The following is a 57,295-nucleotide window of genomic DNA, read 5'->3' as shown; positions in this document are numbered from 1 at the left end:
TATTAACCTTATTTTAGGTTGTATTTTCCGTTTGTTTTAACTTGTTGTAAACCGATTTGAACCATTAATTCAGTGGGAGTTTGCGGGGCACAAGAACTATATCACCATGATCACATCTTCCCAACTAGGAAGAGGCAAATTTGGATGGTCAAAGGTGACACAAAGAATCTGTTGGATGCACAGCAATAAAAGATCCCAGGTCCTCCTGTCTTCTCTGACGGGCTCTTCCCACCCCATCCCTCCATCCTCTGGTCCTTCTGTCTTCTCTCCTCCCCCCCCCCCCCCCCCCCCAGGCTTTTACTGAGAAGGTGACTTGCTCAGGGAAGCAGAACACATGGCCAGACTTTAATCTGCTAAAGGAGAAGCAGTGAATGATTGCAAATAGACAACTCCTCCCGAAAGGGTTAATGAAGTACCTTCCTTGCCTTGTGCTGGGGGTGGAGGGTCTCCTGCATTCCTCCAGGACCCCCCAGCGACGGCGCCCTGACTCAGGGGGTGGGACCCAGAAACCCGATGGGATTTCTCCAGTAGGAGCCGAAGTCATCCGGTGCCGGGGGGGGGGGGGGGGAGAAGGAGGGGGGGCTCCACCCGGGCAAACTAGCATCCTGCGGCTTGGCACAGGGGCAGCACCGGGGAGGAGTCTGTGATCACCTGGGGGGGGGGGGGGGAGATCAGGCGCGGCTCCCGGGGGCGTTTCACTGGGGGGAGCACTGGGGGCGGGGTCTTCTGTGCCTCTAGTAAAGTTTCCGCTTTTTCATGAATGGAGCTGTTGGATCCCGTCCTGCAGTCGCTCTGGATCAAGTCTCAAAGACGGATGTAAAGGTCTCAGAAGAGAGCCGGACGGTAAGAGGGCTCCTGGGAGGGGAGCTGAGTATCTCTGACCCCCCCCCCCCCCCCACAATGGGATCAAGTCGGGAACCAAAGACACGTCCAAGGGTTGCAGAAAATCTATGGCCCCTGCGAGAGGACTTCTTACATGGGCTCCCAAATTATGCTTCTGCTACCTACTCCCCCCCCCCCCCAATGAATCATCATTAGGAGCCCCCACCCCCTACTCAGTGTGGGAAATGGTGAGAGAGAGAGACCACGAATCCTACCCGGGTGCCCCTCTGTGGATGCTTGGGGAAGGGAGGGGAGGGGGCAAGGCAATGTGTGTTGTGTGAGCTCCCAATCGTTGTGAAAAAGTGACTTTTGTGTGTTAGTAGTTTGTTGGGTTTTTTTCGTTCCAGTTCGTTGCACTATTGTTCGTGTTTGATTTCTTCTTGTTGGACTAATGCAAGATGTGACCTCACCAAAGGAGATTTGGATTTAGCTGATGCCTCTTTGGCTCTCTGGTACTTAAAGGTGAGTTGGGATTTAAACCCCGGTTTCCCTAGACCTCAGGCTACTCCACTTTTACAGGAAGAAATTATTGGTGGGGATGGGGATGGGGGGGGGGGGGTGGCATTGCTAATCAGCAGACCTGAGATGATGCCTTGGTAAAAGATGGTTTGGTCATGGATTAGCAGGAAAGATTTCTCCAAGAAATAAGGGATTTCTGTTCCTCTTTCAGCCTCACCAGCAATGTAATATATTTTTATTATCCTCAATAAAATTGACACAGTTACAAAGCTGTATTTTTTATAAGGCTGTATCATATAGAGGCATATTTTCAAAGCACTTTGGGAGGCTAAGTTCCATATGTTTCTATGGAACTTTGGGAGGCTAAGTGCTTTGAAAATAAGCCTCATAGTCATATTGCATTCGGCCCCTTTGAATAGCGATTTAAAGTTGAATACAAATAATCCTGGGCTGTACTGTGCTAAATCCTACTGAAATAAACACTTGAGCTCTGATTTTCATGTTGCTTCTGGTATTATTTGTTATGTTAAGGCTCATTAGTCATATTCAGCCAAGTGGTAAAATGTGCAGCTCTAACTTTCTAGGACTATTAAAGATACTAAAACTTTGGTTTCAGGGATTAGTATTTTGAAGAAGTGGTTAAGTTGGAGGCTGACAACTGAATTGTGAGCTGAGGATGGTCTTTTCTTGAGACTCTGTGTAGCGGAAATGTAATACTAAATGTCTATTTTCTAGCATTCTTCCACTAATCATGATGTATTGTAAGCCACATAGAGCCTGCAAAGAGGTGGGAAAATGTGGGATACAAATGCAACAAATAAATAAAAACAGAGTCCATAATTCAGTACCTGCGGGTGCCCCCTCCTGAGTGCAGACAGAAAGCAAGAGGGTCTGAAGGAGAGGAAAGGGTTAGGGTTGAAAGTATAATTAACTGACTGCTGTCCAAGTCTTGCTGCTACTACTACTACTACTACTTAACATTTCTGTTGCTGGCAGTTCAGGTCTGGGTGAAGAGGGTTTGCCTCCAAGTCACAGAAGAGGAGATATGAGAATGTATAAATAAATCAAAATATGTTAAAAAGTTGACAAAACAGAAAGAAGAGTAAAAAAAAAAAATACTGGGTCATGGATTTGATATACTGACTTTCTGCAGGTGCTTTCTCTGTCCCTAGTGGGCGCTCAATCTAAGTTTTGTACTTGGGGCAATGGAGGGTTAAGTGACTATTGACTTGCCCAAGATCAAATGGAGCTGTAGTAGGAATCAAACCCAGGTTTTCAGCCCATTGCAGTGCTCCTCCTCCACTCCAGTAAGAAAGGAGGACACTGCCCACCCCCCCACCCCCCCACCTTTACCAAATGTTCACTAATGCACATGTGTCCCAAAATGTTTTATTCATGGTACTGTAAGATACTAATACTCTGGCACTTGACCCAGTTGAGTATTGAAAATTGGTTGGAACCTGACTTAAAGCTCTCATAAAAAATATTAATAATAATACCAAGAAAACAAATCCGTCCTTTTTCACTTTTATGCAGGTCCCAGGCTCGGCCCTGCCGTGGACTGCAGAATGAGGCTGGTTCTGCTGCTGCTTTTCCTGAACTTGTTGCCTGGGGAGGGCCGGAAGAGTTGGAGGAGGCGAGGGCAGCAATCTCAGCCTATGGCTGGGGATCCGGAGCGAAGCGAGGTGGCTGGACAGCCTGTGGAGAGCTTCCCCTTAGACTTTACTGCCGTGGAGGGCAACATGGACAGTTTTATGGCACAGATCAAAAGCCTTGCCCAGAGTCTGTACCCATGCTCAGCTCAGGCACTGGAGCGGGACATGCGACTACACCTCCTACGGAACAACTCTGTCGTCTGCAATGATGGCAGTCCAGCTGGGTAAGGTCAGACGGGTCATGCATAGCACTAAGCATGGGAAGAAATGAGCAGATGGAGAACTTGGCTCCTCACTTATTCCCTCTGGTCATGCTCTTACCTCCTGCTCTGGTTTTATTTCTTTGTTAACTTTCCAGACATTGGGGTCCTTTTACTAAGCTGCACTAGAAGGTGGCCTGCAATATGACTAGAGTGTGGATTTCCCTTGTGCTGAGGCCACTTTTAACACAGCAATAAAATGCCCGCATTTTCTATTTCCTCCATGAGTGGAGTGGAAAGTGGTATACGCGTATTGCTTGTTTACTCTTTCCAAAAATACTAGGACTAGGGGGCAAGCTACAAAGTAGTACATTTTAAAAAGAATCAGAGAAAATATTTATACATTCAACGTGTAATTAAACTCTAGAATTCATTGCCAGAGAATGTAGTAAAAGCAGTTAGCGGGGTTTAAAGAAGGTTCAGATAGCTTCCTAAAAGAAAAGTCCATAAGTCATTATTAAAATGAACTTGGGGAAAATCCACTGCTTATTTCTAAGATAAGCAGCATAAAATGTATTGTACTGTTTTGGGATCTTGCCACCTGGATTTCCACTGTTGGAAACAGGATGCTGGGCTTGATGGACCTTTGGTCTGTCCCAGTGTGGCAATACTTATGTTCTAATGTTCTAATTTCCCAATCAGTTTATGGCCATTAGCACGGGAGCCTTCATTGACACATAGAGGCAGATGCAGCAACCAAACGTAAAAAAATCAAAATCGTTAAAGTCCCTAACGATTTTAAAAAAACGAAGAATGCACCAAAAAAAAAAGTAACACATGCTCAGATCGGTATTGAAAAGTACAATGTATCAAAGAATCACAATACACATCGGTAATCGGCCCCTAAATCATGCGCAGAGCAGCCAAGCGTTTTGCTGGCTGCTCTGCGCATGCTGCAAACGTAAAAACAAACAAAAAAAAAAGCCACAACACATACACGTGGCTACCCGGTCAGCAAAATACAAAAACAAAGGATCAGGAGGGGGCAAGGGCGCTCGTCCGGAGCGTCCTGTATGGATGGCCTTGCCCCCCCCCCCCCGCTGCTCCCCACTTTCCGCCGCTTCCCCCCCCCCCCCCACGAAAAAGCAAAATTCTAGCAGCCCCGGTCCCCCTCCCTTCCTGTTCTTCTGCTTTGCAAATGCTAGCCCCGCCCCCGCTGCCCCCCCTGAGGTCGACTACACCGCTCCCCCACCACCACCGAGACCCCCCTCCCTATTACCGACCCGAGCAGCGCCTCTCACCTCTTTCTGAAGCGCTGCACGGGCAGGAAGATCTGTTGTGTTGGTCGCAGAGTCTCCATGATGTCTCTTCTTCCCTGGCCTAGGCCCCGCCTCCTTCTGATGTAAGTAACCTACGTCAGAAGGAGGCAGGCCTAGGCCAGGGAAGAAGAGACGCATGGAGACTCTGCGACCAATACAATAGATCTTCCTGCCCGTGCAGCGCTTCAGAAAGAGGTGAGAGGCGCTGCTCGGGTCGGTAATAGGGAGGGGGGTCTCGGTGGAGGGGGGAGCGGCGTAGTCGACCTCAGGGGGGGCAGCAGGGGCGGGGCACGGGGTGGAAGAATGACGGGAGGCGGAGTTAGCTTTTGCAAAGCAGAAGAACAGGAAGGGAGGGGGACCGGGGCTGCTAGAATTTTGCTTTTTCGTGGGGGGGGAAGCGGCGGAAAGTGGGGAGCAGCGGGGGGAGGGGGGGGCAAGGCCGTCCATACAGGATGCTCCTGATGAGCGCCCTTGCCCCCTCCCGATCCTTTTTTTATTTTTTTTATTTGATGTGTTTTCTGACGTCCTTTGGACCAATCACAACGCTTTTAGCTCTGCTAATGCGCTGGGATTGTCTCAAAGTTTCACTTTACAATTTTTCCTGGCACAGAGCTGTCCTAACGAGAGGTCCAGACCTCTCATTAGATTTCCTGCCTTTTTCCTGGGTAAAGGCAATCGGAAAAGGTTAGTGTATCTCGTTTCAATGGGGTTTTTACACTAATTGCTCATCTCCATTCCGTTTTCGTTAGCTGCTAGCTTCCTCGGTAAAAGCCCTTTGATGGATGCAATGGATCAAATTTTCCTCGTTGGAGGGTCATTAAAGGCTCATTAAGCTTTAGTGCATCTGCCTCTTAATTACTTGACAGAAAGGGTTAATGCATTAATCAGTTAGTGCATGGCACTGTGGCTGCACTAACCAGTTAGCACTGGACTTGCCTACTCTCCACCCCCCATGGTAGTGGATTTTAACCGGCTTACTGCTAATCATTTCTAAAGTACTACTAGATATATGCAGCTCTCTACATATTATATGCAGGTACTTACTCTGTCCCTTGAGGGCTCAAACATTTTGTAGGTGGGGCAATGGAGGGTTAAGTGACTTGCCCACGGTCACAAGGAGCTGCCATGGGAATTGAACCCAGTATCCTCAGGCTCAAAGTCCACTACTCTAACCACTAGGCTACTCCTCCACTAGCAACATTCAATGCAGAATCTTAAATAGTAGTAACAGGATCTCAAATAGTAGCAACAGGATCTCAAATAGTAGCAACATTCCATGTACAATCTCAAATAGGGAAAGGGAAATGATATACTGCCTTTCCGTGGTTTTTGCAACTACATTCAAAGTGATTTTACATAGTATATACAGGTACTTATCTGTACCTGGGGCAATGGAGGGTTAAGTGACTTGTCCAGAGTCACAAGGAGCTGCAGTGGGAACTGAACCCAGTTTCCCTGGATCAAAGTTCACTGCACTAACCATTAGGCCACTCCTCCGCACAGTAAAAAGGACCCCTGAGTGTGGGAGATGCTTTCAAACACTTTGTTTCTCCTTGGACAGAAGGCAACAGGATTTTCCACCACTTTGTTCTGCTCTTGCATAAATGAAACAAAATTGCTCTTGAATGCCCTAATCCTTTGGGAGGGAGGCCAGCGAGCAGGGGTATGAGGGGTATGACACTGAAATGAGGAGAGGGGAACCTGTGAAACCTTCAGCTCCTTGAAAGTACACACATTTGTCCTGTATATAGAAGAAAGAGAGATGCAATTTGGTTTGAAAGTGGATACTTAGCAGTAGTTAACTGCACAGTACCACTGAATATCTCCCCTTGCTGCCGTGTCACTATGTGGTTAGCGCCAGGGCATCCATGGACGGCGTCAGGGAGGAGTCTGCAGCCATGTTCAATGCCAGCGCTCATGTAGCTAAGTGAGCAGAAGGACTGCCTTTACCGCACTCCGGTTTCTGCTTCTTTATTTATTTGTTACATTTGTACCCCGCACTTTCCCACTCATGGCAGGCTCAATGCGGCTTACATGGGGCAATGGAGGGTTAAGTGACTTGCCCAGAGTCACAAGGAGCTGCCTGTGCCTGAAGTGGGAATTGAACTCAGTTCCTCAGGACCAAAGTCCACCACCCGGGCGGTTAATCTGGATGTTCATGTGGTCCCAGCAGCAGTTGGTGGCTTTGAAATCACTGATTGCCTTGGGCACATTGATTTTGATCCATCTTGCAGATTGGCTGTTTACTAAGCTGCGCTAATTCACTGTGAATGGAGTGTGTCAGCATTGCCACGCGTGGCGTAGTAAACGGGGGGGGGGGGGCAATATTTATAACATCCTAGTGAAGCATGTGGTCTCCGTGTTAGTCCACTTCAATGCATAGGAAAACAAAGGTTCGTTAACAGAAACAGCAAATGTAGCGACAGTCCAATAAAAGTTTTAACTTAACCCATTTCTTTAGCTTTTGTTTCACCTTTGTTTTCTCGAGTGGGTGGTACTCGCCTTCTTAGTTCTCCTTCTGAAATACAGAAACTCTTTACAATTCTCTTTTAAATATCAGGCAGTCCAGACATGGAATTAATTTCCCTTAGGGATTAAAACTACGCCCACTTATTTGTCTTTTTGCTAAAAAAGCTAAAAACTTAACCTCTTTTCTGAGTTTTATTGATTTTCTTTCTAGTATTGAGACCTGGTTTTTTTTTCCCTTTGTTTGTAATCCGCTTTGAACGGACTATAAATACCATCACCTCTCCTCCTGGTCAGAACAGAAGTCACACAAGATAAGTAAATCACAAAAAAAAAACCTTCTGGTGACAGCGAGAGGAAGACGGTGAGGCACTAGAGCTCTGTTTCTTAGCCCTCCCCCCCCCCCCAACCCAGTCATCTTTTCAGGACAGCTGCAATAATTTGCATCAGATAAATTTGCATATTTGAATTTCAATCCTATACAAACTGCTCTCATGCATATTCATTGTAAATATCCAGAAAGCTGACTGGCTTTAATCACCTGTAGTCTGATACTAAAAAGTGATTCCCCCTCTGGAATGCAATTCATAAGATACGCAAAAATGAACACCAGGGTTTTCATATTGTATCAGAAAGGGGGGAAAGGCTGCTGGGGAGGAAGGAGGGAGATTAGACAGAAAGTTGCTGAGAACATTCTCTAAATACAATTCATCTGATCACTCACAATAGTGAATTATTTTCACCATTACAAACAGATAATATTGGCTTAACAGACGTCTGGGCTGGGAATACGTCATAAGGGGAAAGGGTTTTTTTTTTTAGCTTGTCTCATCCTGAAATTGGATGTAGCCAGGCTCCATCGTGTCACGTTTGTAGGTTACTGACACATTTGAGTGATGCACTTTTGCAAAACTGTATTTGTAGCTGTAAATGAGAAGACATTTTAGATTCTTTTGATATTAAAAAAAAAAGTCCAAAAGACACAAATAACATATTGTAGTTATTAAAGAAAATGAATCCAGAATTCTAGGCGGTCATACTGGTCACGCAGGTTACTGAGTTCATCTCCCAGCTGGGATCACCCACAGAGGCAGTGGGCAGATCCGGTCCTGAAATGACTGGACTAAGGGTCCGATCCACAAAAGTTAACTGGGCCAGCACCATCTGTTTTTCACTGGCTCCAGCCAGTATAGCAAGGACGGTATAAAGCGGGCAGTGTACAAAGGGGCTTTTAATGTTCGTGGCAGCGATCAACGAGAATCCTATGCAAATGTATTTAAATGAGCGCTATATAAGGGGGCTGTGGGTCATTAGACCACCAGGGTCTTTCTTGCTTCAGGGGGTCGAGAGGGGGTTTGGGGGGGATCCACCGGGACCACCAGGGAGTTTTTTGTGGGGGATGCTGCAGAGGTCAGAAGGTGCGGGGGGGGGGGGGGGCACTGGAAGCTGTCAAATGTTTTACACAGCTCAGTGACACAGGGCTAGCCCAGGCATGGACTGTTCTGCACACGCCCTGGCAGCCTTCCCTACTGAGCTGCAAGGTAGAAGTCTGTGCAGCTTGATTTGCATTGCCTGCTATTTCCACCTCAGTAATTGTTACCAGGGAGGAAATAGTGGGTGGTCCATTCTGGGGACTTTAATGCATCGGCCCTTAAGTGACACAGAGCGGGGTAGTTGCAAATGAAGCCCAATAGAGATCAATTCTGATTAAAGGTAGAAGCCCTAAACAGCAACAGGAAACTACTGTATCAACAAACATTGGGCTAAATCTGTGATTCAGCCTAATGCCATCTGGGGCCAGTGTGGCATGAGCAGGCCCAGGGGCGTAGCCAGATGGCCAATTTTGGGTGGGCCTGAGCCCAAGGTGGGTGGGCATGGAATTCAGCCCCCATCTGGTTTGGTCCTCTCTCCACCCCTCCCTGCCCACAAACCCCAAATACTTAAACTGGCGGGGATTCCCAAACCCTGCCAGCTGAAGATTTCCTCTTCCTCCTCGAGCAGCCGGCAGCACTTGCCTCAAACTGATGCTGTTGCCGGCAGGCCATGCACGCTCAGTGCTTTTGCATGTGCGAAAACTGAGCATGTGCAGAAGGGCTGGTCTCAGCATCAGCTCAAGAAAAGAGCTGCTGGCTGACATTTGGAAGAGTGCTGGCTGCCCAAGGAAAGAAAATCTTCAGCTGGCAAGGCTTGGAGATCCCCACCAGCCACAGCAAGACTGTCACAATTTTGGATGGGCCTAAATCCAAAGTGGGTGGGCCCTGGCCCACCCAGGCCCACCTAGGCCCACCTGTGGCTACGCCACTGAGCAGGCCAGTGCCACCCGGGTGCACATGGAGGCCCAGCAAAGCAGGTTGCAGATACAGTGGCAGGAATAGTGCTGCGGATATGGCTTTGGGTGGAGGGGGCATTCAAAGTTGAAAGGGGACACTGCCTGAAATCTACAGGGGGAATTAGCTGCTCTCTGCTGCCCCTGTGTGGCTATGAGCAGCGAGACAAGCAGGTGCAAGGTCTCTTCTTGTCTAAGTCACCCAAGGAATGCCGGGTTTAGGCAAAGAATGTATTTTGGAGACAGATTAAAGCTGTTCTACTCATGGGAAGCCTTTGATCAGGTTATTTTTAGCTGAACTGAGAGATTTTATTTTTTATATTATGAGAGGGTAAAAGAGAGGCACTGTGGTTAACCAAATGACTTTATGAACGTTACCATTCACTGGAACTACTGTCCCTCTCTTTCAGATACTACCTCAAAGAATCCAAAGGTAGTAAAAGGTGGCTGGTGTTCCTGGAAGGTGAGTCTTCGTGTGTGTGAAAGCTGGAAGAGTTCTGCTGCCAGAACTGAACCTACTTATCCAGGGTCTGATTCTGGTTGCTGATGTTGTGTTTCCTAAAGCTGTCTGTCTGTTTTCCTTTAGTTCCTTAGTCTAAGGCTCCCTTGTCTCATTCTTTAGGACCCCTAACCAGGTCTAAAATTCATGCAAACCGCCTCAGTCTTAATGCAGATATAAGCAAACTGCGCATTTCAGTATTTCATTGCTTGTTTGAGATCTCACTGTCATATCAGTTTACTTGTGTCATTTTGCAGACAAGCCCACACTTCACACACAGGTTCTATGGGTAACATGAGCCTTTAAATATTTGGGAAAACAATTAACAGTACAGACATCTGATTTGTATCAGTTTAAACAGTTCTCATTGGCTTGATTCCACCTCTGAGACACTGGCCGGTTGGATGCGTCTCCATCTTGATCTACACGACAGGATACGTTTAATTCGAATGATATCATTTCCAAGATGGCTTTTATGTTGTGCAAAGGTGATCTCTCAAATTAAAGATTTGAAAGTTTTGTATAGCTTATTACCTACATTTTGTTGAGGTGGCAAAAAAACAAAGACCCTCTGAGAATGTTGATGGGTCCCTGGTACAAAGGAGATGTGGGACTACCTGATTTGATTGAATATTATGTCGCCATTTTAGGAGTTGGTTGTTGAGACACAGGATTATACTCTGAGGCAGATCAAGACGGATTATTTTGATCCTTGGCATTTCATTTTCTTGCTGATGATTCTGAAATATCTTTCCAATAGTGTCCTGTTGCAACCTTTAAGAACATTCTGACAACATTTGACTAGGTTTCAGGGCATAGCTTCCAGGATTTCAGACCTTTTGCCTATCCAAGGCAATACCTTGTTTCCTTCAGGTAGAGATAATGGGATTTTCTGAGATTGGGCAAGACAAGGAATATCATGTTTACAGCATGTATTACAGGAAGATGATGTCTTTGGCGTCTTTAGGGGGGGGGGGGTGGATCTTTGGTTCGGTCAGGAGATTTTCTGCTTACTAACAATTGTGGCATTATAAATCTACCTTGATGGTAAATGCCTTGAGCAATAAACATGGACACAAAATTTGGACATTTGTGGTGAAGGTCCGCAGTGATAAGTCTTTCTGTGTTTGAACATCATAAGATTCTTTTAGACTCACTGCTCCTGAACAATGTGGATGACTTGACAGCTCGTTGATGCTTGGCCTCAAATCTTGTACCTACCTCTATTGATCTCCCTAAATTGGTTTTCTGAATACTGAGTGTAGTAGTAAATGCCAATTTTGGATATTGAATTGTGCTTTTATTACCCAGGCACAAATGTTTTAAATGGGGGGGATTGGATATTCTACTCTGCCAGGAATGCACTCAATTTATTAATTGTTACACGCTTTCTGGGAATGCCTGGGGGTATGAACTTTGTAGAGATCGTTCATTCATTATTTGAAACACTAGGCACATCAATTTCATTTTCGGCTATGGGATTTCTCTTGGATAGATTTGAGATCTTTACATTTGCAGAGTAGGAGAGAACATCAATTTTTATGGAAGGCTGGTTTCCCCAGCATATTGGTACTGGCCAAATAGATTGCATAATTTGATGTTAATGGAATGAAACTAAGCTCATCTTTCTTTTAAACATACCCCCCCCCCCCCAATTCTTATTAATCTTGGAACCCTATATACATTTTTTTCTCTCAGAGCTTGTAGTTTGGTGCTCAACTCTCTCTCTTTATTGACGGGGGGGGGGGGGGAATAAAGACTAGGGTAGATTTTTTTTTTCTTCTTTGGTCTAGTTTATTTTTTTTTATTGGTTACTTGATTTTCTGATGGTCATGGGAGATAGAACCCAGAGGGGCTGTTTCTTAAGCTGCTTATCCAATCATTTTCATGCTTCTGTGTCAGTCTTTTAATGAGGATCTATGCTGTTCTGCCTTGTTGATTCTAGGCTTTATAGAGGTGAAGGGAAGGGTAGGTTTTTCGGGTCTGGGCTTTTGATTGGTATTTCCATGGTAGATTACTCAATACAGTGTTTTTCATTTATTGTAGGTGCTGCAATTTGCTGTTTATATTATTCAATTAACAAGATTTACACACATAAGAGGTTGTATATTGCACACAGAGCACATCACAATTATAAAACCAGAAAACGATCATTAAACCCAAAGGAGCCTGTCCCTCCCTCACTACACAGCTGGAAGCTACTGCCTTATAGACTGTTCTCCTCGCTCCTGGGATACGCAGGGGATTGCTGTATTGACCTTAATTTTTAATCCACAGGAGGCTGGTACTGTATCAACAAGGAGAATTGTGACGCTCGCTATGAAACCATGAGGAGACTGATGAGCTCCAAAGAATGGCCAAGCAGCAGAATTGGTAAGAAACGTCCTCCTGCTTCACATGGCTCAGACCTCCTGCAATCATTAATTAGTAACGCAGTAGATGATGGCAGATAAAGACCTGTAGGGCCCATCCAGTCTGCCCAACAATAAATTTCACCTTATTATTCCAAGGTGCTTGTGTTTTTGACTAGTTTAAGAAGAGTTTTCTACATCACAAATTAAAAAATAAGCAAAAACATTAATTTTATATTTACAACTAAACACATTTGGAGCCAGGGTTAGTTTCTGATGCCATGAGCTGCTGGCGATACCTTCCTCTTCATATCCCACGGTGTTTTTCCGAAACAGCGAAACAATTTGTGTCCGCCTGGCATGCAATTTCACTCTCCTATCTGAAGAAAGCCAGATGTGTACTTCTTCCTTACCCAACGAGACACAAAACTATAGCAGCTTACCTATACTTCTAATCAGGCAGAGGCACAAGTGGCAGACAGGCTGCTTTACCCAGCTAGATATATATATATATATGGAAATAACCTGCTTGCTGATAATGTTAAAAGAACCAGAAATATTTCACCTGTCCATTCTGCTCTGTACTCTTGAATTTCCAGACAAAGAGTCTGACTTGGAGGGTTCACCCTAGCATTTTTATCTGAGATGAATCTGCTGGAAGCAACAGCTGGGGAGCTTTTTGTCCTGAAGTTTTAAAATTCAACATTTCTTATGATGCAGAGAAATTGTGTTGGGTATAAATAACAAGACACTTTATTAGCAACAGAATCACTCTGAATTTGGATTTTTGTCCTTTTCCAAATCCAAGTTGTTTCCCTGCCCATCTGGGCTTACAAGCTGAGTTGTGTGTGAGGTCATGGAGGGTGAAGTGACTTCCCAAAATAACGAGGATCATCGATGGGAGAATCAGGATTTGGTTCCTAGTTTAGAACCTGCTTCTCAAACCCTGTTCTGCTGAGTCTATATGTCCTTTTTTTTGCCCTGAGATCCAGCTGTTCAGTTCTATCTACCTACCCCTTTTTAAAAAATCAGCCTTTGGTGGCTCTCCTGATACGCTCTACGTTTGTCATTTGCAGGCACTGGAATCCTGTCTTCTCAGCCAGAAGAGAACCCTCACTGGTGGAACGCAAATATGGTGTAAGGATGAGCAGAGGTTACAGGGGGCAATGCAGGGGACAGCTTGTTGCCCTGGGGATTTTCTATGTTGGATCTGAACCTTCAAAACTAAGGAAATGTAAAAAAAAATATATGGAAATAAGAAATGGATAAGGGTAAAGCCAGAACTGGTGCTGCTCCCTTGTGGACATACTTAATATTACATCTGCTGTCTGTTCCCATATGTCTGCAGGTTTATCCCCTACTGCTCTAGTGACGTGTGGAGTGGAGCATCACCAATGTCTGATAAAAGTGAGTGCTGGTAGACACTGGAGCTTTCTGGGCTCTGCTTATTTTTTTCCCAAATGGTGGGGAGGGGAACAAATGGACTGCATACTTTGAATCCTTGCCATCTTGATGAATGGGATTCTGCTATGAGGATATCTTTCTCCCTGTCCTTTCCAGATGACTATGCCTTTATGGGACTGCTTATTATCCAAGAGGTGGTGAAAGAGTTGCTGGGGAAAGGCCTGGACACAGCCAAGGTTCTACTGCTGGCAGGCAGCAGGTACGTATATTGAGTTTCTGACGGGGTACAGGGTGGAAGGGGGCTAGAACCGGGTGACGGCTCAGACAGCTCCGCTTCTGAAAGCACAGACACGCCACTCTGTCAGTCTTTATTTTTCATTCTCATTTCCAGTATAAGATTGTGTTGAAACAGTGTTAAGAGTATCTAATTTGACTTCAAGACGTAATGGATATGTCTCCTTAATGATCATGGAGTGTATCATTGGAAAACTCTTAATGAAAATTATATTAAGCTAAGTACTTTTTATACATATCTATTCATGAAATTGGTCACAATAATATAAATGAACTGTAATGAAAAAAAAGCACAAAAAAATATAAATATGTACTACCGGATCGATGACGATTACATGCCCACCCTGATCAATGTTTGGCTTAAGTGAATTGCCAATGTGGTGGTAGCATTAGCATCTGACAGATCCAATAGTACTATTTTATTAGAGGTTTTTGAAAAGGAGATGATGGGAGCTGGGTGTTTCTACTGATATATACTTTACCCCCTCCTTTAAGAAAAAATGTTGGTGCCGAAGATATTGAGTACTGCTATGACATTAAGGCATGTAGGAGGGAGGCTCGTCTTTCAACCAATGGCTGAGCATACATTTCTTCCACAACGCATAGGCTTTACTAAGACAAAAGTGAGAAGCTGTATCAGAAATCCCATTAGCTTCCCACTTAGCCAATAAGACTCCTTTCCAAGGAAAGACTATACACTAACAAAAATAGTCCCCAAATATCTATGAAGTGTCCTCCAAAACGCTTGGATTGTTACTGCATCTTCAGAAGGCATTAAAAAAAAAAAAGTGTTATCCCCCAGCTGACATTTGGAACATTTGCTTTAGAGGCCTAGTACTGTGATATATATATTTGATGAAGTACGCGGTTTTGACTCTCCTGGAGTTCGGTATTGAAGACCTGCTTTGGGATTGCCTTGATCAGTTTAGAGAAATCCATGCCCTCCAGAGCATACCCAAGGTCTTTACTTCAAGTCTCCTGAAGAGAACCATACTCCCGTGGAGGAAGAAGAGAAACCAGAGACCCATCCAAAAGCATCCCCCTGCAAAACTCTCTGAACCTTTCACCTAATCCTATTTTCAAAGCATCTTGATCTAAGCTTGCGTAGTAGTGGTATAGCTGCATATAAGTAAAATGATCCTTTTGTGTTACTTTTTTTTTGTTACATTTGTACCCCGCACTTTCCCACTCATGGCAGGCTCAGTGCGGCTTACATGGGGCAATGGAGGGTTAAGTGACTTGCCCAGAGTCACAAGGAGCTGCCTGTGCCGGGAATCGAACTCAGTTCCTCAGGACCAAAGTCCACCACCCTAACCACTAGGCCACTCCTATTTTTGTGTTAAAGTCTTTGTCGTCTCTATTCTTTTTTTGGAATTAGAACAATCTTAATTGGAGAGATGTTCGAACAAGGTGATATTCAAGTTTGACTATCTCCTAAAGAGTCCATGCTTGGCAAAAAATCGGCATTACCCCTGCATGGGAACAAATCAGTAGGATTCTTGTTCTAAAATTGCAAAAGCTCCCGCCAAATACTTCTCAAGGGCTGCAACAGTTTACTACTGTGGCTAATCTGTGGCAAACTCTTAGCCCTAGCCTGCAAAAGGAAGTTGAAATGCCATGGAGCAAACTGTGCCCGTTCCCAAGATACTGTGGTAAATTGCTCAGAAGGAAATATCCAATCCTGAAGATGTCTTAGTAAACAAGCCTGATTATATCATCTAAGACAGGGTGTACCTAACCCCCCTGCGACCAAGTATCATGAAGATACGCCATACATAGTTTTGATTTCTTCCCATCCCCAAAAAAACGTCCTGCACATTCTACTTAGCAACTGCAAATCTTTCCTCAAGAGACGTAATGGTAACACGTGCAAAACATACAGCCAGCAAGGGACAATCACCATTTTATTAATCCTACCCATTAATGGTAAAGGTAAGTGAAGTTTAGTATCCTGCAACAACCTGTCTACATTCATACGGTACATACTTTGTGTAGCCATGAACAACAACACCCCAAGGTAATAGAAAGAATTACCCGCCCATTTTAATGGAAAGGGTCCCATCAGCCCGATCCCTCTGTATGGCCTCTGATTTTTTCCGAATGTAATTTGAAACCCAAGAATCCCCATACTCAGCCATACATTCATTAATAGTGCAGCAAGTGATGCAGGGAGACCTACCACATGAACCAACAGGTCATCTGCAAAGGCTGTGATGCAGGCTGTGATGCAGGGAGACCTACCACATGAACCAACAGGTCATCTGCAAAGGCTGTGATGCAGGGAGACCTACCACATGAACCAACAGGTCATCTGCAAAGGCTGTGATGCAGGGAGACCTACCACATGAACCAACAGGTCATCTGCAAAGGCTGTGATGCAGGGAGACCTACCACATGAACCAACAGGTCATCTGCAAAGGCTGTGATGCAGGGAGACCTACCACATGAACCAACAGGTCATCTGTAAAGGCTGTGATGCAGGGAGACCTACCACAGGAACCAACAGGTCATCTGCGAAGGCTGCTTTTTTGAGTATCAGGGCCTAACTTAAGGCCTTGTATGTCAGATTCCTCTGAATGTCTCAAAGCAAGGGATCCAGGTGGTCAGTATTGGGAGGGGGGGTTGCCGATGGTGGCTGCAGAGACCAATGGTTTGAAATTTTCCTGGCCCGTGATCCTGACACAGCCTTGCGAAACGATGGCCACTGTTGTTCACGGTCGATAGTAGTTTGCTCGTTTGGAAGAAGAGAAGAGACTGTGCAGCCAGAGCTAATTTTTTTTTTGTTTGTTTCTCTGTTTTGATAGTATTTATTTTTTATTTTTTGTTACATTTGTACCCTGCGCTTTCCCACTCATGGCAGGCTCAATGCGGCTTACATGGGGCAATGGAGGGTTAAGTGACTTGCCCAGAGTCACAAGGAGCTGCCTGTGCCTGAAGTGGGAATTGAACTCAGTTCCTCAGTTCCCCAGGACCAAAGTCCACCACCCTAACCACTAGGCCACTCCTCAACTCCTTCTTATTATTCTTATTGAGCCGGCTGCTTTCAGTTTAAAAGAGAGGAGGTTTTTTTGCCAGTGATGAAGAAGTCTTGCTCCTGCAGTGTACAACGTATAGATGGGAGCTTCTTGAGGCTTTTTCCTCCTTCTATAATTAAACCCCTCTAGATTTCTTGCTATCTATAAGAGAATCCTCCATATTTTGATGTTATATTGTTAATTGGGAATTTCTTCCTTCAAATATTTTTTTTAGTAAAAAAACTAGGCCATCACTAGGAAAAGTATATCAATCATATAAATATCTTATTAACCCAACCCATACCATATTAATAAATTGGACAAAAACGAGATCAAATATGTAGAAAATAAATGAGATTTCAACAATTTACAAAATCAAAAAATAAGAGGACATTTTCCAAAGGAAGAGAATTCCAATATTGATTGGAACTATGATAAGATTTGTTACAGATGGAAATTGTAATAAACAACAATCCTTTCAATCTTAATAAGTAGATTGGTATTCCTAAAGTAAAATTACATAATCAGGAATAAATCCATAAAACAGTTTGTGGATAAAGATACAGAGCTTAAATTTGCATCATGCCTCAATAGGAAGCCAATGCAAAGATCGCAACAAAAGAGTGACATGATCAAAATTATGTCGGTCACAAAATCTTTAAACATCTCCAACATAAATGAGAACACCCAATGTAAAGTACATTACAATAATCTAGTTGAGACAGCACCAATGCCTGAACTATCTCCTGAAAATTTGATGTATTCATTAGACATTTAATATGTTGGAGCTGTCTCAGCCTAAAAAACACCTTCTTAACCTTAACCTTCTGATATTCCATAGTCAAATTGGAATCTAAATAAATTCCCAATATCCTTAACGAAGTTTCCAGAGAAAAGTTTGAACATCAAATATTCAAAATTGAAGTTGATAAACTCTTAGTTGGGGGAGTTAAGCATAAAATGTTGGTCTTAGCTACATTCAATTTAAGCTTATAACTTAAGGTCCATAGTTCCATAGTATCCAATCAGAAACTATCTTCAATCGCTTTTTTTTTTTTTTTTAATGGAAATAGAATTATGTCATCTGCATACAAATAGATTTTATTTTTTTGAAAAATAAAAAAAATGTATCCAATGTTGTAATGAAAACATTTTTAAAAATGGGGATGGGGAGAACCCTGTGGAACCCCCACTGTAAACCTCCGTGATTGTGACATCATTTGTTCTTTGGAAACCCAATAAATTCTATTTTCCAAGAAACCCTTAAACCACTGAATCACATTTCCTGTAATTCCCGGGTCTCCCAAAACATCATGATTCACTAAATCAAATGCAGATGCCAAGTCAAACTGCAATACAATAACTTGATATCATTTGAGATAGCAGAGCTCTAGCCTGTGCCAATAATGAATTCAGCAATGCTTCTGTGCTAACCTCATCTAAATCCAGATTGTGTAGGTAAAAGCAAATAATTTTTTAACTGCTTCGCTCCCAGGCCCTCCATAATTTTTGCAAACATTAAAATATTAGCAATGGGTCTGTAACTGCTTGGTAACACGGGATCCAAAGAAGAATTTTGAAGAATAGGTTTGAGTATATCTCCCATAATTTTAGGATATAATCCCTCTTTTAAGTAGTCTGTTATTACTGTATAAAGCCACACCTTAAACACTGAAGGAGAAGTTGACAATATACACTGTGGATAAATATATCCATTTAACAACATGATTTGGACAACTTGTTATATAATGAAATAAAAGCTTCCGTACTTGGCAAAGAAAAATCTGTCCAAAAGCAATCGGCTGGAATAGCTAATTCCCTCAAAAGTTTCTAAATGAACTGAAGCCAAAGGCTGAGAAGAAAGAGGTGTCTGCTGCATTAGTAATAAAACTTTCTCCTGAAAATAAATCATTTGCCAGATCCTGTGCAGAGAGAATTAAAGATGGCGTAGGTTGTAATACTAAAGATAATTTCTGTTTACATAAAGTTATCAATAGAAATCAAACAAAATAAAACATGGAAAAGAAAATAAGATGATACCTTTTTTATTGGACATAACTTAATACATTTCTTGATTAGCTTTCGAAGGTTGCCCTTCTTCCTCAGATCGGAAATAAGCAAATGTGCTAGCTGACAGTGTATATAAGTGAAAACATTCAAGCATTACTATGACAGTCTGACAGGGTGGGAGGATGGGGGTGGGTCGGAGGTATGCATGGGGACATCAAAGCATATCATTGATCCACACCCATCCTGTTAGAATATCAATGATATGTATGCTTTGATGTCCCCATGCATACTTCCTACCCACCCCCCTCCTCCCACCCTGTCAGACTGTCATAGTAATGCTTGAATGTTTTCACTTATATACACTGTCAGCTAGCACATTTGCTTATTTCCGATCTGACGAAGAAGGGCAACCTTTGAAAGCTAATCAAGAAATGTATTAAGTTATGTCCAATAAAAAAGGTATCATCTTATTTTCTTTTCCATGTTTTATTTTGTTTGATTTCTATTGATAACCTTAAGAGTGGACTAACATGGCTACCACACTCCTCTGTTTACATAAAGAATGAAGTATTTTAAATAGTTGTTTAGTATTAGAATTTGCTGATAATATAAACAAACTAGTAAAAAAGCCCCGTTTCTGATGCAAATGAAACGAGGGCTAGCAATGTTTTCTTCTGTGTGCATGTGGCAGTGTGTGTGTCCCTGCCCTCTTGCATCTCTCCCCTCCCCCTCGGAGTCCTTCACTGTTACAGAGCCAGCGATTTGATTTCATGCTCTGCTGTTTTCCTTCACTGACTGTGTTATAGAGAGGGCGGGGCAGACACTCATAGGGAAACCAGATATCTCGCCCCCTTCACACTTCCGGCTGGAGGCTTCATAGAACGTTGGTGTTGCCTTTTATATAGAGAGATCATTGTATTCACATCTGGGCTGCCTACTCTTGATTTTATAATTATGAACTACTCTTCTCCACTTGGACCTATCCATAGGTTCTTGGGTCTTCACCCATTTTTGTTCTAAGCATCAGCAGAACTGTTTCAACTCTAGTAACTCCGCATTAACCCTTGGCAAACGAAATGTTTCACATACAGGTGCAATTTGATCTAATGTTGTTTCTACCAAATTATTCCATTCAGCAAACGTTAGGTAAACCGTCTTCCAAACTTGGAGTGATTAAATTCCAAAATTGCTTGGAAAATTTGTTTCCTCTAGTCTTAATGTTTTTAGGTCTACTTATGTGTTTCACATTATTAGTATTTTTCCAGTTTAATATAAATTCTAATAAAAAGTGATCAGATCAAACCTTTGGTGTCCAACTGGGATCACTTATAGTTATCATATTAGAATTATTACCCATAAAGGCTAAAAAATCAAGTTGATTACCCTTTACATGCGATTGTGATGCATTATAAAATGTAAGACCCCGGGTTTCTAAAACGTCCATAAAATCCTGACCTCTGCTATCTCCCTGAGATTTATTTATTTTTGTTACATTTGTACCCCGCACTTTCCCACTCATGGCAGGCTCAATGTGGCTTACATATTGTATATAGGTACTTATTTGTACCTGGGGCAATGGGGAGGGTTAAGTGATTCTAAAGGTAAATTAATAACCCCCAGTACCAAGAAAACATCGTGGCTAAAACTTCATAAAAAGTATTTCTAATACTGGAGTCAGTGCTTACCACAATAAGGGGCCCGTTTACAAAAAAATGGATTGCGGTAGTGTAGATGCGTGTTCTGGGTGCGCGCAGAATCATTTTTCAGCGCACCTGTAAAGAATGCCTTTTTAAAATTTTTGCCAAAAATGGACATGCAGCAAAATGAAAATTGCTGAGCATCCATTTTGGATCTGAGACATTACCGCCAGCCATTGACCTAGCAGTAAGGTCTCACTTGGTAACCGGGTGGTAATGGTCTACATGTGTAAAATGCCGATTACCACCCACATGCCAGAAAATAAAAATATTTTCCGGCACGCATAGCGGACGCGCATAAAAAATGAAATTACCGCAAGGACCATGTGGTAGCCGGGCAGTAACTCAAAATTGACGCGTGTTGGGTGTGCGTAGGCACCTACGCATCTTATTAAAAGAGCCCCCTACATGTTTAGGATCCATCGCATCATTACTATTCAACAATGTGTCTAATTCAGACCTCCCCCCTCCCCCATTAGTGGAGCTTAAGTGGAAATGAGCTTCTACTGAATTGATCTCATCTGGATTTTGCATCATTAAATAACGTTTCAGTTAAGCTCCTTACATCCCAGGCAGTAGCCATCCTCTTAAGGACTGACCTAGTAGCGCCTGTTTGACCCAGAGGAAAGTCTGGGTTATGATTTAGCAGGGTATAAGGATTCAGGCTTCCCTTGTTCTCAGATTTCTAGGGTATGCAAAGTGAACAGGTTCCTCATGTCACAAACACTGGGTCAGTCTTTCATGTGCTGATGTATCTGACTTTCTCCTGGCAGCGCTGGAGGCACGGGTGTGCTGCTGAACGTGGATCGAGTGGCTGAGCAGTTGGAAGACATGGGATTTCCTGCAATTCAGGTCCGTGGCTTGTCTGACTCGGGCTGGTTCCTTGATAACAAACAGTATCGAAGGACGGACTGCATAGATACTATCACATGTGCCCCGACAGAAGCTATTCGCAAAGGCATCAGGTACAGCTCTCCAGGTACAGCAAGTGCCTTGTGCTACCCAGTCCATAAGTAATGCAGAGGTCATAACGTTATCTTTGCTCATCTTCCAGGTACTGGAATGGACTTGTCCCTGAACGCTGCAAACAGCAATTTGAGCAGGGAGAGGAGTGGAATTGCTTCTTTGGGTATAAAATTTACCCAACTCTTCGATGTAAGTGAAAGAGGGAAGGAGCAAGATGCAGCAGATAACTTTCTTTTAGCTCTAAGCCCTCCGTACTCAAGATCTTCCTGTCCGGTTTCTCCCTAGGTCCTGTCTTTGTGGTGCAGTGGCTGTTTGATGAAGCCCAGTTGACTGTGGACAATGTCCATTTAACAGGACAGCCAGTGCAGGAGGGACAATGGCTCTACATTCAAAACCTGGGTCACGAGCTGAGGAGTACACTGAAACACGTGGCGTAAGTTGATTTAATCATCTTGATGATAAATCACTCAGACCATCAGCCAGATTGAATTCTGGAGGCCACATCTGTAGCTGGAGTAGAGACTGCAGAAAAGGACTATGCCGATTTAATTTTGAACTTGTACTTTTTGTTTCCCCAAGGCGAGTTATATTCAGGTACAGGTTATCCCCAGAGAGTTTATAATCGAAGGGGGTCCTTTTACTAAGGTGCATTAATTCAGATGCCCATAGGAATAGGATGTGCCTCTTATTAGGTGCCTGCAAAGTCCATTAGCACACCTTACTAAAAGGACCCTTAAGTTGTACCTGAGGCAGTGGAGGGTTACATGACTTGACCAGGTCCAAAAAGAACCACAGTGGGGTTTGAATTGGTCACCCCTGGTTCCCAGCCTGCTCCTCTTCCACTCTTATAGGAGGAAGAGGATAGTGAAGGTATAACTACGGAGAGAGGCCATTTTCTATATGCAAAAAGAGCAGAACCATCAATTAAAGGACCATGTTTAGTACAAAAGGCAAACGTTTTGGGGCCGATATTCAGACACGAGTTGCAGCCCAGCCAACTCCCGCGGTCAGCAGTGAGACCAGATATTCAGTGCCAGGCTTTGAACATCCGTTTTATTTTTGGCTGGTTTAAATTTAACCAGTTAAGCCACTATTTAGGCCAAAGACAGACTGAATATTCGCCGATAGCCGGTTACGTGCTATTTAAGCAGACAAGAGTCGGTTAAATATTGGAGGATTTGTTCCTAACCTTATTACTTTGTACTTCTTGGCTTTGCTCCCCAAATTTGCACTTTTTTTTTTTTAACTAAAACCTGTTCTCACGGTGGGTGTGTAGATAATAACCCAGGTCACAAAGGGCTACATTCAGTAAATGTCACCCAAATATTGACGCTCAATGTTATTCTATAAGGGGCTTTGAAAGATGAGCGTCCAGTGCCAATACGGAATTAGATGCAGTAAATGTCGCTCAAAATTCGGCAACTCAGATGAGCATCCACTATAGAACAGGACTTACGCCTGCTGAAACCAGGAGTAATTCCTGGTGCTCAATTTGGGCCACATCCCTAGTATTCCATAACACTGTAGAAATGCCCCTGACCTGCCCATGCATCTCCCCTCTTTTGGGATGCGCCCTATGGGATTTGTTATAGAATAATATGTAGCAAGATTGTACAAATCCAAATTGGCACCAATTTACTGCTCATCGGCACCCAATTATTGACGCTGATTGGCTCATTAGCACATCTTGAGGCGCTATTTGTAAAATTTGGGGGAAAAAGGAAGGTGGTGGTGGTAGTGATCAACAGAACTTTTCTGTGCCACCTTTCCAAAGGATTCCAGTGGCTCCTGAATTGGCTCTTGTCACTAATATATTGTCAGAAGGAGGCTTATCCTAGGGAAATTGCATCTATCATTCTAACTCCTTTACCAAAAAATATAGATGGAGATCGTACACAAGATGAAAAATATAGACCTGTCACCAGCATTCCAGTAGAGTTAGTTGTAAATTCTCCATTTTCCCCATATCTGGAAGAATCTAGGTTTTTGCACCTTTCTCAACATGGTTTTCAAGCTAAGCACAGAAAAAATGCTTGTGGTCTTAACAAGAGAGAGAAAAAACTTTTTGTCAACAGGCACAGAGGTAGTATTGCTGTAGTTCAACATAGCAGCAACTTTTGATGCTATAAATCATGAGCTACACGGTACTAAAATGCTGGTCTTCATTTTTAAGTTCCAGACAGTAAACTGTTATAAAAAATATTACGATGTCTACAGGATGGAAATCATACTGGGGGGTTCCTCAGGGGTCATCTTTATCACCTCAGCTGTTTAATGTCTATATGAGCCATTTGGGAAGATACTTATGATCTAAAGATATTTTTTCAGTATCTTATGTGGATATTTTTGTTCTTTGCGCAGTACAAAAAAATCCTAGATACAAATCTTCTATTGATAAAAATGATTGAAGGATGGGCAGTAGTTTTTTTAAACTTAATACCCAAAAGACTAAAGTCTTGTGGTTTGGCGACCATCAGAAGATCAGTTCTGAATGAATAAACTTTTCCTCAGGAACCTCTTAAAGATCAAATCAAGTATTACTTATTTATTTAGATTTTTTATCAGACCTTTTTCAGTAGTAGCTCAAGGTGAGTTACATTCAGATACTCTGGATATTTCTCTGTCCCAGGAGGGCTCACAATCTAAGTTTGTACCTGAGACAATGGAGGGTTAAGTGACTTGCCCAAGATCACAAGGAGCAGCAGTGGGATTTGAACTGGCCACCTCTGGATTGCAAGACTGGTGCTCTAACCACTAGGCCACTCCTCCACCCCAAAGAATCTTGTTACTCTTTGGGGTTCTACATGGAATCTTGTTATTCTTTAGAATTCTAGAATCTGTATTTATTTCCATTTTGCTCACACCTTTTTCAGTAGTAGCTCAAGGTGAGTTACATTCAGGTACTTTGGATATTTCTCTGTCCCAGGAGGGCTCACAATCTAAGTTTGTACTTGAGGCAATGGAGGGTTAAGTGACTTGCCCAAGATCACAAGGAGCAGCAGTGGGATTTGAACTGGCCACCTCTGGATTTCAAGACCAGTGCTATAACCACTAGGCCACTCCTCCACTCTGGTAAAATGTTAGACTCTAACCTAACATAAAAATCAGATCAATGCCTTAGTTAGAAAATACTTTAATTTGCATAAATTACGCCTTATAAGGTCGTCATTGAGTTCATCTAGTTTTAGGGCACTTGCCCAGGCGATATTGATCCCTCTTTTCGATTACTGCAATTTATTATACTATAATATCGTTAAACAGCAGTTGAACCGATTGCAGCTATTACAAAATTTGGCCGCTCGCTTAATATATAGCTTGGGAAAAAATAGCAAAGTTAACCCTTTAATACAGGAACTACATTGGTTAAGAATGGAGGCATGTATTAAATTTAAAATTGCATGCTTAGTTCATAAAAGTATTTATGAGGAAACCTCGTCAATGGTGGGTCAGCTATTACCACCTCCTGGGTACCAGAGGACAGTTAAGGAGTTAAAAAAAACATCTAACATTAAATAAACCAATAGTCAGTGCATTTTTCCTAGCAAAAAAGGTGCCGGTACTTAAATGCTAGGCCACCCTTCAGGGGTGGGGTGATCACTGAGGGACCCACCCCACAATAGCCAGGCCCCCTGCAACCAGTCACAGAATCTATTACAAAGCAGAATTGGTGTCTAGAGCCTGAGCTCTTTCATTAAAACTTGGGGTCCATGGGTCAATTTTAGAAGACAGTGGAAAAGGTGCCGGTACTCAGTACCTCCTCAAAAAAAGCCCTGCCAATAGTAAAAAAAACCTGAAGTTAGTCTGGGAACATTCCTTCTCTTTCCAAGGTCCTGAGTTCTGGAATTCAATCCCAGTTTCTCTACGGACTATAGCAAACTATACCTCCTTTCGTAAAGATTTAAAATCACATTTATTTTGATTTATTGTAAACTTCTTGATAATTCTGAAATTGTAATTCATGTCCTAATAAGATATCTTCTTGAAGTTACGGTTATAAGCGGTATAGAAGTGTCTATAGAATAGGATAGTATGGCTGCAGATTGGTATCTGAGGAAGCAGCAGGAGATAGTGACTTGATTAAGTTCACATGAGTGTTGCTGGAAGTGAGATTTGTCTCCTGGTTTCCAAGTAGAGAACTGCACGGGAATGGAATTTGTGGGAATCCCGCGGAACCCGCAGGATTTCCACAGGGACGGAAGCAGTTCTGCAGGGTTCCTGCAGGGTTCCCGCGGGGACTGAAGCAGTTTTGCGGGGTTCCCGTCCGTGGAAGTGTAAGCTGCACTGCACCAGCCTCTCATCTACCGAGTACCAAGTTCTTTGAGTGCTTTCTCCTCCTCCTCCTCTTCCTCCTTGCTTTAACAGCACAAATGTGGAAAGTCTTCAGTTAAGGAGGTGGTAGAGACACAAATGATGATGGAATTCAAAAAGGCTTGGGATGAACACAGAGGATCTCTAATTAGAAAATGGAAGTTATAAAAATCCTAACCTTAAATGGCTGGATGTGTCAAGTGACGCTTAGATGGTGACTCTGGCTGTGATTAACTAAGGCCGATACCGGGCAGACTTGTATGGTCTGTGTCTAATATATGGCAGTCTGGTTTAGGATGGGATAGAAAGGGCTTAGACAGCAACTTCAGTGGCTGGAACATAAAGACAGTGCTGCACAGATTTCTACGGTCTGTATCCCACAAATGAGAAGACGAATAGACTTGAGTGGGCTTCAATGGCAACTCCAGCAGTTGGAACATAAGGATAGGGCCAGTGTGGTCTTTGTTTCAGAAACATGAAAGAAAGACCATAAGTATATAATATCACACTTGTTGATTTAATCATGAATTGACAATGAGTGTGACTATTGGGCAGACTGGATGGACCGTTCAGGTCTTTATTTGCTGTCACTTACTATGTTACAATTAATCCTCTTTGCTCCCGGGCTGATGCGCAGACCTTAGCTCTAACAAAAGCATGAGCATCGGAAGCCACCTGACCTACTGGCGTGTGCATGTGGTGACCTCTCAGCACACAGTGCCAGAAATCAGAGACAAATCTTACATGTGCACACCAGAGTGTTCTAAGTTTCAGCTTCCATTCCTTCCTTGCCTACAGTGCTGTGGCTCAAATCCAGAGAGAGAGACTGAGGGAGCTGACTGGAATTTTCTTTTATGTACCATTAAATTCTTATGGAGATGGGTTAAATTCTTGCGGGGGGGGGGGGGGGGTTACATTTTTGAGGGGATGGGTAACATTCCAGCGGGGATGGGTGACATTCCAGCAGGGACGGGTGGGGATGAGTAAGATTTCTGTCCCTGTGCAACTCTCTATTTCCAAGTTTCTCAGCCCAGTCCTTGAGGATCACCAGGATCTCCAGAATGGATATACAGGAGAGAGTGATATACAACTGAGAAAGTACAGAGTCATTTTGAATAGACAGAAAATCAGACCAGCCTGAAAACCCCTGCACTAGCCCTTGTGGAAACAGGAAATTACATCAAGGTGAGGGAAGGCCTGATGCCTGCTTCCTTCACAAACACTGCCAATTCTAGGTAAAAGATTTAAAAATGCAGGGCGGCAAGAATGAGAAGGGGGCTGTCGCAGAAGCTGAGGGCGGGTAGGTGAGGACTGGGGGCTGGAACTAACAGCTGAAAAGGGGGCTAGGGCTGGAACTGGGGATGAAAAGGGGAGTTCAGATGGGAGAAGGGAGTTGGGACTGAACAAGGGGAGACAGGTGGGTAATGGGGCTGAACAAGGGGGGGCAGGTGGAATAAGGCGGCTGGGACTGCAACTGGGGAGAGGTGGGATAATGGGGCTGGGGCTGGAACTGGGGGCTGAAAAGAGGGGGCAGGGGCTTGACATTTACCCTGATTTAGGTGCTAGGAGAAGGTGGCTGGGGTGGGAAATGGGGATTTACGTTGGAAGCAGATGCTAGAGCTGGGGCAGAGAGAAAGAGAGCTCAGAGCTATTTGACTGGGGTTGGTGATGGGGGTAGGAGAAGGGTGTAGAGTGTGACTGGGGGCTGATGCAGGAGCTGGGAGATGGAAGAGAAGGGCAGATACTATGTGGGGTATGGGGAGAAGAAAGGGTATATGGAGAGGCAGAGGGATGGGTAGTGAGGTTAAGGTGGAGAAAAGATAGAGTAAATAAGCAGAGCAGGAGATAGGTGGATGAAGAAGAAAGTATGGGAGAAGAGGGAGGGGCAAAGGAAGATGGGGGAAGAAGAGACGGAGAGTTGTGAAGAGGGTAAGGGACAAAGGAAGGGGACATCTTTTGAAGGAGGTGAGAGGGTGGAAATAAGGAAGGTTAAAGGGGAAATGGGAGCCTGGATTTGGGGATTAGAGCTAGGGAGGGGATGAGAGAAGGAGCTGGAGGTTGGTAAGGGGTGAGAGGCAGAGAAGATAAGCTGGGGAGGCAATAAATACAGAAAGTGGAAATGGGCAACTTGAAAGTGGCTGAAATATTAGAAATAGGAGACGGGGAGGAATATGATACAGGTAGGAAGGGGAGAAGTAGGGGAGAAAAGTGCAACAAGTAAAAAGCTGGTAAATAGGTGAATGATGGAGACTTAAGGGGGGGGGGGGGGAGAAGGAGGAATAAAATTTACCTGTAGTTAAAAAAAAAAAAAAAAAAACCAGATAAGAGAAATTAAGAAAAAATGAGAGAAGGATCAGTCAGAGGTAGATATAAGATTAGAGAAGAAGAAGTGACAAGCAGAAAAGAGAAATTAAGAAAACGACTCTGGAGAAAACCAACAAGAGAATATAGTAAGAAGAGACCAGGACCAACCCAAGCGGAAAAACAAAATGGTCAGACAACAAAGGTATAGAAAAAGTTTTGATTTTCACTATTTAGAAAAATGAGGTGTCAGTTTTAAAAATGTGGATTTCTTATACTTTTATTTTGCACAGGAGAAAATGCATTTTTGTTTCTCTTCTTAATTTTCCACTGCTCACAATCTGGTTTCTTGGGTCTTCAATTTCATTTTTTTTGTGATGAAGGAGAGGTCCTAAGAGTGGACAAGTTTCTCGATCATAGGACCTCTCCAATTTTGTATATAATATCACCAAGCACTACCGGTGCTAATCAAGTTTTATCATGATAACCCTAAACCTCAAAAAAAGTGGTTAAACTATAAGCTTTTAAAATCTGTCCTCTCACACCCCCAATCAACCTCATCCACACTCCTCACTACACTCAATTTACAAAATATATATTTTGTTATTCACTGCCGTTTGTATCTACAGCAGAGGAATGTATACATGTGTGTATACTACACTGGTCCCACGCTCAATTGTAGGTAATAATAGATGATCCTCAAGACGTATTTGTCGTAAGGATACAAAAGCTGATTAACTATGAGATTTTTTAGAATACGTGTCTATATATAATTAGCTTATCACCAGTGAACTTAGAACATCTATTTGCAGGCAGCCATATACATGGGTATGGTTTCCTGGTATGATCTCCTGATATACACTCCCACTCTGCCATATTGGCTCTCTAATTGTACTAACCACTCTGAATGAGCAATACTTTACTATATAATGCTTAAACACTGCTCAATAAGCATTTGCTTAACTTTATAATGCTTAAACAAATAATGTAGGCGCACTTAACTAAAGACCGCTGGGGTGTGTGAACCGCACCCACGGATCAAACTTTTCTTTCAGCATTTCTGCTGCTCAGCCTCTCGACCTCTCGACCGTGGGACCGGTGTAGATTTTGTTGCAGTTAACAAAGACACAATAACCCTCCACCATCTGTTAATTAACCAACTAAAACTCGGGCCAGACCTACTCAACACAGGGGCAGTACTGTCTACTAACAACTTATCCAACATTTCCAATTTCTGTACTAGAAAGTTTGCAAAAGCAGCTGCATCTGGACCTCCACAAGCTTTATCAAACACATGGCCTTACACCAATTGCTAACAATTAATATTCACTTAGCCAGATAAGTTTGAGCCGGTCAAAAAACAAAATCCTGGATATTCAATGCTGGTCAGACAGGAAAAATTAGAGGCTGACCAAAGGACGATCCACCACAGGAAATGTTGCGTGAACACACTTTATTCTCAGTAGCAGGTTAGGGACCCAACATTGTCCTTGTTTCGGAGGAACAAACCGCCTGCCTCAGGGGTCACATTCAAACTCTAAATAACAGAAAATATACATGTGTATAGTATGTAATAAATATAAAGAATAAAACATATAACAAACACCTCTCCGGTACTTTGTAAGCCACATTGAGCCTACAAATAGGTGGGAAAATGTGGGATACAAATGTAGTAAATAAATAAAATAAAACTCAGCGTATACAATCAACCAAAGAAATAAAACAAAGAAAACCAGTGGACTGTGCCACTTTCATAGAGGTTCCTCCTGTTTGCTCTGGTCACCAGAAACAGCCTGATGTTGAATATCCAGGGTCAGCGCAGATCACGGCACGTAGGCGGGCTGCTTCCCGCAGATTGAATGACGGCCTCATCGTGTCTAGCATTCTCCCAATCCAATCCTAACTCTCTAGCCATTTAATCAGATGTAAAACTGGTCTGTAATCCTCTGGATTCCAGAAACACACAGATCAGCTAATGGATCTCCTCAGGAATTTAATCCGCCTGTTTCCAGTCCTCGGAGATCTGAGCTGTAATATTGTCTCTCATTTTGGAGACTGCATCTTTGAAAGGATGTAGACCCACGGGCAGTCCAGAGAGAGCTATCAAAATGGTGTAGGCCCTTCATAAGTACATAAGTAATGCCACACTGGGAAAAGACCAAGGGTCCATCGAGCCCAGCATCCTGTCCACGACAGTGGCCAATCCAGGCCAAGGGCACCTGGCAAGCATCCCAAATGTACAAACATGCTATACATGTTGTTCCTGGAATTGTGGATTTTTCCCAAGTCCATTTAGTAGTGGTTTATGGACTTGTCCTTTAGGAAACCGTCCAACCCCTTTTTAAACTCTGTCAAGCTAACCGCCTTCACCACGTTCTCCAGCAACGAATTCCAGAGTTTAATTATGTGTTGGGTGAAGAAAACGTTTCTCCAATTTGTTTTAAATTTAATTCACTGTAGTTTCATCGCATGCCCCCTAGTCCTAGTATTTTTGGAAAGCGTGAACAGATGCTTCACATCCATCTGTTCCACTCCACTCGTTATTTTATATACCTCTATCATGTCTCCCCTCAGCCGTCTCTTCTCCAAGCTGAAAAGCCCTAGCCTCCTTAGTCTTTCTTCACCTATAGCCATATGAAATAATTGCAAAACTCAGCAGGAGAGGCGAGAGGGATAGTTATTTCAGATATGCCAAAGTCTGTTCTTTAATTAAAAAAAAAAATTGTTCCCAGGAACAGTCTGCTGTTAATAGCATGAGGTGATATTTGGGGTAGGGTGGGAGGAGGAGAGCTTTAGAAGTCTGTATGCTTATGGATATATATAGCTGTATGAACATAAGGGCATATTATATTCTCCATATACTTTTAAATGCTATAAATCTGTATCACCTCACTAACTCTGTATTAAACATGCCAATGTAATTATCCTTCAGTGAATAAACAACTTAAATGGCAAAGCCATGCAGTACGAGAAAAAGGATACTTCAGTTAACCTGTTGAAAAGCTGTAGCACCATGTTATAGACTGATTTCAAGGAGAAAACAAGAAAACGCTTGTAGTTGTAAAACTTATGTTTATTTAACATTAATAACCTTAAGTGATGGGCAGCTTCCTTGCAGGACAACATTTGCACTTCTAAGGATTATAGACCGGCAGTCAGTTATTTCACTAACACAACCGACTATGACCCTTGGACTGGGGCCAGGCAGGAAAGTGGGAACAAATACATCAATATTTTAACTTGGCTGAAACTGTATTTGGGTTTTTTTTGTGTGGTTTTCTTTTCTTTAACAGTGGCCATGACATTACAAAAATGCATATTTGGCAATACATTTAATTTAAAAAGGAAAATATGACCAACTGAGGAAAAAATAAATCTGAAAAGAGAAGTTGCAAAGGTTAAACAGTGTCCATATGCAAATTTTTTTAACAAGAGACTGTCTTGGAAGCTTAGACCAGATGCATTAGAAAAGGTAAAAGACTAAAGGACTGTCACTGTGCTTATATGGTGAAATGAAACAGTTTTATAAGAGCTAAAAGGTTGCTATTCATAAAAAGAAAAGCAGATCAGAGTAAAGGAAACAGGAAAGAGCATAATTACTTGCAAGTTAGAGGTAAAGCTTCAAAAGTCAGGCTAAAGAGCTATTTACATAGAAACACAGAAATGATGGCAGATAAAGACCATACTGCTTACCCAGTCTGCCCATCAACACCAACTACTAATCTCTACAATCCCTTCCTCTCCCTCAGAGATTCCCCGTGTATATAGAAACAGAGAAAATGTCACAGATAAAGACCATATGACCTATCCAGTCTGTCCATCCATTTCAACTACTAATCTCTACAATCCCTTCCTCTCCCTCAGAGATCCTCTGTACATAGAAACAAAGAAAATGTCACAGATAAAGACCATACGACCTATCCAGTCAGTCCATCCATTTCAACTACTAATCTCTACAATCCTTTCCTCTCCCTCAGAGATCCTTTGTACATAGAAACAAAGAAAACGACACAGATAAAGACCATACGACCTATCCAGTCTGTCCATCCATTTCAACTACTAATCTCTACAATCCCTTCCTCTCCCTCAGAGATCCTCTGTACATAGAAACAAAGAAAATGTCACAGATAAAGACCATACGACCTATCCAGTCTGTCCATCCATTTCAACTACTAATCTCTACAATCCCTTCCTCTCCCTCAGAGATCCTCTGTACATAGAAACAAAGAAAATGTCACAGATAAAGACCATACGACCTATCCAGTCGGTCCATCCATTTCAACTACTAATCTCTACAATCCTTTCCTCTCCCTCAGAGATCCTCTGTACAAAGAAAGAAAGAAAATGATGGCAGGTAAAATTCATACATTCTATCCAGTCTACCCATCCATACCAACTACTAATTCCCTTGATCCCTTCCTCTCCATCAGCGATCCCCTGTACATAGAAACAAAGAAAATGACACAGATAAAGACCATACGGCCTATCCAGTCGGTCCATCCACACCAACCACTAATCTCTATAATCCCTGCCTCTCCCTCAGAGATCCTCTGTACATAGAAACAGAGAAAATGTCACAGATAAAGACCATACGACCTATCCAGTCTGTCATCCACACCAACTAATCTCTACAATTCCTTCCTGTCCCTTAGAGATCCTCTGTACATAGAAACAGAGAAAATGTCACAGATAAAGACCATACGAAGTATCCAGTCTGTCCTTACATTTCAACTACTAATCTCTACAATCCCTTCCTCTCCCTCAGAGATCCTCTGTACATAGAAACAAAGAAAATGACACAGATAAAGACCATACGACCTATCCAGTCGGTCCATCCATTTCAACTACTAATCTCTACAATCCCTTCCTCTCCCTCAGAGATCCTCAGTGCTTGTCCCATGCTTTCTAGAATTCAAATAGTCCTCATCACCACCATCTCCACTGGGAGTCTCTTCCACCATTTCACCACCATTTCCATGAAGAAATATTTCCTCAGGGTACTTCTGAGTCTATCCCTTTCAGCTTCGTCAAATGCCCCCTTGTTCCAGAGCTTCATTTCAATTGAGAGACACTCACCTCATGTATATTTATACCACAGAGGTATTTAAATGTCTCCCCTCTCCCGCCTTTCTTCCAAAGTATACATATTGATATCTTAAAGTCTGTCCCCATATGCTTTATGACGAAGAGCACTGACCATTTTAGTAGCCGCCCTCTGGACCGACTCCATTCTGTTTGTATCTTTTTCAAGGCAGGGTCTCCAGAATTGTACACAATATTCTGGGCCCTCACCAGAGTCTTGTAAAGAGGCAAACTTTTGTTTTAAAACATAGTCAAGCAAAAATGTAGAAGCCATTACTTCACTGTATGTAAATTTACTTCATTAATATTCATTGTGATAATCTTGAAAAGCCAAGTGGCCAGGAACTGTTCCAGGAGAGGGTTGTAGCACTACACAAGCTGACAAGGGGGCTTCAAGAAAGGCTAAACATTTAGTTTCTCTTTTGTGTTTACTGTAATGTCTTTAGTAGTCAAACAGCAAAGCAGTTTACAAATAAACTGTGTGACAGAAAGTGACGTCTTTGAAAGATGTCAGTGTATCTGAGAATACAAAGCATCCACAAGTGAAATGTGCTCATCAAACACAGCTGAATCGAAAGATGCCTTCCCGGAAGGAAGCCGGTGACCTGAAAAGCTATTTTCCTCCAGGTGAGATGTCAATGATATGCACCTTACGTATGGCACGAAATGGAGCAATCTAACCTTATGCAAGACAGTGATCACCAGAGCAGATATGCATGAGATGCTGGCAAAGCTTATGACGGAATTAAAGAGGCTTTGCATCGCGTGTACAGAACGTAAAAAGTATGCTGATTGTGCTGCGCAATACCACTTGGTAGAAGAGGTGGAGCAAGCAGACTCTTTTGGAAGGAGCTAGAGGACCTATGAAACTGGAGGAACAAAACTAAGGCAGAGAAAATAGGAGGGACCTGGACAATTGCTCCATGTGAAATAGCCTGTGCATCCAAGAGGTAACATAGTAACATAGTAGATGACGGCAGAAAAAGACCTGCACGGTCCATCCAGTCTGCCCAACAAGATAACTCATATTTGCTGCTTTTTGTGTATACCCTACATTGATTTGTACCTGTGCTCTTCAGGGCACAGACTGTATAAGTCTGCCCAGCACTATCCTCACCTCCCAACCACCAGTCCCGCTGCCCACCACTGGCTCTGGCACAGACCGTATAAGTCTGCCCAGCACTATCCCTGCCTCCCAACCACCGGCTCTGGCACAGACCGTATAAGTCTGTCCAGCATTATCCCTGCCTCCCAACCACCAGTCCCGCTGCCCACCACTGGCTCTGGCACAGACTGTATAAGTCTGCCCAGCACTATCCCCGCCTCCCAACCACCAGCCCCGCCTCCCGATCTTGACTAAGCTCCTGAAGATCCATTCCTTCGGCACTGGATTCCTTTATGCTTATCCCACGCATGTTTGAATTCCGTTACCGTTTTCATTTCCACCACCTCCCGCGGGAGGGCATTCCAAGCATCCACTACTATCTCCGTGAAAAAATACTTCCTGACATTTTTCTTGAGTCTGCCCTCCTTCAATCTCATTTCATGTCCTCTTGTTCTACCACCTTCCCATCTCCGGAAAAGGTTCGTTTGCGGATTAATACCTTTCAAATATTTGAACGTCTGTATCATATCACCCCTGTTTCTCCTTTCCTCCAGAGTATACATGTTTAGTTCAGCAAGTCTCTCCTCATACGTCTTGTAACGCAAATCCCATACCATTCTCGTAGCTTTTCTTTGCACCGCTTCAATTCTTTTTACATCCTTAACAAGATACGGCCTCCAAAACTGAACACACTACTCCAGGTGGGGCCTCACCAACAACTTATACAGGGGCATCAACACCCCCTTTCTTCTGCTGGTCACACCTCTCTCTATACAGCCTAACAACCTTCTAGCTACAGCCACCGCCTTGTCACACTGTTTCGTCGCTTTCAAATCCTCAGATACTATCACCCCAAGATCCCTCTCTCCGCCCGTACCTATCAGACTCTCCCCGCCTAACACATACGTCTCCCGTGGATTTCTATTCCCTAAGTGCATCACTTTGCATTTCTTCGCATTGAATTTTAATTGCCAAACCTTAGACCATTCTTCTAGCTTCCTCAGATCCTTTTTCATGTTTTCCACTCCCTCCAAGGTGTCCACTCTGTTACAGATCTTAGTATCATCCGCAAATAGGCAAACTTTACCTTCTAACCCTTCGGCAATGTCACTCACAAATATATTGAACAGAATTGGCCCCAGCACCGATCCCTGAGGCACTCCACTACTCACCTTTCTTTCCTCCGAGCGAATTCCATTCACCACCATCCTCTGGCGTCTGTCCGTCAACCAGTTCCTAATCCAGTTCACCACCTCAGGTCCTATCTTCAGCCCCTCCAGTTTATTTAAGAGCCTCCTGTGGGGAACCGTGTCAAAAGCTTTGCTGAAATCTAAGTAGATTACGTCCATAGCTCATCCCTGATTCAGTTCTCCTGTCACTCAATGAGATTCGTTTGGCACGATTTCCCTTTGGTAAAACCATGTTGTCTCGGATCTTGCAACTTATTGGCTTCCAGAAAATTCACTATCCTTTCCTTCAGCATGGCTTCCATTACTTTTCCAATAACCGAAGTGAGGCTTACCGGCCTGTAGTTTCCAGCTTCTTCCCTATCACCACTTTTGTGAAGAGGTTCCAGTCCAGTTGGCAACCGGCTGGTTTTTCAGTGGCCAAGCTGGCTTCTGGCAGACCATTTAAAACTGGCAATAGAAGATCCAATTTTTATTTTATTTTTTTTACTGATAGATCCAGCATCTCTTCCTCTTTCTCCCACCACTACCCCTCCAGCGGATCCAGCATCCCTCTCTCCTTGTATCTCAAAATGTGTCTTGATATCCAGCAGAGGGAGTGGTAGTGATTAAAGCAGGCAGCCTCTCGCCAGCTCCAGGACCTTCCCTCGGCCGCATCCCATCTCCTATGATGTAACTTTCTGTTTCTACGCTTGTGGAATTTAGCAGAGGGAAAGCCCCAGAGCCAACCAGAGGCTGCCTGCTTTAATCACTACCACTCCCTCTGCTGGATATCAAGGCACAATTTTAAGATGAGAAGCAGGAGCGAGAGAGACGCTGGCTTTTCCAGGAGGGAGAGATGTTGGATCCACTAGGGGGGGGAGGGAGATATGCTGGAACTGCTGGAGGGGGAGGAAGGGAGAGGGAGAGCTGCTGCATCTGCCAGAGGGAGAGACCCGAGTGGGGGAAGGGAAGAGAGGGACAGATGCTGGTCCCAGGGAGGGATGTGCAGGAGGAAGGAAAGAGAGAGGGGAGTGATACAGACACTGATGAGATGCTGGGCATGGGAGGAATATAATGATAGCATACAGAGGAGTAATGCTGGAAAAGGGGATGGTAGGAATACCAAACGGAGGATAAGGGACAGGGACACAGAGGGGAGATGCTGGACAGGACAGATGGCAACAGAGGGAAGATGGATGGTGGACATAGAGGAAATGTCAAATGGACAAGAGACCCTGGAAAGAGGGGGAAAAATCAGACAAAAGCAGAAAAGAGACACTTGTACCAAATAAAAATGGAAAAAATACAATGCTCAGACAACAAAGGTAGAAAAATATTTTATTAAGAATGTATTAATTGGAATATATCAGTTTTTAGAAATGTGCATCTCTGATGCCTTACATTTCAGTTTGTATTTCTCTAGTATTGCTGTAAAGGCCGAGTCTGACTTCATGAGGTTTCCAGTTCAGTTTTTTGTCTTCTTATCTCTATCGATCTGTCGTCCCTTGTTTCATATTTGTTGATGATCTGCCTGTGTTTTATGCATATGACCAAGGTGCAGTATTCTGTGTTGCAGTTCCGTTTGTTCTGCTCTGAGTCCTGGGAGTTATTGCAGTTATGGTATGGTGTATGGTTCTCAGTGTGTTTGTGCATAGCGGAGGGATTGTGTGTTGAATTTAATATCATTTTAGTTTGTCATAACATCAGACGGTTTCAGAACATTTTGTGGGATCTAATGTGAGCTGAGGTGGTTGTCTTTTTATAGCAGACTTGTATGTTTGATCAGGTTTAAATTATGAGATGCTGCCTCTTGAGGGGTCTTTAAATACAGTTGAATTGTTTCCATAGATTTGTATGTGGTTTAGTGTTCAATGCTTGAAAGAATTGTTTTCAATATTTAACATGTCATTTATGGTACAGAAATCCGGTTTTAGGTATACTTGAAAGCATTATTCGTTAATAAAAGTAGCCAGAAGCCCTTCCTCAGGCCTCAGTCCCTTCACCACTGAGCCAAATTTATACCCCAAATGCACCACAAGAAAAACCTCACTCAGCCTTTGGATTCACTCTTTGGAATGAACCACCCTTGGCATGTCTGCACTCTGGTCCAGCAGCTTCCTCCCCTGCCCTCCCCTGGTCCAGCAGCTTCCTTATCCCCATACTCCCTTCTAGCTCCAGTCATGCCTCAATAAATTGGTTAGTTTATAACGGCCACCTGCCTGTGCAGAGTTTTCCCAAGATAAATTATCTGCAGGGAGAGCAGCACAGTTATAGTTTCTGTCAGTATGCTGCACATTAGACACGGTAGGTGTGGCAAGGCATGGAGAAGGGCATGAGTAGGGAAAAGGAACGGGGAAAGTGTTGGGTTTTTCTGTCAAATACTTGGCAACCTGAGGTCCCAGAGGGTGAAGGCAAGGAGCAGGTAAAGGTAGAGATCTGTAAAGCAGTGCTTGGGACTGGAGTAGAAGGAAGACCACAAAACATAATGGTAGATAGATACAAAGAGGGCACATTGTGCAAAGTGCCCTGCAGAGCCTCAAATGTCTCATGAGATACCATATCCAAATTATGCAATCATACTAATGTAATATGGAAAGAGTTGTGACTGGAACTGTGCAATGATGTATGTCATGTAATCTTAAACAAGGCCAGAAAAGTGCATAAGTATGGAGACAGTTGCGACCTATGTTCCTAATCTTACCCTTCCCTTTTCTGCCCCACCCATTCCCTCAAGCTCCACCTCTCTCTAGCCCCCTACCCTGCACTCTTCCCTCAGTCTAGCCCCCTACCCTGCACTGCACAGCTCTGCTTCTTCTGCTGGAGGGATATGGGGACTCCTGTGGCCTCTTTAAAGCTGCTCCTTCTCTCTGGAGACTCCTGCTGGCTCTTCAGCGCTACTTTCTCTCTTTTCCCATTAGTTCTGTCCCTGAGGGAAAGGCGTCTAAAAAGGTGACAATGTGTGTATCTGAATCGCTGATGAGACCCAATGGAGTCTACCATAAGCTCTGTGACATGAAATGAAACTTAAGTAGGAGAGAGGGATGGGGGGGGGGGGGGGGGCAGAAGAGAATTCAGATATCTAATAGGTAAAAATACTACACCTGCCATACTCTGTTCTCATAGAAAGGAAGGATCTAGAAGAAGAGGCAGCACAGGCTAAAAAGCAGGTTGACTGAGCTCCATCAGCAGAGAGTTCTTCATGCAGATGGTGGTGGATTCATGGTGCAGCTTCCTATCGGACCTCAGGAGCACCTGAGCTTGGGGTCCCTCTGCAGTATGGCAGCACAGAATGGACAGGTTCTTTGAATCCTTATCAAAGTTTCTTTACAGATCTGCAAAAGTTTGCATGTTCCTTCTGCTTCAGTGCCTTGGCCAGAAAACCTGCTTTCTCCTGTTGCCTCAGACACCCGGTTTACTTAGATACCATTTGGGGCATATGTTTATTTTACCTGCCTATCGTGAACCAAAGCAGGTTACAAGCAGGTTAGGGTGGTGGACTTTGGTCCTGGAGAACTGAGAAACTGAGTTCGATTCCCACTTCAGGCACAGGCAGCTCCTTGTGACTCTGGGCAAGTCGCTTAACCCTCCATTGCCCCATGTAAGCCGCATTGAGCCTGCCATGAGTGGGAAAGCGCAGGGGACAAATGTAACAAAAATAAAATAGATACTATTGGAGATTCTACATGGAATGTTGCTACTATTGGAAATTCTACATGGAATGTTGCTATTCCACTAGCAACATTCCATGTAGAAGGCTGCGCAGGCTTCTGCTTCTGTGAGTCTGACGTCCTGCACGCACGTACGTGCAGGACGTCAGACTCACAGAAGCAGAAGCCTGCGCGGCCACATTAGTGATCTGCAAGGGCCGACTTCTAGTGGAATAGCAACATTCCATTTAGAATCTCAAATAGTAGCAACAGTGGAGGAGTGGCCTAGTGGTTAGGGTGGTGGACTTTGGTTCTGAGGAACTGAGGAACTGAGTTTGATTCCCACTTCAGGCACAGGCAGCTCCTTGTGACTCTGGGCAAGTCACTTAACCCTCCATTGCCCCATGTAAGCCGCATTGAGCCTGCCATGAGTGGGAAAGCGCAGGGTACAAATGTAACAAAAATAAAATAGATACTATTGGACATTCTACATGGAATGTTGCTACTATTGGAGATTCTACATGGAATGTTGCTATTCCACTAGCAACATTCCATGTAGAAGCCTGCGCGGCCACATTGGTGATCTGCAAGGGCCGACTTCTACATGGAATGTTGCTAGTGGAATCTCAAATAGTAGCAACAGTGGAGGAGTGGCCTAGTGGTTAGGGTGGTGGACTTTGGTCCTGAGGAACTGAGTTGGATTCCCACTTCAGGCACAGGCAGCTCCTTGTGACTCTGGGCAAGTCGCTTAACCCTCCATTGCCCCATGTAAGCCGCATTGAGCCTGCCATGAGTGGGAAAGCGCAGGGGACAAATGTAACATAAATAAAAATAAACATAATAAAAGCATCACCTGGCATAAGAGAAATGAGCTGCAGGATTCTGTGTCTGACACAGTGTACAGTCTTGTGAACAGCCAGGTGACATGTGCTTTGTATGTTCTTTTGCAGAGCTAGCTTTGCTCCGGCCTGTTTGTCACATGAAATTATTACACGCAGGTGAGTATTTTTGGATGTTTATCCAGCATGCTCAGTGTCTCCCATACCCTCACATCATGTATTAGTGTGTGGTGTTGTGTTCTCTCTCGTGTGTCTTGTCAGTACAGGGACCAAGTCTCTGGAATTCCCTTCCTCGATCACTGAGACTTCAATCCACTTTATCGGTTGTCAAAGCTGAACTCAAAACCCAATTTGCAGATGCTTACCGTTGATGAATGAAAGGATAAGGTTAACTGGAACAGCAGACCAGTCCCTCTGTTTCATCCAACCCTCTTTTCTATCATGCTTGTACCTCCTCCCTTACTATCCTCATTGTCTCTGGTCTTGCAGTCTTTGCTCTTTTGCCCATTGCCTATCTTTTCTTTTCCAGAGTTGACAGTGTGCAGAACTCCCTGAGTTTGTCGATTGTCTCTGTCTATATCTGCTCTTGTAGTAATGAGGTCTTCATTTCATGTGCACAGGCTCATCTTGTTTGATTTTTTTGCAGTCACTGGATGGATATTCAGGTGAAAGGGACCTCATTACCTCGTGCTCTGCACTGCTGGGACAGAAGCCTCCATGAGAGCAGCAAGAATGGGAAATCTCCCCTCAAGGGCTGCCCACTCCACCTAATAGACAGTTGTCCTTGGCCTCATTGCAACCCCTCATGTCCAACAATCCGTGATCAACTGAGTGGACAGGAGATGAATGTGATCCAGTTTCTGATGCACATGGGTTTTGATGTGCAAAAGATGGCACAGCAGCAGGGCCTGGAGCCCACCAAACTTCTGGGAATGCTAAACAGTGGTAGCTAAAAGGACCAAGACAAGTCACCAAGCTCATGGTCCTGTTCTCAAACATATTACCTCTGCGACTTGGGCCCCCACCTCTCTGCTTAGCCCTTCCATCACTGACAACACAGGACCTGAGAGATACAGGGAAGCATTATTACATACTCCAATAAACATTATTGATAGGTGTCGTTAACAAGATTCAGTTTGTGCTGGAAAATCCCTGGATATGATTCTGGCTGCTGAGAAAGCAAATAAAGGTCACATGATCTTACTGGAGCAATAGTTTCTCTAAAACACAATGTCTTCATTGGAAAGAAGTTTTGACCTTGTCCTCTAAACTGGCCATTCGGACGTGACTCATGAGCAAAGACGCATGAAAGAAAGATAGTCCTGTTGGCTATGGGGGTTTCTAATACTGGAAAGCCAGTCTCCTGCTATACTGCCATTATAATTCTATTTATTGTATTATATAAATCATATTTATAACTGGGGAGGGAATGACTGTTCAAAGAATGTAAATAGTACATGGTTTATAAAGGGTTTCATAACTCAGACTGTCAACAGCAAAGTTGCTGCTTCTCTCTCGTGACTGCTGTCGGCTATAGCTGTACAGCAGTAGCTTCATGTGACTGTGGCCTAACGAAAGAGGGTCCAGAAGCCACCTAAACCCAGAACTCACCCCCCCCCTTCTGTAATAATCTCACCATTGAAAGCGGCATTCCACTATTGCATTAACATTGATTTAACAAAGGAGTGTAACCTTATTATGCAATAGGGTCATCGCTAGTAACATTCCAAATGGCACCCACATTCCGAAGAGTTTGCATTCTGCATGGATGTCATTAGTACATAATATAACGAGGGATTGTAACCTTATTATACAGTAGATTTATCACTAGTGTTCTGTAACGTTCCAAAAGGCGAATACACATCCCTAAGAATTTAAGATATAATGAGGGATCATGACCTTATTAGCAAGGTTATCACTAGTGTTTTATAACATTCTAAATGACATGCACATCCGTAAGAATTTAGATTCTACATAGATGTTAGTGCTGTTGAGTTTGGCACAAGATAACATTGTACATTACAGATCTCACCCTTTAGTACAGGGGTTCTCAACCCCGTCAGTGGGGCACACCCTTTCAGTTAGATTGTCAGGATATCCAGAATGAATATGCATATTTATAGATTTACATACCAAAGAGGCAGTGCTTACAAATCTATCTCATGCATATTCGTTATGGGTATCCTGAAACCCTAACTAGATGGGTGGAGCCTGAGGACTTGGTTGAGAACCACTTCTTTAGTGGGTGATGTGATCCGGTACAGACATCACCTTTAGGTAAGGACAGGCCTTCCCTGAAAGGTCATGTCAAGGATCTTTTTCCTTTGAGCGAAGCTGGGGATTTCTGGAACTGCTCCATCAATGTTTATAGATGGGTTGCTTGTATTTTGTTTGAAGTTAATTTATGCTAATTATGTGATCATGCGAATGACAGTGGTGGTATTTAGGTAAATGGATCTGTTGGACAAAGAAGACACAGGCAGCCTCTTGTCTTTGGTTCATCTCTTGATGTGTTGCGATGACATTGATAATCCATTTTGATAATAAAGGGATGACCTTCTGGAAAGGGGCGTTCGTAAAACAGATGATTCTATTAAAGAGCTGTACCAATATCAGATGCCCTGCCATTGAAGTATTTATCTCTTGATTGTTTATATTTTAATGCACATTTTGTAACCATCATAAGATTTGTGGTTCATGACCTAGCTCAACAACAGTCTGCAGCTAAGGTTTTCATAACAGAAACCTGGCTAGAGGAGGGAAAAAGGTTGGGATTAAAGGAGCTTTGTCCTCCCATTTTGCAAGAGTTTTCTCATCTCTAGAATGGATAAGAAAGGGGATGGGAGGAGTGAGGGGGTAGGTGGATCAAGTTTATTGAAAATTTTCTACCTTGTCCAACACAAAAACTATCTAGGCGGCTTACAATCCAAAAAAGAGAGGGGAGAAGCGGCTAACAAGAACCAGGAATACGATGGCACTACCATGCAAACATAGGCACCAACTTTTAAAAATGATGGGGGGTGCTAAATGCAATGGAAATTACCCCTCCCTGGACCTAGTCAAAGAGTTTGCTCAATATTGGGGGTGCTCAAGTACCCACAGCGCTGGCTCTTATGCATGCAAAAATAGGAAAGTAGAGAAGAGGAAAAAAGAAAAAGAAAGGATGAAATGGGAACAGGCTCTTGGCTGTAAGATGCCATATTAAAAGCAGGATTCTCATCATCAATAGATTTTTGTGCAAATTACTGTTCCCTTTTTATGCAGAATAGAAAATGGAAGAATTGTGAACTATTTACAGTAGCTACACTGTGGTTGAAGCATTTTCCTGTGATAATAGTTTTTGCAGGATAGAGCTGATCCTTTAGAGGGCTTTTTTTGATACTTTGGAAATGCTGATTAATACATGGTCTGACTGAAGGGGTCACTGTCGATCAAGACAGCAAAAGGAGCAGAGATAATGACTTGGAAGGGTCCCTGGTAACCACCACTGGGGCATTTGTTCAGCTTCAGATAGACCAGATCAGCAGGTTGGTACTGCACAGGTGGAGGATTAGTATCTGAAGGAATCTGTACCACGGCAGAAAAATATAAAGCAAGATCATCAGAGGAAGTCACAAGCAGTAGCTGCAAGGATGGGGGGGGGGGGGGGGGGGGGGGGTACAATTTTCTTCCAGTCACAAATGGGGGGGGGGGGTCAAAGCTGAGTGAGAACGAGACAGGTTCCTAACACAAAGCAAAGGGTGATGCTGGCAACCAGCTGAGAGCAGTAGCTGTAAAGTGTTCCTTAATTTGTTTTTCAACAGGAAATCCAAACCTAGGAAAAAATTCAGTACATAAAGCACAACATGAGTTAACATATTGCTGTAACAGAGTTTTCATATTAGGAAGCCACCATTTTCCCTAAACAGAAAACTTCGGTTGGACAAAAATAAACCGAGTATTCAGTGTGTTTAGACAATAACCAAAATACACTACTCAACATTGGCACAGGGTGTAGCCGGGCAGGCTGTGTGTGTTGGAAGTACTCTATTTTATGAAGAAGAGAGACTTAGAGAGATAGGTAGAAAAACATAGATTTATGGGTATTTGGTGAGAGGTACCAGCATAAAGACCATGCCTCAAAGCTATGCTTGGAAAGGTTTACTACCTTATGAAGGGGTGGAAGCTTAGATTTGAATTATAGGAAAAGGAGATATGTTAAAACAGTAAAAAAGGGTGTCAGGTATCAGTTCTGGCACACGTATCGTGTGCTTTCACCAAATTACATACTGACGGCAATTTAGACAAAGATAAACTTAAAGTGAAGTTTGCTGTTAAATAGAGAAACATATTTATTTATTTATTGCATTTGTATCCCACATTTTCCCACCTTTTTGCGGGTTCAGTGTGGCTTACAATATGAGTTAAATGATGGAAATACAATTTGTTACAGATTGGTTATGGATTACATTGTGCAGAGTTATGCGAGACAATCGAGGTGTCGTTAAGGAATGTAACAATGGAACACAAACATTGAAACGTTGGAAGGAGACAATGGGAGCTTAGAGGGCGATAATAAGGCATGAAGACATATGGTATATATCTTTCTGTGAGTAAAGGTATGGGTGATGTGATATTACGGGAATGAGAGTTCAGAAGTGGATGTATGATGCATTAATGAACAGTAAGTATGGACTTTGTGTGTTTTGGTTCTTTCCGTAAATTTTTTCAAAAAGATGGGTCTTCAATAATCTGCGGAAGGAAGCTTGCTCATGCATCGTTCTTAAGTTGCGCGACAGTGTATGAGATGACTGTTGTATTAGGGCCACTGCAAATTTAAAGGGGCTGCCTTTTATGCACTTAAACACAATAACTACCAGTTCCAGTAATAATTTTAAAAAATTGTGTTACCACTCTTCCACATTTTCTTCCTGGGATAACACTTCTGGTCAGGACAACCAGGATAACTCATTTGATCCAGAAGACTGGGATGACTCTTCATCCTACTACGACTACTACTACTATTTAGCATTTCTATAGCGCTACAAGGCATACGCAGCGCTGTACAAACATAGAAGAAAGACAGTCCCTGCTCAAAGAGCTTACAATCTAATAGACAAAAAATAAATAAAGTAAGCAAATCAAATCAATTAATGTGAACGGGAAGGAAGAGAGGAGGGTAGGTGGAGGCGAGTGGTTACAAGTGGTTACGAGTCAAAAGCAATGTTAAAGAGGTGGGTTTTCAGTCTAGATTTAAAGGTGGCCAAGGATGGGGCAAGACGTAGGGGCTCAACGGCATGAGATTCCACTGTCTCCATGATTTAATGAGGTGCCATCAGGAAATTCTAGTGTGATCTCCTGGCTCCAGGTTGGGACGTAATAGCGCCCCCTATGTCTCCTGGCTGGCTTGCCAAGTTGTAGCTGTAGTTGTAGTTTACTTGCTAATCTGTTACTCTCAGCCAGTTTATCATACTACTTCACTATTATTGAAATTCAAACTCTGTATTTTTAATGTAAACTGTAACTCACATTGAACTGAAGCTTGGTTTCGGGGAAAATTTAGGATATAAATGTAATAAATAAATAAATTAATGGAGGGGGGACTTGGGCCCAATGGCCCTCCCTTACACTCACAATAACACTTGCACTTGTGGGGTATCCTTCCATATTGGAGGATAACTTAGAGGTGGAATACCAACTTACACCAGACAATGTTGTTAGGAAGCTCTGTTCACTTACTGTTCTCATACAAAAACAGAAGTACATAAGATGCAGCCTATAATACAAAACAGAAGCGTAGGTGTCACGGAACACCTAATACCCACCTGGGGCTAACCCTGCGGCTACCTAGAGGGTCTATCCAAGCACTGCTCAGGCCCACTACCACCTGTGCATGTGCTCTAATCTGGCATACCCTTCCTCACATCTGCTGGGTTATGCTTGCCTCTGGGTGAGTCTCCCACCCACAACTTAATTCTCCAGTGGTTTCGAAGGACACTAGGGCCACACTTCCAGGGGCCCCACAGTTCCTAGAAAGCACCCACAGACCCAAAACACAAACCACCAGGATTCTTAGTCCAGGACAAATGGAGCTAATAAATGAATTGATTTATTATCATAACAAGTTAGAACAGTGAACGGATAAATAGCACACAATAACAGGTAAATTAAACAGGAATCAATATTAAACTAACTAAACTCTTATACCCTCATGATCAAAAGCAAATGCTGGCGTTAAAGGCTGTTAGCACCATACTAGCACCGGCGTTTGCTACCGCCCCATGATTAGAGCCCTTGAGCGTGTGAAACAATGCGCTCGAGGGCTCTTACTGCAAGTAGCATGCAAATGCATGCTAAACGGGGCTTAACGCATTCATCCTCAATGATCAGCGACCAGCGCGCCAAAGATTGGGTCGCTGGCCGCGACAAACCCTACTCCAGCTCCGAACTGGTGTTAGGGTTTGCAGATCATTGGGGAGGAATGGTGAGCCCTGTCCAGCATGCATTTGCATGCTGGCAGGCCCCCATTCCCCCCAACAACACAAAGCACCCCCCCAACAACAGGGGACTGGAGGTTCGACGGACCTCCGGTCCCTCCCCCCGATGACCCCATCCCCCCAGGTTCAGGGAGGGCTGGAGATCTGGTGGGTCTCCAGGCCCCCCAAACCCCCAGAAAAAGACTCCCTAGTGGTCCAGTGGCCGCCGGTCAACCCCCTCCCTCCCAGCGAGTGACAGTGGTGGGCGAACCTCCAGCCCACCCCAACTCCCAGAGTTCTCTGCCGCCGAATCCCTGGTAAAAAATAACCCTGAACCCCCCTCCCGGCCCCCCTACCTTAGTTGGAGGAGGGACGCAGCCTGCCTCACTCCTCTCCCTTATACGGTGTGTAGCCCTGCCCAGCACATCCCAGGATGCCCTGGGCAGGGCTGGGCACTGCCATTTTGTGGCATCGAAGGAAGAGGAGGGAGGGAGGCAGGCTGCATCCCTCCTCCAACTAAGGTAGGGGGGCTGGGAGGGGGTTCGGGGTTATTTTTACCAGAGATTCGGCGGCAGACAACTCTGGGAGTTGGGTAGTTGGGGTGGGCTGGAGGTCCACCCACCCCTGTCGCTTGCTGGGAGGGAGGGGGTTGACCAGCGGCCACTGGACCACCAGGGAGTCTTTTTCTGGGGGTTTGGGGGGGGGGCTGGAGACCCATTGGATCTCCAGGCCTCCCTGAACCTGGGGGGGGGAGGGACCGGAGGTCCGCCAGATTTCCGGCGCCCATTACTCGGGGCAGGGGTAGTCAGGGCCTGGTGGTCCCATGGACCTCTAGCCCCTGTGTTTGACAGGTTTGGGATTTTGACAGCCCAGACCTGTCAAACAAGTGCGGGAGGATTGTGCTGCACTTCTACCCCATGATCAGAGATAATTGCGCTGCTTAAATTTGCATGCATTATCTCTGATCATCTGTGCGGTAAAGCCCCGCGCTGTTCCAGCGCTATTTTAGAGCACTGTTTGGAACAGTGCAGAGCTTTTGATCATCTGCCTGTTATTCATTACCTTAGTAGTACCTGGGGAGTTCAGGAAAATTAATTGCTCACAGTCTTTGAATAGAGTCTCTTCAAAACTCACACTCCACAACCTTGTGTGAAAATCATTTCATATCATCAGTGCTTCAGTGCTTTCACACATAAACTTAGTCACCACCAAGACTTACAATCATCATTGACCAAAAAACCTCCTTTCATACAAAATCATTTTATTACCAGATGGGGCCCTTTTTTGGACACTTTACCCTCTAGGACCCGTAGCCACCTGCTAAACATGTGAACAGCCTAGTCTGAATGGGGAGGTTCCCTTCTCTGTAACTGGCAGCAAAGGGGGAGAGGGTGGGGGGGGGAGTGGGTAGAGGAGGGGGGAAAAATTGTACAAATATATACATGTATCTTATTTTAGTTGAACTACAGATTCTCTGTAAATGTACCTTGCATAGTAATGTACCTGTTCAAAGCTGCACTTTGGTTCAATAAAAAAGATTTAAATATAAATAACATCTTCCTTTTTAGTAAATTTTCTTAAGAATAAAAAGTACTTTCATAGTGCATCCAACATAGTTTATATGATCAAAACTTCAAGCACACTTATACTCCCGACGGGATCCCATTTTTCCCAAAGCTTTATCAAGGAAGTGTGCCCAAAAATGATCTGAAAATCCAAATATACAGATATAGATGTAACTAAGTATTCAAGAACTAGGTGGTTTATAATGTATAAAATATAAAAGAAATAAAAACAGAATAAAATAGGAAAGCACGACACCGGATTCAAGATGGCCGCGCCTTTGAGACGCTAGCAGGTTACACTTGACGCCTCTCTGAATTATCAACTATTCAACATGCCGAAAAGACGGGGCCGTCCTGCCTCCAAAGCTCCGCAACGGCAAGTTTTTACCTCTCAAGATATTCGAACGCTTTTTCAGGCAGCGTCAATTCCAACTACTTCGGCGTTTCAAATGTCGGATGGCAGCCCGCTGAGTAGCGCCGGTGCATGTGGAGGCCCGGAAGCTTCTCCTGGGCTCGAGCTGACGCTCAGCCCCGACTTAAGGGAACCACCCCCGCAACCAGCGGGGTACAGCACACCAACCGAGGCGTCTCTGGACTTGCTTTCCCGAAGTGGTGCAAGTGTACAGAGCCGGGAGGAAATAAATCCGGTTGTAAGTGAGCAGAGGACCCAGACACAAACACCTATTCCATCGACGGTGGAAGTAGCTGGAAGCTTGACACTGGAGAATCCTTTGGAGAAAGAGGTACCACCCACACAATTTACTTTTGATATTATAAAACCAGCTGAAGTAACGTTAGATTCGCTGTGGACTTTGATAGTCAGCCTAGGAAAAACTTTTGTTCCGCAAATAAATAAACTGAATCAGGACATTGTAGCCCTTGAGCAAAAAACAAAAATTTGGATATTAAAGTTGGAAAATTAGAGCAAATGGACAATAATATGAATTTGGAAGTTAAAAAGCTCCAAACTCAACAAGAGATTATGATTAAAGATTTGACTTCCCTTAGAAAAAAAACGGAATCATTGGAAAACTCAGTTAGGAGTAATAATCTTCGCTTTTTAAATTTCCCAAGACAATTGTCCAAACCTCCAAGGGAAATGTTAAAGAAGTATTTATTGGAAATACTTGAACTGAAAGAAGAGATGATTCCACCTTTTTCTCGGATTTATTACTTACCAATATTAAATCAAGAAAATCAGAAACAAGACCTTAATATTTCAGCTATACTTGAATCTTCGGACAATGATCCTGTTGTACCAACAACACTGATGGTGACGGTGGCTTTGCCACCGGATAAGTTATGGCTAATGAAATTGTATTTTAGAAATAAGGACAAAGTGTTCCTAGGCCAAAAAGTTCAGATATTTCCTGATGTCTCGTGTGAGACACAAAAGAGGCGAAGGCAATTTCTTTTGATGAAACCGGCAGTGTTGCAGCTGGGTGCAATTTTCTTTCTTAGATTTCCTTGTAAATGTGTGGTAAAATACCAATCCCTTAAATATGTATTTTTTGAACCGGCTCGGCTAACAGCTTTTCTAGTGTCTAGACAAAATAAGGAAATTTGAAAATGTCATCTTCCCTTTAGAAATATATTATTTTATAACACCGGATAGTGTAACCTGTAAACCTCTCAAGTGAATGTTCTTATAAAGTTGTTTCCGTTGCATATTTCCACTTTCTATCACCTTGAATCCCATTTAGTGGACTTGAGTGGGGATTTCAATTGTTTTTTTTTTCTTCTTTCTTTTTTTTTTTAAAGGTTACTTATAAATGTATATGTGAAGTGAAATGTACCACTTTTCAAACAAGTTGAATACTTGACTATATGTATAAAATAGTTATAAATAAAATAATTAAAAAAAAAATAGGAAAGCACAATCAATAACCTGCTTCCAAGCACAAATACAGTCAATCAGGAAACATGCCGAGGCAGGCCTACTGGAAAAGAATAATTTTTTAAAATAATCTTAAATGTTTTAAAAGAGACCTCACCATGAATAAACTCTGGGAGTTGATTCCAAAGAGTAGAGGCAAGATTGTAAAAAAAAAAAAAAAAATTACAGTCTCTACTAGCGTGAAGAATCCTCCTGGGATCACAAAATGAAATCAAGGTTACAAGCAAGAAGTCTTATGCGCAAGAATCTTAAATGGAATTCTATAGCAAATTGGCAACCAGTGAAAATACATAAACAATAGTGTCGCATGGTCATCCTTATACACTTCTCCCAATAGGCACAGAGCTGCGTTCTGGAGTGGTTGAAGACACTTCAGAGCATATTGACAAAGGACAGCATAGGCCACTGCCATAGACTTGCCTGGATAACAAAAGGGTACGAAGGAAAGTTTGTAAGGCCGTCTCATCTAAATAATCCCTAATGGAACGGAGTTGGTGGAGTATACAAGAACCTTTCCAAACTACCTCAGTATTTGAGGTAGAAAAGAAAGCTGATGGTCAATAGAAACCCCTAGATATTTAAAGGAATTCAGAACCAGAAAAACCTGGTCAAAACAGAAGTAGAACCAGTGAGGACCAGAGATCCAACAAGCCTTGGTCTTATCTACATTCAACACCAGCCTGTTAGCCTCAAGGTCAGGAAGGCAGATATCTTACTTATACACCGGAAAAATGGTGCTCCCCAGATGAAGTTCTTGGCTAGGCAACAGATTACTATGGCCTTAAGTGCTGCTTTTCGGTGTGCTTTCCCTGTAGATGTATTTTTTTGTTATTTCTTCTGTTAAGTATGTTTTCTTTGAACTTTCACAGATGAGATTCTGTATTGATTCTGTTTGTAGAAAGGCTGGTGCTGCTGTTGCCATTGTAGGCCAGGATAAGCTTCACGGAATATTATATAAGAGAATTAGCTGCATTCATTTTTGTCTATTCATTCCTTGCTTCAAGTCTCTTTCCATTTTTTTGTGGACTTATTTTAGAAGTATGTTTGTGTATTTATTTAATCAATAGTTTTATTCTGCATAATCTGCACATTGACAATGACAGCAGAATACAACACAATATAAAACAAGATAAAGAATCTAATAAATAAACCATGCGACATCATAAACTCATGACTAACTCAAAGAACTGCTTGTATTGTTACACATCCATTTTTCTATTGGTGTTAGGTGTTTTTTCTTTCTTTCTGTGGAACACTTGTCATGTATTGTTACACAGGTGTTAGGTGTTTTTTTTTTCTGTGTGCACATTTTTTATGCCTATATTAATATCAATGTACTTGAATTACTTTGAAATGTAATTTAGAATAAGGATAGGTGGGGGATGAGATAGAGATATTTATATATTGTACTTTTGTAATGTCATGGTCACTGTTAAAAAAAGAATAGGCGATCGCCAAGTCCGGACTTTGTCCTGATCTTACTTCTCTTAAAAAGATGTTGTGCATATCTTAGCAGCGAAGGTTGCATGAAAAGCTTTCCTTCGCTTTGTAAGGATAATGACCTAAGGCAACAAGATGCATTCCGTTATATGCAATTGAGTCATTACGTTTCCTCATGAAAATGACCTTCCCTGCTCTTACTTTTGCTTTATGTCTTGATGCATAGCTCCCTCTACCTTTTGAAATATCATCGTAAATATCTGTAAAGTGCCAGATTTTGACTCTTTAGCATACATTTGTAGTAGGTGAACTGCAAGTGGAAATTCAGGTGGATGTTGTTAAGCCTTGTTTATTAGGTACTTATCATGTTACTGAAAATGTTCAGCTATAAGAAATGCAATATGAAATGAGGATGAGAAGGTACATGTCTGCTCATAGGGCGTTCAGGGCACTGAGCGGGAGTTCCTCCAACTGCATTGCTGCCAGTGGGGGGCAGTGTTTCAATATTGTGTTTTTAATCATTAGGGACAGTCAGTGGTGTTCCTAGGGTGGCTGACACCCGGGGTGGATCATGATGCACCCCCCCCACCCCCAGCGAAATGAAGGACACCTCCCCCCGGCGAAACGACACCCCCCCGGGTGCATTTTTACCTGCTGGGGGGTGCCACGCGCCTGTCGGCTTCGCTCGTTCCCTGTTCCCTCTGGCCCGGAACAGGAAGTAACCCGTTCCGGGGCAGAGGGAGCAGCGAACGAGCGTTGCCGACTGATGCCCAGGGCGGACCGCACCCACCTCCCCCCCCTTAGTACGCCACTGGGGACAGGCAGGTTCTCTGGAGTCCAGCAGAGCCTGCCTGTCCCTCATTATTGAAAGTGTGATAGCGAAACAGCACCACCCACTGGCAGGACTGTAGGTGGAGGACTCCCATATGACAGCATGATGTCTGCTCTAAGGTTACCTGACCTAACGCGACCCTGAGTCATATGTTTTGGTAATGTCCAAAAATCACCATTTTTGCCCCCTGGTCTTCTGTGTGATCAATATAATGTGGTATTCCCTTTACTCAAAGGTACTCTCATGGCAAAAAAAATGTATATTATTCAGTTGGTTGATGGCAGATCCACCGATGCTTGTACAATGGGGATCTCAAATGATAGCTTTGATGTCACAAAAGTGAGAAGGAGTGACTGATTTGGACTCTATAAAAGGACAGAGACTTCATCAAAAGGGAGCCTTTTTAGAGTTCCCTGACACATGTAGCACTTAGCAGGGTGTTGAACTCCTAATCGGACAATGTAGAACAATTAAAAGTTGGGATGCTTCAATTTAGATTCTTGTTTGCTTGTCAACTTAATGGGACATGTGTTACATCTTTTATATGTTAATGTGTATTAAGCAGTTCTGAACAATCAAAATGATTTAAAAAAGATATATTTCTTCATGGAAAGAGTGATGGATCCATGCAATAGCCTCCAACAGAAGTGGTGGAAGCAAAAAGAATATGGGATAAGCAAAGAGGTCTGGAGGATCAGTGGGTGGAAGTAGTGAGATAATAATCCTTTATCTTCTCTCATAGACACTTTTGGGCAATGAATGCTACCTGTTGACTGGATACACTGGCTACAGCTTTCTAGACAGATCCCCTCATGCGTTAATTGAAAGAGAGAACTAGGGCTGAAATTAAATCTTAAAAGGGGGAGTCTGGGTGTAAAGCTACACCAGTATATGACAGTCTCATGGGGGTCAAAGTTTATTCATTCCATTCCAGTACTATTAATACAGCCCTGCTATTTATACCCATGAGCTGCAGCTGCAGAACTGGGCACAGGCCAGAGAACAAAATTAGAAGAGAGAAGCAAAGCCACAGGCTTGCAGAGATCCCATTAGCTTCCTAGGGGTCTAAGCACCACCCCGTGTCTGCTGCCAACAGCCTGAGCAGAGCCACAATCACAGGGAGATTAAACTGGGACAAAAGAGGCCTGACAAGGAATCAGGGCCCACCATCACCTCACGTAGGAGCGACATGGAGAATGTGGATGGACATGCTCTGAATGTGGGAGCCGTGGCGTCTCCCATTGGTGTGGCCCGATTGTTACAGGCAGTATTTGGATGCAGCACATTCAGTCTGGTGGCTCATCGAGCAGGGTTCAGTGCAGCTGCTGGAACTTTCTGTGTTGTCGTATGGTGCTTCTGTTTTGCTGTTACAGTGTTCATCATCACATGTGAACTCACACGTATGCACAGCTGCCTGCATGTCCTCTCCTGGGGTAATTTCACTGCTGCTTTCGCCATGCTGGCCACACTTCTGTCCATTACGGCGGTGGTTATCTACGCTCTCTATTTTGTTCAGCTCAGTTGCTACCCCATCGGCTGTGAAGTTAGAGACTTCCGCATTGCAGCCAGCGTCTTCGCCAGCTTATTATTCATTGTTTACGTAGTGGAAGTATTCCTGAACCGGGCTAGGCCTGGCCAGGCCAGCAGTTATATGGCCACCGTCTCTGGCCTCTTGAAAATTGTCCAGGCTTTTGTGGCTTGCATCATCTTTGGGGCCCTGGTCAGTGAGAGTCAATATAAGCGTTACGTGGCCACCCAGTGGTGTGTGGCTGTGTACAGTTTCTGCTTCGTGGTCACTGTGGCGATTATCGTCCTGAATGTGACAGGGAAGAGGACAGCCTTCCACTGCCCATTTGAGCGCTTTGTAGTTAGCTACACAGTGCTGGCAGTGCTGATGTACCTGAGCGCTGCTGTGATCTGGCCCGTGTTCTGTTTTGACAATAAATACGGCTCAATGCGACGCCCACAACAGTGCAGCTGGGGGAGATGCGCCTGGGACAGCCAGCTGGTGATAACCATTTTCACTCACCTCAACCTGCTTCTTTACATTGTGGACTTGGTCTACTCCCAGCGTCTCCACTTTGTCACTCAACCTTAAAGAGACAATTCAAGAGAGACTGGGGCCAGAGAGGAAGGCAATTGTGATCACACTGGTACGTCACACAGCAGGGCGGGCTTTTGCTGAAGATGCTTGTGAAATGTGCTTTGCTCCCGGCACATTTCACAAGCAGTGAAATGCAGTGGAATTGCAGTGTGGTGAAGGTGGGGTGAGAAATTAATCGCCTGCCATCCTGCTCTACAGCCCCCCCCCCCCCACCTTTGAGTGTGACCTTCAAAAAGTAACAGCGACTTTGCAGCAAGAGGCAGAAGCGGTTGTGGAGGGACCTAGTCACTGTGTCAAAGCTTATACATTAAGGGGTCCTTTTACTAAGGTGCGCTGAAAAATGGCCTGCGGTAGTGTAGGCGCATGTTTTGGGTGTGCACAGAAACATTTTTCATTGCACCTACAAAAAAAAATGGCTTTAAAAATTTTTTTTGCCAAAAATGGACGTGTGGCAAAATGAAAATTGCTGCACATCCATTTTGGGTCTGAGCCATTGACCTAGCAGTAAAGACTCACGCAGTAACTGGGCGATAAGGACCTACGCACACCAAATGCCACTTGGCACGCGTCCGATACGTGCAGCCGAAAGTACAAAGTATTTTCCAGATGCGTGTATATGACGCGCGCCAAAAATGAAATTACCGCAAGAGCCATGCGGCAGCCGGGCGGTAACTCCATTTTGGCGTGTGTTGGGTGCGCATAGATGCTTACACGTATTAGTAAAATGGCCCCTAAGAGGGGAAGTGTGTAGCGCAGTCGCTTGTGTTTATGTGCGTAACTGCTTAGCTCTTATGTGGCTCTGTGCACACATTACCTGTGAAGTGCTGTGAAGCGCTGGTTTGCCAATACCTGATTAATGTACATAGCAGGTATTTGCAAGAGGGTCACATGTAGGCATCGCACATGCACCAGGCTGTACGGCTGACGTAAGTCTGGATGCCAAAACATGAGGAGTGCCAGTACCGGGTTCCGCTGCTATTTTTTAATGGAATCTGGACACCCAGGATCGTACTGAGCGCCTGAACGGAGGAGGTAATTTCACGAAACCTTATCCGGTGTCTCTGTACCTATAACAAACAAACTGCGAAAACCAGCCTGAGTTATGTGCAAGTCCTCACACACAAACTGTGTGCATGTACCTGCGTGTTTTATAACATACTATACCTTCAGGAACATATACGTGTTAGCTTGTCAGTGAATATATTCGGGCACAGTTTTATAAGAACCATTTTCCTGGTGCAACACATGCATTACACATAGAAAATCTTTCCTAACTGGAGGCTCATGTGAAATGCCCCAAAAAGTGCCAGTTTCATGAAGGCAACACAGAGGCTCGTGTGCCAGTATCCCTACCAGAGGTGTAGCCTGAGGTTAACACAGTGTCCTCCTCTCGTTGGCTTGTGCTACTGCTGTAGACTAGGTGGGCCTTCCTTCAGAGTGGTGGGGCCATGGCCCACCCAGGCCCACCCCTGCCTGTGCCCCTGATCCTTATTAGTGCTGAAATGGTCTCACACAAATTGACACCTGCTCCAAAAAAAGCTGAAGTGTGTCTCCATATAGTCTATGTGTGGTTATGCATTTGGGAACATTTATATGGTAGTGACTGGGGGATAGTGCTGGGCAGACTTATACGGTCTGTGCCAGAGCCGGTGGTGGGAGGCGGGGCTGGTGGTTGGGAGGAGGGGATAGTGCTGGGCAGACTTATACGGTCTGTGCCCTGAGGAGGACAGGTACAAATCAAGGTAGGGTATACACAAAAAGTAGCACATATGAGTTTATCTTGTTGGGCAGACTGGATGGACCGTGCAGGTCTTTTTCTGCCATCATCTACTATGTTACTGTGTTACTATGTGACCAGTGCTTGTCAATCTTTTTGTGGCCGTGACCCCATCACAGTGGCCAAATAAATCTAGGTGACCCCCCCCCCCCCCCCAGCAGTGCAGAATGATAATGTACCTATGGAGAGCCCACCCAAGCTGTGATCCCATTTGGGAAGCTCTGAGTGGGATGGTAGAAATGATGGGATTGTTATTATTATATTGTTTGTGTTACATTGTCACACACTTTGGTCTTTGTGGTGAATACATGTGATTAAATGCAGTGAAAGTAAAAATGATAAACATTACCCCCAAAGTGGCTGAACGTCTACCTATTCTGGTTTGGTGCTATGGATAATAAGGTGCTTATTTTAGAACCCTTATTCTTGTTTAGGACCTCTAGAAACTGGCATTTAGACATCCATATTGCAAGGACGTCCAAATCCCAATTTGACAAAGGCGGGATATGGATGTCTAACACTGCAGTACGTTCATATGGCAAGATAGTGTGGTCTGGGTATGCTTTGGGTGGGTCTAGGGAAGACCGACAATATGGATGTTCTACTCCAGTCACAGAAGGGGAACGGACGCCCGAGTCTAAAATGATGGACGCCTGGTACTTGTCATGTACAGGTTACAAAGAGGGGCTCTGAGTGAGCAGCTGTCCACAGGAGGGATTAAGGCATGACCCCTCCCTAATCCCCAAGTGGTTACTCCCCTCCCCCCCCCCACCAAATGTAAATCTGGCAAGGATTACCAGGATCTATGACAGCTTCAGGTACTATGGTGGACATTCTTAACAAAAGAGCAGGCAGAACAGAACAGAGGGGCAGCCTAGTGGTTTGTGCAATAGAAAGGAGGGCTCACAATTAAAACAAAACAAAAAAAAAACAACAACAAATTACAGACTGCAGAAGTGGGGTTTCAACCAGGATTCTCTGATTCTCAACCCACTGCTCTGCACAGACATCCGTGTGGCGATTTTATAAGATGGACGATCCTATTCTTCCATACAGCCATCATGTCCCTTGTTTTCCCCCCATTCATAATTTGGACCTTTCAGTCTGTAAAACAGAAGTTCATGCTTGAAGTTTCCAACACATGGACAGCTTCTGAGTGAGGAATGGGGGTAACATCCCAGCCTCTACCCCTACAGACAGCTCCATGTCACAGTTCTGAGTGGAGTTTCCTG

The 57,295-nt window shown here is 43.7% G+C and overlaps 2 protein-coding genes across 3 annotated transcripts; both read left to right on the top strand.

Moving 5' to 3' along the window:
- The first annotated feature begins 758 nt into the window (after positions 1 to 758).
- On the top strand, positions 759 to 42,603 carry NOTUM (notum, palmitoleoyl-protein carboxylesterase). Of its 2 annotated transcripts, XR_003942365.1 has the most exons (14): positions 759 to 843; positions 1,230 to 1,344; positions 2,878 to 3,220; positions 9,718 to 9,770; positions 12,084 to 12,179; positions 13,234 to 13,294; positions 13,506 to 13,564; positions 13,718 to 13,820; positions 21,350 to 21,541; positions 21,631 to 21,731; positions 21,828 to 21,975; positions 40,105 to 40,152; positions 40,640 to 41,763; positions 41,865 to 42,603. XR_003942365.1 is itself a non-coding variant. In XM_030205174.1 (13 exons), the coding sequence occupies exons 3-13, from the start codon at positions 2,910 to 2,912 to the stop codon at positions 40,944 to 40,946; spliced, it is 1,479 nt and encodes a 492-aa protein (XP_030061034.1). In that variant the 5' UTR covers positions 759 to 843; positions 1,230 to 1,344; positions 2,878 to 2,909; the 3' UTR covers positions 40,947 to 42,603. The 2 variants fall into 2 exon arrangements, 1 of the variants encoding a protein (XP_030061034.1); XM_030205174.1 differs by having other exon boundaries at positions 40,640 to 42,603.
- A 10,677-nt stretch (positions 42,604 to 53,280) lies between these two features.
- On the top strand, positions 53,281 to 54,626 carry MYADML2 (myeloid associated differentiation marker like 2). Its single transcript, XM_030207031.1, has one exon. It carries the CDS (start codon positions 53,372 to 53,374, stop codon positions 54,278 to 54,280), a length of 909 nt encoding a protein of 302 aa, XP_030062891.1. The 5' UTR covers positions 53,281 to 53,371; the 3' UTR covers positions 54,281 to 54,626.
- Positions 54,627 to 57,295: the final 2,669 nt, after the last annotated feature.

The sequence above is a fragment of the Microcaecilia unicolor genome, chromosome 6 (assembly GCF_901765095.1).
Source record: "Microcaecilia unicolor chromosome 6, aMicUni1.1, whole genome shotgun sequence".
Taxonomy (NCBI): domain Eukaryota; kingdom Metazoa; phylum Chordata; class Amphibia; order Gymnophiona; family Siphonopidae; genus Microcaecilia; species Microcaecilia unicolor.
Note: the sequence above shows the minus strand (reverse complement) of the source record. Positions and strands in the feature narration are given on the sequence as shown.

Bases quoted from the DNA above. Each gene is read 5' to 3' on its own strand.
- MYADML2 (XM_030207031.1), top strand. From the start codon at position 53,372: ATGGAGAATGTGGATGGACATGCTCTGAATGTGGGAGCCGTGGCGTCT.
- NOTUM (XM_030205174.1), top strand. From the start codon at position 2,910: ATGAGGCTGGTTCTGCTGCTGCTTTTCCTGAACTTGTTGCCTGGGGAG. The intron at 13,821-21,349 runs GTACGTATATTG...TTCTCCTGGCAG, and splicing joins CTACTGCTGGCAGGCAGCAG to CGCTGGAGGCACGGGTGTGC. The intron at 21,732-21,827 runs GTAAGTGAAAGA...GTTTCTCCCTAG, and splicing joins AATTTACCCAACTCTTCGAT to GTCCTGTCTTTGTGGTGCAG.